Genomic DNA, 72,089 nt, shown 5'->3' with positions numbered 1-72,089 from the left:
CAACTTAAGGACTTTTGCTTTTAATGTGAAATTTCTAAAGCATTCCTCATGAGTAAGGCAGAGAAGGTGGTGATGGAGGAGGATGTAAAATAAAACTGTTGATAGAGGATTGTTTAGTCACCAGGCTACTGTGCTACACTATTACTAAAGAGAAGAGAGTTATACATGTAGGATACTTTAATTAAAATCTGTATTTTTGTAGCAGGATGTGATTCTAATTTAGGTCAGGCTGGTGTAAAGTTAATCACGACTAGCTTTTTACCAAGCCCCAGGTACATCTGCTGACTTTCTAAGGCATTATCTGCCTGAAAATCATAAGTTGGCCTTTTTGTTAGCTTTGGTTAAAGTTGATTTGGTACAGTGATTTGTTGTTTCCTGCACGTGGAAACTGTGGTGTATGGTGTTTTAAATAGTTCTCATTTCCCAACAGTACTTAAGATAAAAAGATTCAGTGAGAAAAAAGATAAACAGGATTCCTCCACGAATCTGCTTTATCCAAAACCCACTTTCTCCATTTCCATTTACTACACAGAAATCCTTAACCACATCACCCTATTCACTCACTGCTGCCACTTTGAAGCCCCAGCCAAAAGATCCCATGGAAAAGCTAAACCCCCTTGAGCGTCATCCTTTAACTCTGAGCGGCATGACTGCCCTGCTGTCAAGCCTGCAGACTTAGGGAAGAGGTTTTCACTGCTCAGCTGTCTTGACATTTTGTGATCTCAGAATCAGGAGGAATCCTGGTGGCAGGTGGGAGTCTGCATTTTGGTTATTTGCCTTTTTTTTTTTAGGAGGTTTTTCACTGTCCTCTCTCCTCACACCCATCCCCTGATCTGTCTCTGGAAGGTTGACCACCCCTTGCATATTATGTTGCTTCTTAAGGCCCTTCAGACTTTTCAGACCAGCTAATTTTTTCCTGGACTTCACATATGGGAAAAGGCCTTACAATAAAAAGCATACTTAAAACCGTTCAGTAGATTTTGATTTACGTATGCTGATATTTTTGGATCCAGATATGATTAAAGCCAAAATACAAGTACTGTTTATTTTATTTTCCTTTTCGTGAGGCCAACAAAGAACCAAATTATAATCCCTTAGGTGTACAAATAATATGCTCTGGTACTATAACAGCACAGACAGCTCCCATCTGTGAATAAGCCTGCCTTTTAGCAAACCATATCAACATATTCTAACCCCGCAGAATACAAAGTTAAAATAAGCTCATACCAACGAAACAGACTGCTGAAACAGGTTTTAGTTAAGTCAAGCAGTTGGAGAGGAAACAGCAGCAGTTCAAAGGTCTATGTTAGGTAAAACTGCATCCATTGCTACATAATAAATATTTTAGATCTTCTTAATCAGGATTGAAACTCCCAAGGGTCCAAGCCCAGACATTCTGACCCTTTTGAGTTTCCTTGGGACTCAGCCCTGATGGTGACTTGGTAGAGAGAGGCAGCCTTGATCCAGTTGTCCTAAAAACAATTTTAATAATACGAAAATAGCAAACAATAAGGTGTCCACTGTATTGGAGCAAACTGGACCAAGGCAGTAACAAGGGGCCAAAGGTGGGGTCCAGGGTCAGACAGGGGTACTGATACACCCTGATGTGGGTGGGCAGTTAAGGTAGGGTCTGAGGAAAGGGTCCAAAAGGGGAGAACAATGAGGAATACTAAAATTCTTGCACCAAAAATTAACCTATGATAAGAAAGAGAACGAGGAACCTTCTAGCAACATTTGGGTACTTGAACATTTGAATAAGCTTCTTGCTTATGGCATTTTGAACAGGGTTTCCCAAGGCATTTTTCCAGGGTTCTGGACCTCTACACAGGATGATCATAAAAAATAAATATTATATTGTGGCTAGATTCCGAAAGACCTTACTCTACTGTATTTTAAGCCATCCAGATGTGATCTAGCTCAAATCCCAATTTCAAATAGACACAGCACCACATCACTGGGCCTGAGCCAGATGAAGTGCCCTTCTTCAGGACACTTGGATCTGATGATGTCTTTTGAAGTAAACATGTCTAGACTAGTTTTTTGGTACAGAGATTACAGGAAACTAAGCTTAACGCTGGTTCAAATGACCCTTGGAACACAATGACTAACAGTGCAAAGTTATCTTATTTTGCCTGCTGTTGCCCAGATCTTATGAAACACATTGAAATTTCTCATGGTTTCCATCTGAAGACATTAAAAAACCCTCTTGAGTAGGCAAAACTCAGCCAAGAATGTCCCAAAAACTGAACAGACCTCAAGAAACACGTTTGCAAACCCGCACAAACATCTGGATTGTAACAAAAGACAAATCTAGCAAACGTAGCCAAATGCCAGCTTTTGTTAAAGACATTTCTTGTAATTGTAAACAGAGTAGCTCCTTTGATAGACAGCATCTGTTGCATTTTCATGAACTTTGAAAATAAGTTCCCCACTTCCTGGTTAGTTTCACAACTTGATGGCAACCTCCCTTTGCTTTTTATTCTCATTGTCTTGCCCTATTTGTATACACAAGATCAGTCTGTTAAAAATTCAGAAAAACAATCTCCTGGGGCATCCAGTAGTAGTCCATTTTGACTTGCATTTGTTTCCCAATTAAGCTTGTAATCCTATGAATGAATGATTCTAATATTAATTAATCAGAGCTGCATGCATTCAATTCACTGTGGACAAATGGTAACACAATTGTGTTAAAGATCATTCACTGAACAGCTAGGTCCAGTTACAGTTGCAGAACTTGTACAATGTTAAAAATGGTGGAGAAGGAGATAGGGGTTTTGGGAGGAAACTTTATAAAATATAAAACTGCAGATTGTCTGCTCACTATCAGGAGTACACTGGGCCGGCACTCAAAACCGGAGAAAGGTTTTCAGTCACTTTCAGAATCATTGTGGAAAATTGTAAGCAGCTGATAAAGGCCTTTTGATCTATTTCTTCCAAGCCTCCTATTAACTATCTTTTGTCCTTCAGCATATATAATTGGAATTTATAAATCCATTTTAAAGATTAGCCATCCTAGAGAGAAAGAAAAAATAGTTTTAAAACATTTCTCATACTCTTCTAAAACACAGTGGAAAAACATTGTAGAATGGAGTCAGAATTGTTTAGGTTGGGAAAAAAAAAATCATTAAGTCTAACCATTAACCTAGTGCTGCCAAGTCCACCACTAAACCTTATCTATAAGAACATCTTCTGTTCTTATATCTCTGGGGACAGTGACTCAACCAACTGCTCTGGGAAGCCTGTTTTGAAGCTTGACAACCCTTTCAATGAAGAAAATTTATTAAAGAAAAAAATAATTAAATATATATATATTTTAAATTCAGTCTAATCTAATATTCAATCTAAAACTCTTCTGGCACAACTTGAGGCCATTTCCTCTTGTCCTATCACTTGTCATTCTCTTGTTTGTTCCAGGGGACCAGAACTGAATAAAGGATTTGAGGTGTGACTTCACCAGTGCTGAGCACAGGGGGACAATCACTGCTCTGATCCTGCCACACTATTGTTGATCCAAACTGGGATGCTGGTGGCCTTCTTGTCCATCTGGGAACACTGCCAGGCTGTGCTAAGCCAGCTGTCACCAAAAGATGTACTAGAGATCTTGACTGCTCTGTTCTGCTTCCTTGTGCTATAACAGCACTTGTTTACAATCTTTCAAATTGCCAGGTTCATGAATGCAAGAGAAAAAGATTATTTTTGTGCTGTACATGTTAAATGAAGAAAGATACTGCTCTTTAATAATCCAAAGCCTAATTAAATTGAAGCTGTACAGTAAGGCTTCTAATAGTGTACATAATGTATCTCACCAATGCAAACCCTTACCTAGAAAACATTCTGTGTGATGGAAGGAAGCAGATCTGTTCCATGCACACGTAAGTTGTTCACCAGCATCTTTGAATCTCATTCTTCAAATCCAAGCATTGTTTTCACAAAAAATTATTTTGAAGAATGAACAAGTCCAGTTTCTGAACGTAATGTGTCACTGAGGTGATGGCAACACCACCACTCACAACTGAGTGACACATCGCTGCAACTTGAAAACTCCTCTTTCTGCTCTGTTTAAGGAAGGAGATATGCTAGAAAACAGACTGGTACTGTTTTCTTCTTATTTGGGTCATTGTGCATAGGATTATATATTACATGTATTATATATTATGTGTTGTATGTGGAGATTGTAATTATATTGTATTGTTTGCATCAACATCAGGAGGCAATTAAAATTATAAGAAACTCTTCTATGGGAGTAGAAAACACACCAGCAGATTGTGCAGGTTGGAAATAGATTTGCTGTTTTACTTTTGCCCCGATGTTTACTCCAGGATGATTCATTACCTGCTTTCATTTTTTTGACTACTACTTTTGCAGTGCCATTACATTATCTATTCCATCTACCCTGTTTGTGTGACCTGAATTTGGACAATGCAAAAGAATTTCAAACTACTCTGGAAGAATATGTAGAACTGGCTGAGATGCTCAAAACTGCATAGTGATTGTGAATACTTTAAAGAATCACAGAGCACCAGGTTGGAAGGAGACCTGGATGATTGTCTGATTCCATGTTTCTTGGCAAAAGCACTGTCTACAAAAGTTTGTACTGATAGGGTTTAAAGAAGCTTGACTTTCCTAATGTGAGATTATTACTTTAGGAGTCTATAGTTAATTCAAATGACACAGCAAGATGGAAAAATTTGAAATCTGTTGCAAAAAATCACAAAAATAACAACATTTTCTTTACTTTCTTCTAAGATAATTAGGTTGTTTGAAATGGGTGTAAGTAGGCAGCTGTTTAAGACATAGATCAGTGGTATCAGTAACATTTCTCAAGTTTGAGCTCAAAGTGATGATCTCAAGGATGTGTTTCCAAGGCTCAGTCTCAATAGCTACTCAGGGCCTGGTACTTCCCTGAAAATCAAGGCAAGCTGCTTCTTTAACATTTTTAACCATTACTAAAGATTTCTGCGCATTTGAATTTGAATTGACAGCTATCTGTTAGAAACTGATAACAGGCACCTTTGGCAAGTAATGATTTTCAGTGGCTGCCAAAATAGATAAAGGAAGCAAGAAGTTGTGTCAGAATTTTCAAAATGGACCTTTTGAAAACAGAGACAAATTCCTTATTTGCCAAATATTTTTAATACCCAGCAGCTTCCAATAAAAAATAACTTTTCTATCATTGTGTCTGGAAATGTACTGATAACTGATATATCTAAATACCATGATTATGGTGCCTGAGTTGCTCTCAGTCTAGTAGCACATTTGATCTGACATTTATATGTAGATATTTACTTTCCATTCTGGGAAACTCAACCCATGGACATAGTCTAAGGAAGAAATTTAAGTTGCCCATGATGAATGAGTTCTCCTCTATAACACTCACATCCTGAATACAGAATAAGAACATTCATAGGAATTCTACAGCTAATATATTTGATAGGCTATATTATTTGTTTATCTATGTTTCTGACTTAGTCCTATCAGAATGAAATTCTTGAAATTGATAGAAACATTTACACAAGACCTCTCTGTCATAAAAGATTTTGAGATTTGCTAAATTAACTCATAAAATCTTTAAAGTTTGTGTGAAAAAGGAATGAACTTTGTATACATGAACTTTGAAAACTGCATGCATTACATGTACGATCTTCTTCTTATGGAAAAAGGTCTAATAACAAAAAATAATAATTTGAACTCTCTTTCTCTGCTTAGAAACAAAAGGCAGTAAAAAGTCTTCATGTATTTTATTATTCCTAACTAAAGAAGAGTATATCCAGAGCTAAGGGTGAATCCACATGACAAGTTTGCAGAGGACATTAGTGCTTCACAGAGTGTGCTATACCACAGTCTCAGTTTTATTGGATGCACATTAATTCTTGCTTTCTTTTCAAGTGGCACTGCCAAGAGAAAACACCATTTATATCTGTCACACCACTTGTCTCTTCATCAGCTTGCTCCTGCCTACTTGCCGTGCATTGCTTTGCTGATATAGTGGTGGAGGGAGAGAAGGAACGAATTGTACTGCTCATAGAAGCTTCTTGTGCTGGTGGACAGTATGTCCACGTAGCCTGCACCTGCAATGCCTTTTGATTTAAAGCTCAAATCAAAACACAGAAGAGAAAGGAAACATATTTCTCTCACTGACATTAAATTTAGTGTAGCAAAGGGACTATTTGCTAAGCTGACATATACGCAATACAAAGGATTTAAATATCTTAGGAGACTTTTAGACTATTTTTCCTTCTAATTAAATTTAAAGGTTTTAATTTCCTTTAAAACATATCTGTGGAAAGCCTATTAACTTGTGTTCAGATTTTAAAGTGTTTCAAAGAAATCCTTTGGAGTTACCAGTACTCTGAAAATATTATGAAGTAACAAATTTTCTAAGAAAGAAAGGGAAATTTCCCAAATAAATACAAAGTTCAACTGTTGATTATTTGGATATTTATGTTCTACCTGAATTTTCTCAGTTTGTCTCTCAACTCTGATTTGAGAGCAATGAAGAATATTATCAACAGATTCTTTCCCTTCCTTTGAACAATATTGGGTCTAAAGCAGTAGAATAAATCAGAACAGAAGCCATAGTAGTCCTGCAATATGTGCAAGATTTTCAGTTGGGTTAAAGCATGTTGAGCCTCCAGACTGTAAACTAAATATTTGGCAAGGAATGTGTCTAGCATCTCCTACTCCTTTTTGGTTGCTAATATAGAAGCCAAACTCATACAGAAGAAGTGACTTTACTCAATTACTCCATGCAGAAATAGTAAATGAGTAATGTTTACAAGGCTGCTTTTTTTCTTTTTTTTAATATTTTATACCTCTGAAAAATGAAATTGAAATTTGAGAGAGTTAGAAGTGAAATCATGGTTCACTTTGACACATGGTAAAAACCAGTAATTCAATTACATCATCCGTTTACTTATAATGTTTGCAATTAGTATTGGTTACTTAGTGTTGGACACAGATGCGGTTGAAGGTAATTACTTAAATAGGGGAATACACCGTTCATTGTAAAACTGACTGCTGCAGCATTCAGCACAGAGGTTTCAGTTGAGTGAGAAACAAAGTACTTGTAAAGAGGTCTCGAACAATTTGTGGGATTTTTTTGTGACAGTTACACGCAGAGGAATGGCTTAGATACTGCAAGGGGCCTTGTGGAAACATGACTCACACAATACATTTTTTACTCATGAGCATTTATCTCTGTAGGAAACATAGCCTCACATCAGACATTTTCTGCAACATATACACAATTGTGTATCAGCAGGAGTAGATGGAAATGAGAAAAGAAGTATTATGTATTTCTTTCCGATAACAGATTATTTGATTAAACTGGCTTTTGAAGGCAAAACTGCTGATCTGGTATATGGGAGTTTTATTTTAACTTTTTTGAGATTTAGTTTTTAGCAAAGCCTATACAGTGTATCTGTTATCAATCATTTGCTTTCTTTTCTTCATACATACTGGGCAAGTCAAATGAAATACCACCTGAACAAAGAACTGCAGGATTTAGCTTAGCTAAATCTAAATCCAAAGAAATTTAGTAAGAGTAAAAGTAACATTTCCTTACTATTTTCCAGTTTATCAGATAACCATGAAACTCTCAAAGCAATCCCTTTCTTTTCTCTGTCCTTCTGTTCATGTGTTTTGTTTAATTGTTTTAATTTTCCCTTCAATATGCTGTTTTCTTCCCTTGAATGTCTGTCTTCTAGTCTGTGTTCTCTCATTCTCTCTTTTCCCATCTTCTTCCCAGATTTTATGTGGTGAATCTGTTTTTTCTTTCTGCATTACCATGCTGTCTGCTACTCTTTCTTTTCTCATTTATTTTTTTTTTTTTTTATTACCTTAACCCAAATGTGATATTTGCTGTCATGCCTCTCACCAGCCTGGTAAAAGTCTCACCACTGAGACTTGTACTCATCTTGATGTTACAGGTAAATTCAGTGTTTAATGCCCTTTCTCTAAAAAAAAAAAAAAGACCTAGAAAACCATGTGATTTTCCACAGACAAAATTATTTGAATAATTATTAAACAATCAAGAAAAAAGATTGTGTACAGATTGGTGGTTTGGTGCTTCTTAGGCTAGATATGATTAAATATTCAATTCTTGATTTTTTATTGTGTAGTTTTCCAAGAAAAAGATATTTTTCTCCTATTATATTTGTGTATCTTATATCATAAGTATTTAAATGTTACCACCCTGTATGATTTTGCATGCTTGTACCAACAGTAAAGCTGGCATTATGTCCGTAATGATTTGGGAAAGACTCTGGAGGCCACTCAATTATCCAAAGGCATGTAATGATAATTATGGATATTCCACGGCATCCTGCCAACACCCCACCTGTTGATTCAGAAAGCTACAGGTCTCAGACCACCTAGGACACTCCAGGTAACATTATGAAACACTGATGTCTAATTCAGGGAGTGGAATTTTACTCTGCGCCTCCAATATTCATTTGTATTAATGTTGCCTTAATTTGGAGCAGAATCCCCTCCTTAGTGTAACTTTCCACATTGTTTCAGTATTACAGTTTTATCTGGTTCTATTTCATATGAGACATAAAATAGGGGTACTCATGTTATCTGGCTGTTAATGATAATCTGGAGTTCACAATTTTAGTGACTTTGACTTGTGCAACATGGAAATTCCAGATTTCCTGTTTAGCTTTTCCATTGATTATGGTTGGACTGGTAAAAGAATTCAAAGCCTCTGGAAGGTAAAAATAATGACTATATATTATACTTTGGGTACATGTACATGTGTGTGCATGCGTCTAGCTTTTTAATAAAAGGGAATTATTGATTCAACGTGGACAGCTGAGTTGCTCTTTATAATTGATTTTTTAATTCACAATTGAGGGAATAATAATTTTGAAGTTTTTAACTGCTACATATACATGAAAAATCTGAAGAATAATATTTTTCAAAGGAGTATATGGATTTATTCATCTCAATTCTTTGCTCCCAGAAGAAGGTAGAGTTCAGGTAGAATAAGTCAGGATAGTGGCAGTGAGAAGGACCAAAACAAGATTACCCTATTTAAATGTGGAGCGTGTTTTAGGGCATATAGTATAAAAAAATACAGAGGTGACATCTGCAGTTACCTGTTGGTGCTCACTAGGGCATGTCTAGTTTCTGTTCCTCCACATAGCTGGGTCTCAGATGTACTTGGTGGAGCACATTACAGTTCTTACATTATTGGTTTATGCAGCTTCCTTATATTTGTAAATCCGTATATGTCCTGCCTATATAAGAAACAGAAATGCACTAAGGTGTGCTGTCTAGACTAAATGCAAAAATACTGCTGCTTTCTGTGGTCTAGGAGTGGCCAAATCAGCCTAAAGCAAACAGTCCCAAAGTGTCTCCTACGGCAGAATAATATATTTCACACTTATCTTAATCTTATCTGAAAATTACCTGTTTCATGCTTCCCTCGGTCCCTGCCCAACATAGAAAGTGAATTTTTGCCTGGCTCATGACATGACTTATTTACTTTCCGGTGTTATTTCTAGGTTAAGCCTTGTTTGTGAATCTCTTCAATGCATGGTACTTCATACTAAGGGTCAAACAGGCTGGTCAAATAAGTCCACTGCCCTGAAAATGTGGCTTCAAAAAATGGTAAATTAAATGCTGAAGATTTAATTAATGCCTGAATACACAAGGGAAAACAAAACAAAACAAAACAAAAACCAAAAAACCAAACCAAACAAAAAAACCCAACCCCACCTCCCCCCAAAAAACAACAAAAACAAACAAACAAACAAACAAAACAAAAACAAAAACAAAAACAAACCACCAAAAAACCCAACCCAAAATTAAAGAGAATTATTCTAAAAAGTAAAAATCTCTCATTGATTTCTTTTGGTTCAGAAGAGAGGATAAGCTCAACTTCTCTTTGTTGGGACACTCACTGTTCTTTGATCATGCTGCTAAAAAGACGTGTGCTCTGTTGTTTGCTGAAACTGGCTATTATTCAGCGGAACTGAGCCAAAATCCTTAAATTCTCTCTAAGTACTCCTCAGTTGAAGCTTTACCTCAGATCACTGGCAATGGATTTAAGGGAAAAAAAATAAAAAAGGAAAAGATAGGATAAAATCACCACCAAATCTTCTGTCAGATTATTTTAAGAAGGCAGTTTCAGTCAGTTAAACTGACTCAAAAATATGCTGGTAAAAAAACAGTATAGTGGAAATGAACTTAGTGAACTCAAAAGAAAAACAATAGCATCAGACAATGTAGACTGCTTCCCTGAGCTTCCTGTCATACAGTTAGTCCCTAAATCCCAACAGAGCCAGGGAAGGCAAACAACATTTTATAAAGCAAACACAGAAGTCTGGGTCTTTCCTGTTTTTCATAATGAGGTCACCTGAAAAATGAGCTAGATATATCTCAGGTATTTGTTTTCTGTTGTCTCCAGCAGCTGTTATGCGGAGAAAGGAAGAGTTTTCTTTCCTGTTATTTGGTTTTTTAACAGATCCTGTGCATGTCAACACTGAAGAAAGAAAGCAGGCATGAAAAAAAAAAGCCTGGGCTATGCAAACAATTTCTCCTCATATTGGTCACTGATGCCATGAGTCAGAAGAGGAAAATGGAACTCAGGATGCCAGGCAAGCATTAAAATTACTCACAAATGACTTGTAAATTACCTTGTTAAAGAGGCAACAACAAGTTTGTATGAAATGTTTGAATAGCAGAATATTATTCAGGAACTGCTTGCTATTGAATGTTGAAACTACAATAACATAACCTCATGTATTGTTCAAAAGCAAAGGGAAGTCCCAACAAAGTACTATATAATTTGTATGATGAAATAGTAAATTAAATAAAAAATTCTCAAAGTGTCATTTAGAAAAAGTTCTAACTCAGGCAAAATATATGTTGGGTCAATTTATACTTTACTAGCACTAGAATTTGACAATTTTTCACTGAGAAAAAATTCTTATTGCTATTAATGGTAGAGATATGTTGCACAAGTAACATTGATCCAGGCAGCTTATAGTCACTTGAAATTGGATACATTATCCAGAAACGACTATAAAGTGGCTGTTAAAATAGCCCAGTCACAATGGTGGTCCATAAAAGACAGGAGAAAACAGCTACAGACCTAACATAAAACTTTAATGGGGCAAAAGGGAAATCTAGCTCTTAACACTTGTCTTAACAGCAGTTTTGCACCAGTATAATCATTAACTTCAATGTAGCTGCCTCTTTTGTTCATCCATGCAAGCTGGGGAAGAGCCAAGCCTACAGCATCTCCCTGAGTATGTCAGCAGTCTGTGCAATAAAGGTGAGTTCTTTTAATAATTCCTAAAACTGCTCTATGAGTATGTGAATTTCTCAGTGACTGTGTCCACCAGTGTGGAGGTATGTAGCAAATGAATTTTTACCTTTAAATTATGTTCATGACTTCACCTAAAACATAGTAAAGGCTTCTTTCAGAATATAAGGTTCAGTGCTGAAAATTAAGTGTTGTGGTTTTCTATATCAGGAGCTTTTGAGGTGGGATTTGTGAATCAATAAACTTCCTCAGGTAACTTTTTCTGAAAATGGCATTTGATATCAATAAAATATACACAGAGAGATTATTTTTATGAAGTTCCAAGAAAGACACTTGTTTTTGGTTCTGCAGACTAAAAGGAAGAAAGATCGAAACATTTTCTATTTAATTTCACAGAGTCATTGTGCTTTTTGCCTTGCTGAAAAATGAGAAAACAAAACCCCAAAATGTATCAAAGGTGATCATAGTCATTAAATTTTAAACTGCAGATATATGCAGACATTTACTGCCTGATTGGATTCTCAAAGATTAACTCAGCATAGGAACCGCAAGTTCAGTTAGATGGCTACAGTGGCTAACATGTGGTTGATTTATTGTTCTCAGGGGACAAAAGGAATTGAAATCTGACAGACAGGATACGCTGTATTCACTTACTGGAAGAACATTAATTCCCAGAAGTCAGAATGTATGCATTACAAGCAGTGCATCTTTTCATTTTGTTTTGTTTTTCAAGCAGTATGCAGCTCAAAATAGCACAGACGATGCCTGAATGCCTAAGTAACTCTTATACAGTGAACTGGTGCACAGGAAAAGGAAGTGTGTCTGTCCAAGAAGCACTCCAAGGAAGCCTTGCAAGCATGCTTGATTTAATGCAACGTACTTGCCAAATCTCTTGAGTTATTAAGCAACACAAATCACTTGGTGCAGCATGCTTTCCTAGGAAAAAAAGCATGCAAGATAAAGAATGCGTGAGTTTTGAATATAAACTAGGTTACAAGTTGAGAGCATTTGTAAAATGTGATCCAAAAAATGCTTACATACAAACCTTCCTTCTTGCCTACTGCATTTGACTCATCTAAATTTTGCACTGTATTTGCCTATGAGGAAAAAAAAAACCCAAAAAACAAACAAACAAAAAAAACCACAAACAAAAAAAACCCACAATAGAAATACCATTTAAACTTCTGATACTTACTTGTGCAACCAAGTTTTTCTTCCAGATGCATAAAATCACATCCTTTAAAATTAAATGCCTTTTAAAAGATGCTTCAAACATTTTAGTTGAAAGTTGTCTTGGCATAATCTACTGTAATGCCAAAAGGGCAGATTTTTTTTTGGGACCAGATACTTTTTTGACAGTATGATAGTAGCTATTCTAAGCAAATTAGATCAGCTTTATTTTGATAGAGTAGAATCTAATCAGAGTAGAATCTAATCAGATCCATGTATTACATGTCACCACTGGAAACATGAGCGTAGTTGCACAGCTAAGCATATTCAGTGTGCACACTCACACGATGTTTGTAGTAAAGACCACAAGAGGTAGCAAAAGCAAATCCTTTGGAGACATTTCTGGTCACTATCACAGCACTTTCTCAAAGACCAGGTGAAGAAACATTTTAGAGCAAACTATACTTAGAGAACAGCTATCATTGACAGAAACCCAGAGCCCTTGGTTTTGTCCTCTCCAGTCTTGGTCAGGTTAGCCAGGAGTTCAGAATTCCATCTAGCACTCAGTGAACCACCAGTGCAACCAATCAAGCAATTGGAAATTTTCACTGAGATGTCTTCAACTACTTTTCCTGCAGCTTCAGCGACTTCATTTTTTTTCCTCTTTCAGTCTATTAATGCCTGCACAATACTTCATCTCTGTTTTGCTCTGAAGATGGAGTGTTTGCCCTAGGTATGCTTATTACTGGAGTTTTTCCAGCTGTGGGATGGTGGGTTTAGAGATCCTATTTCAGTAAAAACAGCTTACACTCTGTGAGAGCGTAAAAAATTCTGACTAGATAGTTACTGATTTATTGTTGCCAACAGTGGTTTTCTAATTCCATTACTATAATTTACAGTGAAAATTCCATTTACAGCACTCTGTGTTTGGAGTCCAGGTAAATGAAAGTTAGTAATTTAGTGCTGTGAATGTGCCTCGCTATTCTAATCAACATCTTACTTGTTATAGGCCTTCTTTCTTTCACTCTTTCCAAGAAAAAAAAAATATCCCAAAGAAACAATTGCCACACATTTTTTAAGAAGAGAGCAAATGAGACGACTTCAAGTGTTACACTACATATATCACATAAATTATCCTCTTTTCTTAAAACAAACTGTACACTGTAATTTAAAGCCAACATGCAGTCGCCTATTTTCCATTGCTGCTGAACTGGATTACCACCTGCCTTGACTCCATCCTTTGGAAGGCTGCCAGCATTGTTACAATTTAATGCTATATCCCACTGTGTCAGGAAAGACATGGCCCCCCAGCCGCACTGTCAAACAAGTGCTTGTCAACATCCCTTAATTATTGCTATTATTAGGAATGAAGGTTAAATACATGTGCTTTGTGAATGGTAATTTCTATTGTCTGGTTTAGTTTTGCTAGGTTCAGTTGTGCTACTATGAAATAAAGATTTAATTGAAAGATGATTTTAGAGTCAGATCTCTCAGTTTATATATCATTATTTGTAGTGATTTTTGTGCAGGCTGTGTTAACATTTATTTCAAAATGCTGGTACAAGAGGGGGAAACATAAGTTCAGGGAAAATCCTTTCTCTCTCAGTAAACAGAAAATAAATGCCAAATCTCCAGGACACTACACAGGCAAAGAAGGCATTTTCCTCTGAGACAGGATGAAGACTATGAGAAAATTGGGAAGTGGACACAGATACATTTACAATGTCTATCTTTGTATCCAGGTGAATGGTTACTTCTAGAAACTGTGGCCACACCACTGGTCATCAGAGGATGATAGGACAGAGAGGGGTTTTTATTGTCAGGGGAATTAAGTAAATTCTTGTCGTTTTCCCAGATATGGTAAGGTTGCCCTCCAAATTACTGCTAATTTCCTATTTGTTTCCAGAATGTGGCCTAAAAATGCTGGTATTTGAGCAACACAGAATTATAATTTTCATTGTCACAACATATCACTAAGAACGTGCTGTAATCACCTCAGCATCAGGCAAGACACTGGCTCTAGAAGCAGGTATATTACCTGTGCTGACATATCAGCTCACCACAGAGCTGTTCAACTGCTTATTGCTTCCAGCCTCTCCTATACCTGTGTAGCTCCTCTCTTCATGTAGTTCCACCTTCTGTCTTTCTGCCTCTGATGCACATTAGATGCCTTTTCTTTTGTGTTAACTTTCTCCTCCATTCATGAATTCAGCTGGCCCATGGAGGGAACTGCAAGCCATGGCCAGTGCAGGAGAGAAGAAAAAGAGTTTAGCCAAGAAGGAGAAGGAGGAGGAGGAAAAAAAAACCTCCTGAAAAACTCACCTAAGCTACATTTTTAACAAAGTATTTAACTTCAGACATATTCTTCAGAAGCACAGTTTAAGTCAGAATGCACTGCCCTGATCATCTCCTGCTCTTCCTCTTTGTTCATTTCATCTTCATTACACCTTCCCTTGCGTTATATTTTTGAGGCTGTACTGCCTGTGAACTCAAGGAAGTGATCAATTACAGTACAAAAGAACCTGCTTTCAGGCTCTACCAGGTCAAGTTCACTGTGTGATCACCGTTTCCTGATCTGGAAAGACAGGAGTAGAGGGGCAGGAGCTTAATCAGACACTCTTATGGAACTTGTCCCTTCAAGTTGTCCCTGAAGCTGGCTGAGCCAGGTGGCAACACCTGACAAATAGGGGATACTTCCCACAGGGTGATCCACATCCCTCTGCCCTCCTGTGACACAACCAATGATCCCAGCAGCAACTTGACTTGCTGCATACATAAATCGGGAGACACTCAAGCACAGCATCTTAGCAAGAAAGGCAACTGAGGAAGCGATACACAATGCTTTAATCCATATCCCAGTGGACTAGAAGAGCTTCTTTGCTTAGTCTAGAATGGAATATGAAAATAGTAGAAGTGTTTCATGGGATTGTAGGATGATTTGTGTTGAAAGGGACCTTAAATATCACCTAGTTCCAACCCTTCTGCCATGGGCAGAAGCACTTTTCTTTGGACCAGTTTTCTCAGACCCCCATCCAACCTGGCCTTGAATATTTCCATGGATGGTGCATCCACAAGGCTTTGCAACCTGTTCCAGACTATTAAAAATCTAGCTTGTTAGGTGGAAGTTATTTCTAAAAGATGATCCAGTATAGGAAGTGGGGTCTACTCATACATACACAATAACTGATTCAGACCCATACACTGACCATTTCCGTCCAACTCGGGTAGCATAAGCAACAATCCTTTTGCAAAATTAGTTTCTGACTTGAAAAAAAAGTTCAAACTTTAAGTGCATCCTGAGAAAGAATTATAATGGTGCCAAACTTTTCAATAGTAGTCAGGTATCCTATATACTCATCCAGAAACAAGGAGATCTAAGTTTAATATTCATTTAACAGATTCAAACTTTCATTTCTCCCTTTCTATGACAGCAATGCACATGCTGCCTATTAAACATCCTTTGCAATATTAAATTAAAATGATTAATACACTTTTATTCAACAATAGTTGAATACAGACACCTCACTAGCCAGGCAGCATGTGAGAGGGGGCTTATTGGACTTAAAAGTCTAAATTCCTTCCAAGTGCTATCTTAGATCCTAAAGAAGCTGGTCTTAATTTCTGAGCCAAAATATTTGCCTTCATTTGCAAGGAAGACCAGATGAAGGAAGTGAAATATTTTACTTTCTCACATGGTTGCTTCAATGACTACTACCTCCAGTTTCTGGTGGTTTCTCTACAGAAATACAAAAGGAAAATGGAAATTCAAATCCATCCAAAACATTTCAGGAATTTGAAAATAAAGTAAAAATTCTTCTATATCTTCCATGCTTATCACCAAAATAGTCATTACATTATATTATTTAAAAAAAAAAAAAATCAGGAATGTGCAGCTGACTAGACAGTGGCTAGTTTGAAGGACATAGGAAATAGACAGGAGATCGTTTAATAATCTGTGAATACACAGTATTTAGAATAGATGAAGCAAGAAAAACAAAATGAAAGTATGTAGTATTTTGTTAGTTGGTGTCCCTGAAGAATGGTTATCATGGTTATACATTTTGAAAAAAAGTATCTGCTTATTCTGCAAAACTTCTCCTTCTAAATCAGAACAGTAAAACACCTCTAGAATTTTGGAAGTTTCAAATTATTTACATTTGAATACTGATAAAGTCAAGAATTATTGCTAATATTCAGAACCCTTTATATTCTATCTGGACAACATATTTTTTTCTTGCAGAAAACAAATAATAATGATTTTGATGCATTAACTCCACCAGTCTATTAGCATATTCTGTAAACTGGAGTTTAAAATATTAGTATCAATCAAAAATGTAACTTCATTCTGGATGCACTAATTTTCTCCATTTCATTGAGATTTAATCCATCAGTTAATACCATTAATAATTCTTTCTTATTTCTTCATTACCAGTGATGTTTCCCTCATTCCTTGTACCACCAAGCCTACAGCTGGTTTTCCGAAATACAGCATCCTACACTGAAGTCCACCTAAATCCAAATTCCTGTGAGTAGAGCAAACACACGGCTTGTGTTACTCAGGGCACTCCTTGTTTTCAACCTACAGTACATCTTCATTGATAGCTCTGTATCCTTCAGTCATGGTCGGTCCATCACAGATTGTAACCTACCATTCATCTCTTTCCAGCTGAGTTAGTGTTTTCCTCTATGTTCATTTATGGACTGATCCTGAGAGGCACAAACATGCATCTGCAATGAAGTTCATTACACTTCCTGACAGGATCTGACACTTGATTATTTCTTCCTCTTTTACACATAGTGCATCTGTCTATGTTGGCTCTCATTTTATTCCAGTGGTTTTCTGTAATAATTATTGTCCCTTTTCCTGAATCCTTCTATGTTTAGCATACTGTCTTATTTGTCTTTTCCAGTTTTAAATGAAAATCTTGAATTACACTGAATGTAAAATAGCCTCCAGTATGAAGGCTTCCTGCTAATTTGATGATAACATCCCAGTTATGCTTTGTGATTAACCTTCTAGCAAAGAAGCTTTTTAAATATACAGTGTTCCTATTACATTTGCATCCACAGTGTAAATGGAAAAATATATGATATATGATCTCTTTCCACCTACTGGCCTCACAGGATACTTCAATCTGCAGTTTTCTTAAAACTTATTTTCCACACCTTATACTCAGTTAAATTTCTCATCATTCAAATACATGATTAATATAACCCTAAGGCTTATAAGCTGGTTGAAAATATTTCCTCTTATAATGTAATATTACCGCTCATCCAAATATTTATTTTCTCCTATATCACCAAACATTTAGTACTGTCCAGTGTGATCCATGCTGCTTATTGAATATATGCCCAAATGGTGAAAGAACAGAAAGACCCCTATGCCAAGGAAGTGGTGTGAGCAGGGCTTCTCCCTGAGGGATGTGGAGCTGGGAGACAAGGGTGACCCTGTCCCACAGAGGCTGGCCACAGCCTGCAGCACCAGTCACTGCCCTCAGTGTTCCCTGACAGCCCCAGACCAGGCAAGCCACAAACCAGGGCAATGCTCAGTTGAGGGGGTTGAGCTGGGAGCAAAGCAGATGGAGTCAGGGACAAGGCTGGAGCCTGGCATCCTAGAACACCACCAGGGTAGGCACCAAGAGCGCCAGGATGGGCTGAAATGTGGTTCTGAGCAATCATCAGGGAAGGAAAATCTCAGTGATGCCCTCAGGGCTCTGACATCAGCTTAGTACTTAAAGTTTACCCCAATTGTGTGTTGCAGGAGTCCTAGTATGCAATAAAAATATAATACATGTCCTGTGTGATATAAAAATGTGTGTTTCCAGATGCACTTTGATTTAATTTTTGTGATAGATACATGATATATTGGGCACAAATTTCATATGATTTTTTGCAGTCCTATTTTTTCAATGTTTGTATTCAATATCTTTCTCTGCTACACTAGTTATAGAATAGTACAGCACATAAAAAGAGCATTTCTTGCTGACATTGTTTCAAATTCATAGACATTTACATTAAATGAGTTGTTTATAGAAATCATTGTGATCCATGATCACAATGTTAAGCATTCAAATAAGTATTTTGTCAACATGTCAGTTGCAAACACAGTAGATGTCTCCAACAACTCAGTGGCTTGAGTCTCAAGTCCTCATTATTATTGTGCTAATAAAATGCACATTTTGTTATAAAGCACGATCAAATTTCACTACAATCTCCTTTAAAATAGCTGAAATGCCTGCATTTAGATATAAAATCTCAATTAATTTGTTAGCTTAAAACTTTAAACATTAAAGATACTTTTTGATTCTCAGTGTCATATAAATGCATTTCCACAATTTCTGCTCTTTGATGAGAAAACAAGTTGCACCGGAAATAGCAGAATTAATAATTTGAGTTCTACATCTTCTTTGCAACAATTATCCAGCAACACCAAACCCAACTGGAATATTGACTGGATGCTCTCTGAATCCCTTGTGATGGTGCTGGAAGCAGTTCACACTCTGCTGCCTAGTCCCCAGCTGACCCTGATGTCCTCCCTTTAATTGAGATATACTGTTTTAGCAGAGCTCTTCTGAAGACTTCGTGGACAGGTGCAAGGTGAGTGACTGCACTGCTGAGAACAAAGAACATAAAGTGGTAGTAGATAATCTGTTGGGTGCACCTCAGTGGCAACTCGGTTGCCTCATTTCAGCAGACATGGAATGAAAATATTTTTCTAAAAACATTGTTCATTTTTAATGAAACATGTAATTATCTTCTAATTTCTGGTTATCTTTCACTCTTTCCATTCTCCCTTTGTACCCCTTTTTAGAAATTCTTCATATTCAAACATTACCTATAAGGAACAATAAGTTAATTTTAAGTAGAAATTGATCTAAATTTGGGCTTTGAGGCAACTTTTGAGTACTGTGGGACCAGCCTCTTCTATTTTTATTTTCTTTCTCCACAATTAGATACAAATATCTTTGGTGTGCTGGCTGTTCTTGTACAAGTCAGTTCACCATTAACAGTAAGTTAAAAAGCAAATGTTAAAAACCTTTTCATTGTTCTATCCCTTTGCTTTATTGCACTACACCTTGTCTAAGAACAAGCTACCTCTTGCCTCTTTACCTCTCACATAAGGAAAGGCTGAAGAAGATTTAGGTAACTTAAGAATTTTTACAATGACTCAGCAGGCATATTGGCTTTAGTAAATGTAAAGTTATTATGAAACAGGTACATTCAAGTTCACCATTTTTAGCTCACATGCTATTGCATTCTGATCATAGGAGGAATACCAAATTTGGATGGATTCAGATGTTGTAATTTTATGCATTATAATTTAGCATATACCTGTTTTTTTTTTCTTCTCCCAAGATGTTTCAAAATACAAAAGGACTTCAATGTTAATTTTTTCTGTAAGTATATACATCCTTTCTACTAGAATGCATAAGTATCCACTGGTGAAACTCTATGTTCCTACATTAGAAAATACTTCATCTAAGCACTGAGAAAGCTTAATAAATTAAGCTTGGATTACTTTGTGTGTTCAGGATTTTCTCAGCACTTAAAATTACCCATTTATCCAATGTCCTAATCCACAAATCCACAGTGCATTTTTAAATTCAAGAAATTCTAATTTTTCCACGACAGTTTCTGTTTCATCATGAAAGTTCTGTGACTTTGGTAAACTGGATCCAGTATTTTACAGTTAAACTTGAAAATCCTTATTATTATTCATGTTGTTATTATTACAGACAGTCTAACTACCTAAAATAAGATGAATTCTTGGTGTTCTGCAGACACAGCACCTGAGACTGTGCTGCACTAAAGGACATAAAATTTCAGGCTCAGTTCCATTAGCATCCATTTATATCTGCAAGCTCTAACTGAATTTGAGAACTGGGTTGGAGGTGACAAAGGAAAAGCTAGAGAAAGGTGGTCAGATAGTCTACTGGTCCATTACTTCCATTTAGTCAGTTATCTCTGGAGAATCAGAAAACTGGCTGTTGTAATAATCATCTTATATTTCAGTGGAATTCTGAGTAAATGATTGCCTGTGAGACTCGTGAATTATCTCTTAACAGATGATTTGTATTTGTGCAAATGCACTTGCTTTTCATTTAAAAGTAGCAATGTCACTCTCATTGGTAAGGTCTTTTTATCAGTGTTAAAAACAGAAGAAAAATGTATGAATGTTATTTAGCCTGTGATTGAGTGGATAAGACCTAAAGTAACTTGACTTCTTTTGGCATCAAAAAGTCTGACATTTTGTTTTCTTTGCAAGAGAATAATTGTATTTCTCTGCATGGGTCTTACTCAACTGACACTGGAGGAAATGGTCATATGGCTGCCATTGCCACCGTAGGGAATTGCCATATCAGTCATCAGACTCACTGATGGAGCTTGAAGTCAACTCAGGTACCAGGCAGCATTGTAGTAGTTACTACAGAGTGTGGTGATGGAGTTTTTAATGTAGGATTTTTATTTATTAATATAACCACCTACATAAATAATTATGAATAGAGTTTTTTTTCCTCAGAAGACCTTTTCCACCTTCAAAGGAAAGATTTGTGTAGATAAACATCCTTAACAGACAAGCCCTAAACACTCACAAGGGTCTCTGTATCTCTAGTTATATTTCCTACGGTATAGGATTTTCTTCACTGCTTTGAATATTTAGTGACCCTATTAGTTACTGGAAGGAATTCTTTGGTCAATCACACCAAACATGTTGACAGCTGCTAATGATGTGCTTGATTCAGCAAAATGAAAACTTGGGAAATTTGGTTCTTAGGTAAAGATTATTTTAGAGTCAATGTGCATTTTTTATTCTGTCCATAACATGCTTTGTCCAAAGGGTCTCTATGCCTTTCTATAACAAAATCTTTTATTCTGAGGTAGATTTTCTATCGAAGATATGACAGAGGATTCACATAGGCACTCTACAAGGAGGCTTGACATTTCTTCTACTGAGGCTACAGGAAGTTAAGTAGGCTGCAAACACATGAAAATTCTCCAAACATGGAAACAGTATAACTGGTCCTTCTCACTCTCACTAGATGGTGCTGCAGAGTAGTTTTCTGAAAAATAAATAAATAAACATAAAACCAAAGCAAATTGTTCCAAGAAATTGCTAGTTTGCATTTCACTTTCATAATTGTTAAAATAATGGAACAATTATTAGAGGGGGAAAAATCATAGGCAATGTAGGTGTAATGGAATTTGAATTCACAAACAGTCCAGATGTCTAAACTCTAATCCTTTACAGAATTTACACATCAACTAGATTGTAACTTAGGAAATTAGAATACTAGGATTGCAATAAAAATGTTTCAGGACAAGTTTTTCATTGTGTCTTACAGTGCTCTGTCATGGCACATTATTTGTTCTGTCTTTAAATACCCAAGCTGGTGTCCTTGTAGAAGACTTCAACAGCATGGCATGTTCCAGGTAGATATCACAGTTAGGTCTTCCTGCAGGCACACTTTCAGATTCCTTTCTGGAATCTCTGACAGGACCAATCTGAAGTTCAGTAACCACAAGAGCACAAAATGTCTTCATTCAGAAACAGAGGAGGAGAATGTGCCTTCTGTAAGGTCATTGCTAAAAGGCTTGAACAGGTTGCCACCAACTGGAATCCTGTCTTCACCCTGACCAGGTGCAAGGGGACACAAATTCTCTCCATACAGAATGGGATAGGCCAGGGAAGGCAAAAGGGTAAAGGAAGAGAACATTTGTCCCAGTGCTGGTGTCATGTCAGTGTACAAAGAGAAAAAAGGACTTGTGAGGGGTGGGAGACTAAGCACAAATACAGCTTTGTGTTGTAGTATATTGGTGAGAGTATGCACAAGCAAGAAGTTTGAGGAAAAGAATAATAATTTTAGGTTCTGATTCAAACATTTTTTAAGCTATTTTCATTAAACAGTCTTAGATAAGTATGGAAGCTGCTGAGGTCAAGGACTAGAGTTCAGGCTTTCTGGAGGAGTTCCTCACCACTGATGTGCATGCTCAGGTTCCTTCTTGTGCTCTCACTTGTATTCTCTTCCCTGTCTTGCGGATGCATCCCAGGAGCAAAAGGTTGATTTCTGCCTTTTTCAATAGGGTTGTGAAAGGAAAGGAGAGCCTTGAAACTTACATATTAATTTCCATAAACCTAATGCAGGGCTACAGGTGAACAGATGGGGGAATTCTGAGATAGACATATTTTTCTTTAGCATTTCTAATGACTGTTTTCCCTGTTTAGCATGCTATGAATGTGCATCACATTCTGTGGTCACTAACTAATATGCTATATAGGGAATACAAGTATTTCACTCACATCCCATTTCAGTAACTGGAACCCAATAACAAAAATAACTGAACTCACATGAAATCCTGGTGAGAAGACTTTAGTTGAAACACTAGAAAAGAAATCCTGGCTGTAAATTGTATTTATCTTTGAATGAGATTCCCAAAAGTAAGAAACCTATCTATTCCTTCCTGAGCCAAATTTTAAAATTAAATACATCAAATCCATTAGAGGGTTTTTTTGTTGCTTGTTTGTTTGTTTGTTTGTTTCCCTGATGCCTGTTAAGTCCTAACTGTTCTAAGTACAGCTTACTGTACATCTTTGTGACTCTTTTCATGCTTGTGCTATTTGTGTTTATTTTTTTTACTTTGACAAACATAGAAATAAATATTAATAAGCTATCTAATATAACTATTTAGGAGCAATCTGTCTATATTGAAATCAGGGTTAAAATAAGTTTAAGAAAAATTAACAGTATGGCCTAATATTTGTGGGAGGCTAAGTATTAGGAAATACACTGCATATCTTTGAGCTGGCACACAGGGGAAAAATGATATATCCTTGTACATACAATAACAATACAAATGCAAACACAATACAGACATATGTAAAGCAGACACACATATGTCTGGTGTAAGAATGACACATGGAAGCTGATTTCTCCCCAATGCCTGTTTTAAATCTGATTCCATTAATTGCCAGCTGGCTGTGAGCTGGAAGAGGGCTGTCAATGGAAATGACAAAAACAGATTCACCTCTTGATTTAATAAGGATGGTTCAGTACACAGTCTGTACTATGCATTTATTCATGCACTTTTCTAATTGGTCTGTTCAAATTTAAGACAATTACATAATTTTAGTTAAATAATATGAGAGGAAGACAGAGACCAAATAGAAAGGAGATATATTAGTAATTTATATTTTAATTCACCTAAATGTAGTTAGATATTTTGAAAATTTTAAAGTTAAAATGAAAGGCAAATGAGAAATACTTTGACTTTCTCTTAACTCCAAACAGCTATCACACACTGGAGTCTGGAACACAAATCAAGCTATATAATGTGTAAACTAAGAAAGACAGACTGCATGTTGACATAAGGTGACTAATAGGAAAAGGAGTTTAAAAATATAAGGTTTTTAAAAAATAATAAATTAGGATTTTAGTTGGCTCAGTGAAAAAGTTGCACATTCTCCTCAAACTCTAACACTAGTTTGATGTGAAACTGAAGAAGATCATAAATACTCTGTCTCCCAGAGCAGCATCCAAAAAGACATCTAGGTATTTCCTGAAGTCTAAAGAAATCAGGTCATGCTTCAGTGACGATTTAATTAATCCTACTGCAAAATTGTTTGGTAAGTATACAAGTCTTGGGTCCTGAGCAGGATATTCAGCTGTTGCTCTGTGTACAAGATCCCTGATTTAAGCTGCAGACAACAAATCATGAGTCATGTGGTGAAAACTAAGTCAGATCTACTTCTGTCAGCCCTCTAATGCAGTTAAACACATAACATACTTAACCTGCAAATATGGAGGAAAGGAAGAAAGTCACTCAGCCATGTCAGTTGTGTGCATGTGAGAAAAAGTCAAGGTATCAAGACCATGCCTAAAGGCCATCACCTTTCACTTCTGTCTGTTCCTCCATTTGTATGGTATTTGTTTTATTCCTTGTATATGTAGAAGTGGAGCTTTGTTTGGAATACCTATATCCCTTCATTTGGAAAATTTTCCCCTGCGAAAAAAATCTTTCTGTTCTATGGACTGTTGCCATTTTATGCAAGACATTCTTCCAGGTTATTAGGGAGTAGTACTGTAGTATTGCTGGTCTTGGAAAGTGACAAAGTTAAAAATTTCCAAGATACTTTCCAGCTAAAGTAAAAAAATACAATAAATTATGCAATTGTGAAGTGTTAGTTACTCTGTATGTTCAACCTTCTCAGTGAACTAGCGGGATTTTAAAGTTAAGTTTCAGAAGCAATACAGTCTACCATATGATATTTAAGAATATTTGATAAACTGATGAGAATTTAATATCCAGGAGATACTTAAAGTTTTGTGTATTATTTTTGGGTTGGATGACATTTTTCTTCACTTTGATTAGACAAAAAGGGAAAGCAATTTGAAATATCAGGATTTAAATGCCTCATCCCCCATATTCTTGACATGTCTATGAAATTTTCCCCCTCACTACTGCTTGCCCGTTGCTATGCTCAGTGATGATTAATAAGTGTAGCAGAGTAACATTTGCCTAAACTGAAATTATGAAGAATCTGACAATTTCATTGTCACTGCTTAAAAGCAGTTTTCTTTTTAAACATTCAGCAGCACCTACTTTAAACCATTCAGATTTTCTGCAGATCTGAACCCTGCCTTACATCTATCCACACAAATATGAGAGTAAGAGACATTTTTTTTTTTTTTAGATGAGGTTTCCTAATTGGGTGGCTACTTGAAAATTCTCATTTGTACAGCTATAAAATTGCAATATATAAAATGCTCCAGTAATAAATTAATTAACTGGGTATAATTTCAATGTTAGTTTGTTCTTTTATCCAAAAACATTACTGAAGAGTGCAGATTTCTACAGAAAAAAATGTTTGTGTCTTGCAAAATGAAATGCCAAAAGTAAGAATTTTGCTTTGCTGTGAAGCATTCAGGTTTTGGTGTAAACAGGGTGTTCCTTTTACACCATTGATGTGCATGGCTGGTTTCAACAGTCCTTGATGTCAATAGGGCCTTTTCCATGTACTTAAATTGATATAGGAAGAAGAGGACTGGTTACATATTTACAGCATATATCCTGTTAAATGACCAAAGAATGGTTTACCATCTGTTTTGCAGGATACTGGCCTTTTTTCTTCTAAATTATTTATTTTCCTTCCATGTAACAGCTTTAGGACAATTACCTAAGGGTCTACTGCAGTGCCTGCAGGCCATGGCATATGCCACAAAATTCTCCCCTAGACATTCTGCGGGCAGAGGCTGTACACAGCATAACTGGGCTGCACCGAGCACTCTGCCACTGGAAATTACCCAGGGAAAGTGTTGAGCTTTCTGTACCCACCTTTAAGAGAAAAATGTCTCTCTCTAAACAAAGACCAAAGGACTGTGTAAAAGCAGTGAGAACTTTATTTTGAATTTGCTAGCTGACAGAGACCAAAAACTACAAATCCTGTGTTCATCGCCCAGCTTTTGCCGGAATGAGTGTATTGACTTTAGAGGAGGTATTAAGAGACTGAACTGCAGCTAACTCCTGTGGCAGCAGTCCTGACAGGTCAGACCCAGTATGACTGAGTTTGGAGCTGTCTGCCTATACTCATCTGCATGTGCATTTTAAAAAGGTTGTGTTCTGCAGATGTGCGAGTTCATTAAGTCACTAAAGCATCAGCATTTATTTGAGAAGAGAGGTGAAACTACAAATAAACTTTTGATAACAAAGCACAAATGTGAGAAAAAAAATATAATTGAAGCCCTACTAAATTAGTGATGAATGAGGAATGTCTAATAACTTTAATGTGAGCAGGGTTTCTTGTTTAAGTCTCCGTGTGACTCCTACCCAATAGCAATGCCTCGTTTCTCATTGAAATGTATCCTGTAGGTGTGTGTGTCTCAAAACACCAATTTAATGATTTCGAAGCAGCCATGGACATTGACTTGAGCTTTTGGACTAGCTGTAGCAATCACGGTAGCCTGAAGTAAAACGCAATAATTGCATTCCAGCATCGTCTGATACTCCATTTACTACAAAATTTAATTTGGTCTTTGTTTGGTGGAAGGAAGAGATAGGAAAAAGAAACAGAGAAAAGATGAATCCTTCTTATGAGGTGGCATTTTTCTTTCTTATCCTTACTGCTTTTATCCAACAAGTAGCTCTTGAGCCTGAAAACAATGCTTCCCAAATGAGCAGATCATTTGTGAATGATTGTGAATTAGCAGAAATTCCTAGCCCATCAGGAACTAGATACTTTTTCCTGTTTTGCAGAGCTTGTAAAGCAAAAAAATCCTGAAGCCTAATATTTCCTTGAGAGAAAAACTTCATCCATCCGGAAAGCAGACAAGATTCTTTGCTGTCATTAAAATGGTCTGGAGAGAAAAAATTTAATTGTTTCTGTCTCTTCAGGTTTAAAATAGATCTCTGAAGTTGTTGGCATAACCTGATTCACCTCTGTATCATTTACTGTCAAAGGAATATTACCTTTTGGAGCAAAGTTCAAATTAGAGAACATTACAATGAGAAAGGAAAAAGATTAATGTATAAGCTTTTTGTCCCTTTTTATTCTATCTTGAACTGACTGGAGCTTTACTGTGCTTTCAAAGATGTACAGATTCCTAGAAAAATAAGACACTAATGTCAAAAGAGCATGGAAATCTTTCCTTGACTGGTCTTGTCTCTAATATTGCCAACTTTTGGTGCTTTATCTATTCTGTAGTGTAGTAGTGTTATCTACAGTTGCCTTTAAATAAATAGAGGGATTGGTTGTGGGTTTTTTAGAATCAGACGTGCATGTGTTTTAAATCCTCCTTTTTATTTATCATGCAGTTATTCTCACAGAATCCCTGAGAAGGAGAGGACTTATCAGTCACCTTGACCCCTGGAGAGGTGAAGGATAAACTAAAAGTGTCCACTCAGGCTCCTTACTAGTGACTTATCCAAAAAGAGGAGAGATGAGAACTACAATCCCCAGCTTATAAAAGACGAATTGGAAGGATGGGGATAGATGTTACATCAAAGATGACAAGCACCAGAAGGATGTCACAGGACTTTAGGAGCCTCTCTGAAATCATAGAGCAAGGTTAGCTAAGTTTGTGACTCAGTAAAGTTTCTGAATTCTACCTTTGGCCACTCTTGAGTCAAAGCCATGGAAAAATCAACTGTTTTTAAGAAACTTGTTGCAAGACTTCTGGTGAATAAGTTATATTTTAAAGCTGAAAACCTACTATTTTGTTTGTAAATTGCTGTTAGAGGTCTGTGGCAGAAAACTTTGTGATAGTCTGGAACTCCTAATATTTTTAAAAGCCCCATTCATCAGTAATCAGGAAGGTGTGAAATGGAAAATACATAATCTCTAATGCTAAAAAGAAATTTTTAGTAGTGGATAAAGATGAAAAATCTGTTTCTCATTTATTATAAAATCTCTTTCCATGGTGTGATAATTTGCCTGTTTCTCAAACTGAAGCAAAACTTAGTTTGTTTTCATTTTATAACTGTTTAAATTACTGGAGCTCTAAGAGGAGGATATGGTATAGACAAAAACTAGGTCCTAAAGGAGAGATACATAAAAAAAATGTAGGTTTGAGAACATTTCCTTTTACTAAATGTGACTTCCACATGATGATTTGAGAGGATTCATAACCTAGGTTTGTCATCCATGTTACCAGTTCACTATGAGCAGAGAGTGAAGTTAAGTGGGATCTGCTGGGATGAATATACCAAGCAGAGCAGCTGCCTAACTTGTACCTCACATCTCTAGTGGGCCACGCCAGTAGCATTGAGCAGGATATCTGTGCAATATTGTGCTCCATTTTCCCTCTCATCTTAGGTGTTTATGCTACATGTTTAAATTTAGATGGTCAGCTCACCTAAATATTTATCTCACCCATCCTGTCCTCTAGAAAACTTCAGTAGTACTCTGACAGCTGAAGTACTTGATCAGGAAATGAAGGATCTTGGTTCCTTCTCTGTCTGATAGCTGTTACATAGTTTATGTGGTAAAATTAGTGGGAGATGTTCAAAAGGGAACAGCATTTCCACTTGCTAGATGAGTGGTGCTGTCATGAACCAGAAAGATGGGCACCATCTCACCTGCATTCTCCTACTCTGGATACCACTAATTTTAATTTTCTTTCATATTGTAATATCAGCTAAAGACAAGACAGTAATGTTAAATAAGTCACTTCAAGCCTGATCTTTAGCATAACGGAAGGGTTGAGGATAGCCAGGACAGATCAAACTGAAGACTTGCATTATGTATAACTTCACATAACTTGGGTGAATCATAAACTACTAATTTCATTTTCTGAAGCATAGATTGCCATTCTCTAGATGTGTTTTTCAGTGGACATATCTACATACTTTTTTAGAACTAAGTACATAATAGATAAATTCTAGAAATCCAGTCAAACCAGGATTTTCGTAGAATATAAATATAGCAATCTTTAGTCCAAAAGATGTTGACATCTAGCAAAACTGACATGTTTAAAAATCTCAATGTCTACTTTTTGCTAGTTGGACTCCTATTCTCAGTGGAAAATAGAAGCAGTTTAGTGGTTGCCTATCAACACTTGAATCACACACCTGTTACAGGTTGGGTTCATGGGAATTTTGGAGTTTCTCTGTGTCTTTCCATTCCTTGTAGACATCATAAATAACTAGCTTGCAATATATATATTTTGCATGGCAAAAAAAAAAAAAAAAAAAAAAAAAAATTGTAGTGAATCTGTGTTCTTCTTTCAATAACCTGTGAGCTAGATCTAGCCTCAAAGTCATGTAGCAGTGGCTGCCATGCCAAAGGGCTCAAAATTTTAAGCTCTGCTGAGTGCCAAAGTTTATTAGCTTGGGCTTGGTGCCACACTGACGCAAATATGCAGCATCTGGCCAACAGAGAGGGCAGGCAGGGGATGTCTGGATCTGCCTTCAGAAGGCCTTGCTGACATACTCCTTAAAGTGTTAATGGGAATGCATGGGTGGCAGTGTCTTTAGCTCTACATCACTGGACTTAGGGCTGTGGAAAGAGTATATCCGAGTGCTTTAAAGAACTTGGGCTGGGAGAAACGGGAAATAGCTGAGCTTCAGTCCATGACAGAAGGAAGGTAGACTAAAGAAATATATGACTAGGACTGCTGTTACTGCATATTTCCTAACCCAAGATATGTCACTACTGAGTGTGGTGCTTTGGAATTTGGGATAATCAAGAATGTCCTAATCATTGTGGGAGTATTTTTCCATTTACTGTGGTTGGGGTACTGAAACTCTCATACACAGGCCTTGCTATCAGACACCAATATCTGTATTGTTTTGAGATGACTTTAATGTATATAACTCTGTGTAGAACTGCCCACTTAGAAAATAAAATGAGGCAGAAGATGAATGCTCTTTATTATATCAGGCATGATTCAAAATCTTTACCTTGTAGGGTTAAAATAGAGCATGTGTTATGTTATGGTATACCATAATATACATACAATTATATAGTGTATAATAAACAAAATTATTTGTAATTTTGGGAAATTTTAGACCTGAATAAATGCTACGTTACTGAAGAAAAATGAAAGTCCTTGTTTATTGGGTCCTATATTGTTTTGTCATATGCTTACTGTTAGGTACATACAAATTCTTATCTTTTATGTCATGAATTTTAAAGTACTCCAGAATAGAAGGTTAATAAATCAAATACGGCAGCAAGTGCATTTTGAATACGAGTGTAATGCTTGCATAACCCTCTACCATAAAGCAATTTATAATATACAAAACTCATTTTCTGGCATTCTAGCAATTTATCAAAAATGAAATAAACTGCTTTATTAAAGTAAATAAGGGTAACTGAATTGTGAAAAGGAGTTTCTTAGAGGTCAAGAAAGTAAAACAATTTCCAGAACAACATTATTGAAATCTGGTTTGTTAATTCCTAGTCTTGAGCTTGTATCCCCAGCTACAGATTTGAACTTTGCTGTCAACACACTTAACATCTTAATTTCAAAGTTTATTCTTTCAACTAGATACACAAAAATGTTTATAAAAACCTATTTACTGTGATTTCTTTACATGTTTATAAATCTCATTTACATCATCCCTTCAGTCATTTAATTCTCTTATAAGTTTTCAGTTCTTTTAATTTCTTCTAATTTTATATTTTTAAGTACAAATATTTGTGAAAATCACTGCTTCTCCTACATTATTGGAAAGTACTTTTATTTTATAAAATACAAATATTATTCCTTCCTATAGATATTATGTTTCATATCTGTCTGATATACTCCTGGGCTGGTTCAGAGCTTCATAATTTATGATTTGGAATCAATGCAAGAATCTGCATTAAATTTTCATATCATTAGACTTTTACTGAATCTATTTGGTAACTTTTTTGGATATGACTAATCTAAACTTGTGTCAGCATTTTATTTCTCAGAGTTTTTACAAGACTATTATTCCATATGATACAATGTGAAAACCTCTTGTATAAAAGCACTTTCATGTCAGCATTGAAATGAAGTCGGTTTTTAACCATACGGATAAAGAAAAAAGAAATCTCTTCTTTAGTGACTTGCTGAAATCATAAGTAAACTGTGGCGCTTTAAAATCTTAAGTACAGAGGGCACAAATTTTAGTCAAAGGTTAACAGAAGGTGGCAGGTTAAATTGCTGAGACACATATTCGGAAACAGGAAGAGCCAGAAATCTCAGCTCTCAGGCCCCCTGCTCGAACCATTAGACACAGGCCCACCTATAGTTCAGCTTTCTGTCAAACCCTGTGTCTGCAATTAATCTTTCCTCTAACACAGAAGAAACTCTCTATAGACACCTATGATTTATTTCTTGGAATCCCACCTTCTGACCCTTTCCTGGAGGTCCTTTGTAACTTGAAATAATTTCACTTCATGCACCAAAGACATCATTACATTTCTCACTGATGAAATGTCATATACTTACAGGCACTAGTAATTTCTTACACGGCATGGCTCAGTAAGACTCAGCAAAGTGAAAAAAAGGAAATATATTTTCTAGTCTTCAGTAACCTTATAAGCAAAGGCATCTCTGTATATAAAACCAACCTTATAAATATGTATAGATCTTTACATATTGATGACTAAAATTAAAAAGAAACCCATAAAATTTGCAGTGTATCATTTGAAATCATAGTATAAACATTTTGCAATGTAAAACATGACTGAGAATATTAACACTGTGTGCATATACCTATATTTGGTGCTCTTCACCTACTTACAATGCTGAGTGAGAGCTGATGGCTAAAATGAAAAAAGTTTGGGGGGTTTCCGAGGTATGTGTGAGGAAATTGAAAGCTCCAGACAGCTCATCAAAATCTGTATCAATGTCAGGTTGACCTTAGCAAAGGACCAGATTTTGCTAATGCAGTGTCTAAAATGAGTATGCAGAGGTTAAGTTTTCCAAATCAAACTTCAAGTTTTTGGCAGGGCAGTTATGGGGAACTCCCTTGCAGCTGTTTGTACAAGACTTGGCCTGTAGTATATGTTGAATAAAGGACTACAGTTTCCACTGCAGCTTTCAGACAGAAAATGTTCACTAAGTCAGAATTATTTATAATGTACGAAAGACTACTTAATTTATGTGATGCTGTTCTTGATTCCAAAGTCTCCATCACATAAAATGAGTGCAACCATTCATAATGAAGTAGATTGCAGGAGTAATTTTCTACCAGCCATGAAATCTTTAGAATATCTCTCATGTATAAGCTGATCTAACAAAAGGAGAACAAAACTAAATTTGCTTTAAACTACGATATATTTTCCTAAATAATAGCCAGCAACAAATATATCTTATTGCTCTGAAGTTTCTGATCAAATCAGAAAGTTGTAATGATCTTAGATGTTGAATCAATTAAAAATTAGTTAATTTAAATAAAAACGAAGACTTTTGTCAAGAGTAATTCAAAGCAAATCAGAAGGGAGAAAGTTTTAACTGGGATCATTCCAGAGGATGCTGGCAACATGATCCATGATTCTAGAAGCAAATTTATAAAGCTGTCAAGTAAGGAAGTAGCACATTGAGGTGTGGTTTTATTTTGTACATGATTCCTAAAATGTAATTGTTGAAGGCCTTATGCTGTCATTTTGCTTCTTATTGCTGAAGGTAGAAACTGAACGATGGATTAGAGAGGATGCACATTTCTCATTCTGTTTAAGAGTCAAAAGCTTTCACTATTCATGCATTCTTAATTCATTAATCTATTTGGATACTAATTTGCATGCTTTGTTCAAGGGAAAAAAAATCTATTTGGTAGTATGTCATTATTTTTTTTAAAGGTGTATGAATAATTTGCAGTGATTGAATTCCTGCAACATTTTTTTTTTTTCCTGTGCTACTAAATGTCAATACAAAGTCATAATTTTAGATGCAATGCCTGGTAAAAATATTAGTCTCATTATTTTTCCATCAGTAGTTTTTTTAATATTCAATAGTCAAATTTTGTTAAAGGTACCTGATCAAAGAAAAGGTCATAAAGTTTTGCTTTCTCTCCATAAATGAAGAAACTGTATTCTGCCTCTGTCATTGTCACTTCTTATGTGATAGATTTGTGAAGATGAAAGGTGTGTGTGTGCTATCACATTTTTAAAGATAACGCTTTTGTTCAGGTTTTATTTACTAAAGATGGAAGAGCTGCAGCAGAAAAATCCACATCTGTTTCCATTTCCAAGGATTTTTTCCATGCAAATAAAGGCTTATTGCATAATATTGAATTTTCAGATCAGGAAGAACAATCTCCACCACCACTCCTGAAATTTAGGCAGTCTATTTGAAAATTGTTATAGACACCATTCAGACTAATTAGTATTTTCACAATGGTAGTACAATGAACTTATTATATAGGTGATGTTTCTGAGAGTAGCACAGAAGTCCTAGCCCCAGAAAATACAGAACTGCTTTCAAAAACTCAAATTTTCAATGAAAATTGCTTATCAGTAAATACATTGGTTTGTATTCCTGACAGATCTTTTCAGTGAAACTTTCAAATCCTAAAATAGTGGCAGTTTTATTTCACTAAACAAAATTGCAAAATATGGAAAATTGTGGAAGAAAAAAAACAAAATGAGAAGAGAATTGATGCTACAGGCACATCTTTCCTCTTCTGGAATTTTTGGAAGAAAAAACAAACAAACAGAAAAAAAATCAGTGTAAGAATAGCAAGCTTTTGGGTAGAGTGTTGAGCTGTTAAGTAGCTAGTCAATTCAAGACCCATGTAAATGAATTATTGAAGGATTTATAGCTGGTCATTCCCTAGAGACAAAGCTGGTCTTCTTAACCAAAAGCATGGATGTGAATTTACAACTTTATTATGGAAATGGCTATAGTTTCCACTGTAATTACTACTTGCTCTTTCATAGACATAGCTTCCAGAATGCTTTAGAGCAAGCTGCTTCATCATACACTACACAAGGAAATTGCACTTTTCTTTATGTGTTCCCATATTCTCAGTCTAGTAATTACTTTCACATCATGGGGATTATAAGGTGTCAAACAACTATTTTTTACAAAAGACAGAAAAAGAAAACAAGAAGAAAATAAATTAATTAATTTATATACCCATGTTATAAAGCCTCACATTAATGGTTTTTAGTGCATGGAGCTAAACCCACTTATTTTTTGCTACTCTTCATGAAACTCTCTTGGGCTTTATAAATACCTGCTCCCTTAGCTAGACTTCCCTATGATCCTGGGCTTCAAAGTCTGGTTTTATAAGGAAACCACTCTGTCTCCATGTCTCAGCGTGCAATCTTTCCTGTCACCCGCTCTGGGGGCCTGCTAAGCGTGGCTCACTGCACACAGATTGCTTGTGAAGCTGCCAAACGGAAGCCAGCAGCTCAGTTCAGCTGAAAGAGATAAAAACAACATTATTTCATCGCTATAAAAAATCACAATAGACTTGTAAATGGTGCCTTGTACAAACAGGGTTTTTCTTCAGGAAAAGAATAGGTCCTTCAGCGAAGACTGAGACATCTGTATTGTTCATTCAACTCTTGCGCAATGAGTTGCTATTAATAGCTCCGCATTAGAAAATCTTGCTATAAATAACATCTGAAATCTACTCCCATAACAACCTTTGTCCTTCATATGCCTTCTTTGGGACATTTGTATATTTACCATGAAAAAGAGAACAAAACAACTTTGGATAAAATTGGGTAGAACTATATTGAATGATTCAGTTCCTCGGATGGCTTTCATTTTGTGGGAGGAAGGGAAGGGAGAAGAAAGATATAAACAATAAACATCTCTCTGACTTTTCTCCAATATTCTAGCTAGACTAACAGGAAAACAGACACAGCTTGACAGACAGATGATTGTCTTATCAACTGAAACCAACTTGGAAAGAGTATATCCAGTCCTCTTAAAATAGCTAATTAATTGGGAACTAGTCCCTCTGTTCTCTTGATATGGGAACTTTTCACAGCAGATGGTCTGTTCCATGATACAAACTGTGTAGTAGTTTTCACATCTTCTTGAAATGAAAGTCACTTAACAAGCCCTTCCAAATGAATGGTACCAGTAGGAAAAGGTTGTTGGTTTATCCAGGAGGTAAAGACTTGACCAGGTGTTTTAAAAGTTTCATTTGTAATTTTTTAGTCTTTTAGTTTGCATAATGGTTTTGTGTCGTGTTTTGTTACTTTTTTTTTTTTTTTTTTCCCACTTCTGAATTTGAGGAATACAAATTCTTCTCTTTTCTGCTTTCATTGACAGTAATATTTTTGCTAGGGTGAAGCTAAAGGAACTATATAGTGTCCATTACTGGTTATTATTCTGAAACCATTAATTTTTTCTGAATTTTTACTTCATTGTACCTTCTCCACTGTGTGTCTCAAAAGAGGCTAGATTTTTTTTTTTTTTAGTTGCGAACATAACAATTCTTCACAGTCTTTAGAACAAAGAACTAGAAGAAAACAGTTTCATTTGGAAGAAGGAAGATTTCCTTGCTGAAATCTTTTTTGTCTTCATTCATACACAGTGCTTATTCCACTTTTCATTGTTAAATGGAACCTGGCTTTACAGGTTTTGGTTTGGTATCTTACTGAAGAGGCTCTCCATAAAATTAGCACCAACTTGTGCTGCAGCTGTTTGTCACAGCTAGTTGTTTGTTGTTTTGGTGGGGTTTGGGGGGTGGTGGGGTTTGGGAAGAAACTCTTCTGCTTCATTCCTTTCAGGGGCTTTCCTGCATCCAGGATCATAAAAAGTTTTACTGTTTTTAATCACTCAGTGGTTTTGTACCTCACCACAGTTCCTCCAGGTGTTTGCTGTGCACCTAGAGGAAGTGTGTTTGTATGAGGGTAACAAATTTGAGAAATGTGATATACTTCCTGAGCCTCCTTTTTTGATTATATATGGAAAATAAAAATCATCTGGGTATGAAATCCCACAAAGGTACAGTAATGCAGTACTGCAGCTAAATCCTAGGCTTTCAGCCCTGTTTTGTAAGATGTCTCACTTGCATAAGCATGAAAAATAATGTTAAAGCAAGCTAGTAATATGGACAATATATGTCATTTTATCTCTTATGTCTTCAGGTGATTAAGCTTGCAAGCATCGCATTTCTGTACAGCAGTGTTTCTTTTCCAGACATTCCACAGTTCATATGTGTATGTGTGTGCATGCAAGTTCTTGTGGAAACAAGGTTTTGAAATGCTCCAGTATGCACTGCAACTCTGTGGTTCCAAGATCATCTACAACTCAGGTAGGTTATGAAATCCCAATTCCTTCTTTTCACACCTTCATCAGTTAGCTGTTACACATAGCCAGTAATGTACTGGCAGTCTATAATTAAGGAGTTTGATATTGTTTATGCAGCTGTCCAAGTATGTGCTCATCATTAGGCAAGCCCTATATCTGATTTATTGAACATGAGTAAGAAGTAGCTGGTGAAAAGAGACCACACCAGCAACATTGTTCCCAGCAGAAACAACCAGGTGTTCAGTGAAGGCATTCAGCTCAATCATGTGAGACAGATTTTCAGACGTGAATAAATGCTAAATGAAGTATCTTTGGGAGCTTTGACCCTTTCATAATTAACTATTAGTGATGTGGAGTCTGGGCCTAAAAGTTATATTTGCTCTTTCTTAATTTAAAGTAGGTAATTGACAATGTTGAATGGCCTTTGGCCAGACCTACAGTTAACAGATATAACCCATAGTAATTGTAATACATATGAGTTTTCTAGGAATAGAATAGAATTTGCCATGCTATGTGTGATGATAGAGGGGCATGTTCAGTTTTAAGTGTATTTGGAAAATAATGTCTCAGTTCTTGGAAGTTATACTAGATTATGAGAAATTGTAAACTGACAGATAAAAGGAAATTCCTTTTTCCCCCATTATCCTAAAAAAAGCCCTGAATGGACCATATTTATTCATAGCAGGTAAGTAATTTTCATCACAAGAATTCTTATTCTAAACAAACTGTTAGCTTGAAACAGCTACTGTTGCATGGCTATAACGGGTCTTCCCAAATTTTGTGAAACTACACCCAAATAATGTTGATTTTTTTGTCATAAATCTGAATTGTGAATTGTAGTTTTCTTTAAACATTTGGATTTATGGAAACAAAGGTACTCAATTCAAAATTTATGGTGCAGTAAATAATACCAACTCTCTCTGATAAGAACCTTGTCAGCTGACCCTGTGATAGACATATATACACATGTACATACTATATACATGTTTGGTAAAACACAAACCCAGGATTTTGATTTGCGGAATTCTCTATATTACTGTGTGTACTCTAAGTAGCTAGGGTCAATAAAAAGATTTCCACAGCAGACAGCTTGTCTCTGTTTGTTTAAACAGAAGAGAAAAAATATTTCCAAAAGAAATGAAGCAGTGCTGCTAAGCTGATATTGAAATTTTTATTTATTATCAGCCGCCAAAATTCCTTACAGATTTTTTTTTCCCATGGGAAACATCTTTTAAATAAGAAGACCTCTTAAGTGATGCATTCTGTTTTTTCTGAGATTATGAATGATACTAAAAATTTGTAATCAACATATAAAATAATGTATGAAATATGAAAAAAAAGACACTCTTTTTCTCTCATGAGATCAGTAGTTATTGGAGTGGGTTCAAGTGGATGTATCATTTGGGAACTGTGATCCACCAGTTACCTAATTTTCTCAAGTAAATATTGGAAAACTTATTTATATTGCATGTTGCAGGTAAATAAAATGAAAAAGGTATTTAGAAGAATTTAAATTACAACTTTTGATGACTCTTTTTGTACCTCTAGGGCTTTGAAGAGGCCATAAATTCTTAAATTCATCCTATGTAAGATATATTTACATCAGATTTTAAGTGTCACATTTTAGCACACTTTAATGTTACATAACATGGACTATTTTGCAGTGTGTCCCTACATCATCCAAATCCTGAGACTTGTTAGAAGATGCTGGATTTCTTCTCTAGTTTATTATTTCTAAATTTATATATTCATTCTAAATTTATTTCTTAGGGAAACCAGAGGAATTAAGAGGATGGACACTGTCCAGGGCTTGCCTCTGTATCATGTCCATTACTGTGTAGTCTGTACATGATTCTAAAGTTTCATATCTTCTGGGGAAAGATCCTTTCCTCAAGTTTCAAATCTCTCATTTTTCTTCCATGGCATAATATATAAAAAATATTTATTTATTTTGAGCTTTGTCATTAGTGATTATGATAGCTAAAACTGTTTGCTGAATAAGATACTCTGGCAGATAGTTCTGTAACAGAAATTCACCAAATTTTTTTGAATGTCAAATCTAAAAAGCTGGATAATAGTACATAAAAGCACAGTAGGAAAAATCTCAGTTGCTAAGAAAAGGGAAAGTTATTGGATAAAGACAAAAGCCTTATGGAAATCTAAAGAAATCTCCATTTACAACAGAGATAGAAACACATTTTCCTTCTTATCTGGTTCATCCAGAAGTTTGTGTTCGTGCTTAAAAAAATGGCATCCTGGTGTTCACTAGAGAGAGCACTGCCAGCAGACGGAGAGAGGTGATCCTACCACTCTAGTCAGCCCTAGAGAGGCCACATCTGGGGTGCTGTGTCCACGTATGAGCTCCTCAGGACAGAAAAAGCATGAAGTTCCTGGAGTGGGTCCAGTGGTTGGCCACAAAGATGATCAAAGGACAGGAGCATCTCTCTTATGAGGAACAGCTAAGGGAGCTGGGGGTGTTCAGCCTCAAGAAGAGATAACTGAGAATATCCATCAGTATCTTCAATATCCATCAGTATCTTCAGGGAGGATGTCGACAGGATGCAGCCAGGCTCTGCTCAGCAGTGCCAAGCAATAGGACAAGAAGCAATGGGCAGAAGCTGATGCCCAGGAAATTACACCTGAATATGAGGAAGAATTTTTTTACTGTACAGGTGATCAAGCAACAGAACAGGTCATCCAGAGAGGCTGTGGAATCTTCCTCATTGGAGATATTTAACAACTCTCTGGGCACAACCCTGTGCAGTGTGTTCTCACACTACCCTTCTCAAGCAAGGAGGTTGGACCAGATGAAACACATTGGTCCCTTCCAACCTTATGTATTCTGTGATTCTGTGATTGTCTTACCTCATAAATACAATACATTGAATTTGTTCTCATTTTATTCTTGCAGCAACTTTCTTTTAGCATGTTTTTTCATTTTCTTGGAACTACCTGTATTTCTTCAAGTATTTGTTCGCTCCTATAAACAATGTCTTCAGATAACTTGGAGAATAATTTTTCTTAGGAATGTCTACTGGTTTTCATTTCAATATCTAGGCAAGTTATATTAAAGATTTGTTGCATCACGCAACTGTGTGTCCCTGAGAGCAATCTGCACCTCAGGGCCCAGTGTGCTCTGCTGATAAAGGGCTGACAATAAGGGCAAGGAGACGGCATCCCGTTTGGAAATCCCAGGGCTGTTTATTATCGGCCTGTGCATTGTGGGTACAGCCTTGAATATGTTCCAGGGATGAGAACCCCAATGGGGCCGAGGACCCAGGGTTATATACAGGATAAAAGAGGTGTTTCTGAGGGTCAGGGTCCAATAGGGATGGGGAAAAATGGTGCAAAGGGGTGGGCAGTAACCAGGGGGACTAATGGGATCACAGGGGTGGGGTACTGCAGCAAAAATTACCCAACAGGGTTCAAGGGAAGGAACAGGGGCTGAACAAGGTGACATAAACTTAAGAAACCAATAGAACAATGAAACCTAAGAGATACTAACATGGCTGCAAAGGCCCATAGGAGGAAGATTTTCCTCACCCTAATCTAGAGGGGTGTTTCTGACCGTTGCATCGGTCCCTCCAGGGTTGAAGGATAATTATCTTGGTGGCAGGCCCCAACAAAGATTGTTCATTCCTGTTTTGGTCTCTTTCATTTTGCTTATAAGGCTTAATACAAATCAAGTACAACAGCATATGCTATCACATATTCTTTTTCTAAAGATGATACCTTTTGCATTTTCCAGGGTTGCTTTGAGCTTTGAAGGTGTCTTATATGTGCTACATATAAGAGCAACAGGCAGAGCTACATATTGAACATACTGAATTCAAACAGCACAATCCAGTTACAGCCATTTCCAGATATTTATGTGAAATCAAACTGGTGAACTGTGCCAAATTTCTATTTTCTGATTTTTCTCAGTGTAAAACCTGGAAAAATCTACTACCACCAAGCTTTTTCGACCATATCTTACTTTCTTACTTATCTTTCTTTCTTTGACCATATCTTACTAATACAAAAGACTCTAAAAATATTTGGACAGTAAGAAACAATAGTTGTAATTTGAACCTTTATTGCTGAGCAAAGCCTTTGTTTTATATGAAGGCTTATGTTCATTTCAGCTTTTACAACACATGTAGACCAAACCCTGTCAGAATTCAAGAAGAAAGAAATGCACGGGTGATGCTTAAGCCAACTACTAATTTCTTTCTAATGAATTCAAATCTGTTTTGTGTGAGTGTGTCAAGATAAAGACCCTGTGTATATCTATGCAGTAGATCAATTCATTCTTAGATTCATAAGTGCATATTTTTGCAAGTGTGGGCTTAAGAAATTTTTCACTCACTTCTGGCCACCTACTGCTACTGGAATGTGTTGCATGTACTTGGAGATTCTTAGTATGGTAAAAGAAAATATTTGGAGGGGGTTATATTATTTTAGTTGTTCTTTTCTAAACCAGAAATTAAAAATTATGTATGACAGCACTACTGGTCACCACTTGAATTGTTTTATTGATTTTACAGCCCACTGCAGAATGTGTGTACATTGTTGAATTAGTGAAAGTGCTCAATCAGAATCTTCAAATTTAGTCCCTTATGTTTCTATATGGTTCCTGACAATGATAATGGATAGCAGAGGTTTAACATGGCAAAGCAAGTAATCTTAAGCTGCAAGAGAATTCTAGCAGATAATTATTCCAACTCTTTTGAAAATCTCAGAATACACATTTCTGGCTGCAAAAGTAAGCATTTATATTTCAAAGAATAATAGAGATTATTTCATACTGAAAATCTTATACAAAATTGGGAAGTAAGTCCATCACTTAAGACTAAATGTGATTTTCATTATTGATCTGGTTTAAATTCTTTTTCAGTTTAAAATGATCTTAAAATTTAATCATACTTTCATTGTTGCTTTTGATTCTGCTACAATCATTCTTCTTAGATTCTAGTTTGTGGCTTGGAAAAACAGTAAAGGTCTCTGTAGTGTCTCAGAAAACCGGTGAGAAGTTAGAGACAAAACTAACTTAAACATTATTTATATGTATAAGCATCAAAAAAGAATAGGTCAACTCTTTTGTCCATATATATTAGATAAATACCAGTGCTCTGAGAAGCAATTTGGCTTTATAAACGGCTTGTAATCCAACACAACTCACAGTCCTTTCTGCCCCAAGCCCTGACATAACCAGACATTAGTATCATTTCCAGTATTTGTTCCATCAGTATAAAAACTCAGATATCAGGAAAGCAAAACGCCCTTACTGTGGATGTCTCGGGCCCTCTACTGCGGTCTTGGTTGGAGTCTGGAGTTCGTTGCGCAAAATGATTAACAAAGAGTGGGAAACAGTCCTTGTGTTTGTTCGGAGGCATGCAAGTAATCCATTGGCCTACACATGACACTTGACAATTTCACCCCTTATTTTCCAATGAATTTTCTTAATGAAATGAACTGTTGAGACCAGGGCATGAATATGAACTGTATATGGCACATCACCTATGCTGCATTTTAGGGTATGAGAAATGTGAACATGTTCAGGCATCTGTGAACAGAAATTGGAAGTTGTGGAAAATAAACCCCTTTGTCCTAAAGAGTTTTCAAGCAATAATTCACTCTTATAGAAAGGTCTGTCTTGAAGTCATGCTACCTTTATTTCATAATTCTGGAAGACAGCAAGGAAGTGAAGCTGGACATGACCTGTTTCCACTCCTGTTCATCAGAGCAGATGATACAAACACAGGCCTTTCACTGTAAGGCCTGTGAACAAGCTGGAATCCTGGTATAATTTTGCCAGCAAGAGAAAACTATCAAATTGGAAGCAACAAAGCTTATTAACATGTGTTTTGATGAGGTTGTCTTTACCCAGAATGAATTATTGTATAATTTTAAACAAAAACCCGTTCTCAGATAAAGCATTCTCTAATTAACATGTTTCTCCACTTAAATGAAAATGGACATTAAGTTTTTGTAGTTTAAAGTTTTAGCTTCTAGCTAAGCCCATTATTTCAGTGAGACTAGTGCTATTTCACAGTGAATAATATCAGAAGTAGGCCATGGAGCTCTAAGTTAAAATCTTCTATTCTGATTGTATATGCAGACAGAGTCAGTCCTTGCTTCAAAAAAGCAGAGAGCATTTATAGGCAGACAAAAAAGGTAAGCCAGACAGATTTAGGAAACAACTCATCTTACTTCAAAGCAAGGTAGACACTGGACTGTATTCAGGCACACTGTGTTAATTCAGTGTCTGTTTTCCCTGTTGTGGTAAGCCAATGAATGTCTTGCAGACTGCTACATTAGATTCCATATGCTGTGCGTAGAACCATAGAATCGCAGAATCACAGAATCATAGAATCATAGAATCAATCAGTCATAGAAAAATAGAATGGTTTGTGTTGGAAGGGATCTTAAAGACCATATTGTTCCAACTTCACTGCCATGGGCAGGGATATCTTCACTTATACCGGGTTACTCAGAGCATTATTTATCTTGTTCTTGAGCATCTTCTGGGATGGAAGTGCATAATCTCCCTGGGCAACCTATCCCAGTGTCTCATTACCCTCCCAGTCAAGAATTTCTTCCTGATAACTAATCTAAACCTGCCCTTCTTCAGCCTGAGGACAAAATTCCCTCTTGTCCTATCATTACATGCCCTTATAAAAATTCCCCCTCCAGCTTTCATGTAGGCTCCCTTTAGGTACTGGAAGACTGCTTTATGATCTCTCTGGAACCCTTTCCAGGCTGACCAACCACAAGTATCTCAGCCTGTCTTCATAAGAGATGTGTTCCAGCCCTCTGATCAACTTTGTGGTTCTCTTCCTCCAACAGGTCAACATTTTTGTTGTATTGGGGGCCTCAGACTTGGATGCAGCACTCCAGGTGGCGTCTCAAAAGGCCAGAGTAGAGAGACAGAATCACCTCTCTTGAACTCCTGGTCACACCTCTTTTGATGCAGCTCAGGATGCATTTGGCCTTCTGGGCTGCAAATGCATTTTGCCAAGTCATATTGAGTTTTTCATTCACAAACACCACTAAGTCCTCCTTCCCGGTGCTGGTCTCAGTCTGTTCTGCATCCAGTCTGTATTTGTGTTTGGGATTTTGCCTACCCAGGGGCAGGACCCTGCAGTTGGCCTTGCTGAACTTCATGAGGTTTGCACAGACCCACCTCTCAAGCCTGTCCATGTTTTTCAGGATGGATTTGCTTCTCTCCAGCGTGTCACTGCACCCCAGAGCTTGGTGCCACTGGCAAACTTGCTGAGGGTGCACTCAATCCCACTCACTATCCATGTCACTGACAAAGATGTTAAAAAGTGCTGGTTTCAATACTGATCCCCGAGGGAACAGCACTCAATAGCATGTTATTTTTAGATGTACACCACTCAGAAAACAGACTGAAGAGCAGAGAAAAACAGAAAGCAAGTATTACTATTTTCAGTTTATTCCTGAAAAGTTGTGATAACAATGTGAAGCACTCTAGCTAACCTTAGGAAGTGATCTTTCTTCTGCATGAAACAGTGAATTCCCTACCTATTTAAACCTGCTGTAGGTTTGAACCACTCTTTGGGTAAAACACCAAGGTCACTATAATTTCCACAGTGCAAAATTATAGAATATTCCTGAATACAGAAAGCATGCCAGAGTAGAGTTTGAACTGGCACAGAGCAGATGTCACTTCTTGGTTTTGTTCTTGGAAAATGTCACAAAGAGCCTGATTCCCATGCAGTGATTCTCAGTGTCTTCCCACACTCTGTGGGAAAACATGCAAGCTTATGGCTTACCCCAGCTGCAGCAAGAAGTGTGGTACTAAGTGCTTTGGTTTAGCACCAGTCTGAGCTTGCAGAATCATTCAGAGCACTGCAATGCCAGGAGAAGGGGCAAGATCATTCACTATAGCATCACTTTTGGCTAAAGCTTTAAAGATCTCTCTGAGAGACTTAACAGGACCACAGTGTACCTTTAATCTCAAGGCAGAGCAGGCTCTACTAATATGACCCCCATATTATCCCACTGCATAGGTAGAAAAGGATAGGATAGGATGACAATTTGCTGCCTTTTAACTTGAACACTGCCTAAAGAGATGGAAGATCTGGCACATCTTTTGATATACCTTTTTAGTATTTGTGATTTTTTTTTTTTTTTCTATGTCATTTTGGAAATATGGTATATGAAATTCTCAAAGGCTGAAAGGCGTGGCCTAGGAAGAAGGTTCATTTTCCATTTGAAGAGAGACATAATTAGAATCCACCCTAACAAAACTTTCTGTATGTTCATTTTCTTCTTTGTGTAAATAATTGCTCATGGCAGACATGGCTACATAACTGGCTATTACACAGCTTTGGTGGTGGTGTATTGGTTGCCTTTTGATTAGTTAGTTTTGTTTGTTTTGTGTTTTGGTTTGTTTTTTTTTTTATAATTATTCTTCTGTAGACAGATTTTAGGCTTTTCATTGTTTACAGAAGTTCTAAAAAAGACAAACTTCATAGAAGGTGATGATACTGTCTTCTGATTACTTGATTGGTAGATTTTTGGGACAGATGACACTGGATACATTTTAGAAAGCACAAAGGTAGCTGGCTGAAAGATTCAGATGTGTAGGAGCCTACCTTGTAACACAAAGGAAAGAAAATCTGGAGTGTGACTCAGACACTTAAGCATCTAGTGCCTTTTGAGTACTAGAAGGGTATCGTCCCTGGCTCCAAAACATATAAACAAACTCTAGTTCTGTGCATTATATGTCAGCCCATGCAGATGTCTAGGACACCCCTGAGAGTCTTTAATGACTCAGCTTCTCTCTTTGGTTATTAGGTAGATTGCAAGCTTGGAAAACACACATCCTTTCTCCTTGTAATGTGATCTCTGTGCATTACTTTAATCAGTTGTTTAAAAAATTACTTCCTCTGGGCCAAGGGATATGTTTGATTCAAGGTTTAAATCAAGGTGAATGCTTGACTTCAGAAAAAATTTAATGGAGAACCCCTCAAAATTTTACTAAATGCAAGAGGTCTCTGACTTCTGCTTTCCATTTGTTCTGTAGCATATCTGGTGCTCTCTTTTACACATGCGCATTGCATAATAATTTTTTTCCCATTAGTCTCAGAAGTTAATTATCTCTTTATGTACAGATTTCATGCATCCATAATGTAGATGACAGGTTATAATGTAAGTATTCTATTAATTATTCGTATTCAATCAGCTGCATTCTTCAATCACAATTCTGTGACTAAGAAGCTACACACAGTTCCAATCCCATGCTCTCACATTCTAGAAGTAGGAGTCTTTTTACCACTCTCCACCTCCAGGCAACATCACAACTATCCAGCAAAAAGATAAATAAAAATGTTAGCTCATTTTACTGTAGTCTTGTTATATTATTAATTATATTAACTATACTAATGGTTTGCTTAAAATGAGTTCTTAAAATATGAAGAGAATGTACATATCTAAACACTCAAATAAGGGTCTTTGTGCAGGAAAATTGTTTTTACTTCTTTACTTCTTTTATTCTTTCTTTAAATATTTTGGGCTTATATAATACTTATTCATAGCAAAGATGTATTTGCAGTGATGGATTAAGCTGCTCTTCTAAAGCAGTCAGTAGATTGTTTCAGGCCTGATGTCCTCTAAATAACTTCAGAAATTCAGAAACTGCTGAATTTCTAAAGAAGTTTTATTTCATCTTATTCTAAATATAGAAATTATTTAAATAATTAGAAAATTAGCCACCCACACAACACAAATGCACTGGCATATTTTCTAATTTCTGCAATCATTCTTACTGGTACCAGGGCTGGTGGCTCAGTCTGGAGAAGGGATTGGTTTCACTGCATCATCAAGAAGAGTGATAACGGTTCTCTGAGATGTGTAAGCAATGTCACCACATTGTAGGGCTTCATGCCGATTAAATGGAAAAGTGTTTGGGTATATCAGCAAATATCTCTGGTGAAAAAATAGTGAAAGAAGGTTTTCATCAAGTGTGGATTTTAACTTGTGTTCCAGTATGAGGATGCTGAGCTGTATATAAGTCATGTGGGTGGGAAAACTAATGATGGGGAAGCCAGCGATTTACTGTTAAACTGACAATTCTTTAATTGTCAATCTAGCAATTTTTCAATTTATAGAGAAGTGGTAGGTTCTGTTTAGGTGGCATAGGAACTGAAAATTTTTGCCCCTGAGAAGAAATCTAGCTGACAAAATTAGATATAGCTCACATGATTGAAACATATTCTTACAATCAGTGTGGAAAGAAATCAAAGGAATTCTGTAGCAATGGATGGAATGCTGTACTAAATACATTATTACATCTGCATCTATATTGTGACAAATAAATCTAAGGGAACTAATTATTCTTTTAAAATTAAAATGGGAAAATTTATCTATTAGTATTTCTTGTTGGACAGCTAGAAAAGGTAAAGGTCTATATTTGCAGTGAATTTCCTTAATCTGCATTTATTCTTATCAACACAATTCTACAATTGTAAAGTTGTGGCTAGAGACAGAAAAGGAAGCCTTTTTTCCCTTGATAGAGAGAATTTACACCATGGACAAATGTAGGTGGTCAGTTTGGAGGTAATACTGAGGTATGTCTTGGAATAAAATACTTTTTATTTTCTAACAGATTGACAGAAATGCAGATTAACTATACTTAATACAGGTAAATTTTAATTAATAAGATCTAATCAGAAGGTATTTTAATTTAACCTCAAACTTGAATCACAAAATATTGAGATGAAAACCACAAGAAAATGTGAAATATTCATTTTGGTTTTATCTATTCAGTTTTCACTGGCATGTTGTACACACTTCCATGCAAGCAGCTCATTGCTAGTGTTGCAGACTTTAAGATCAGAGCTGTGTGACTGGAGGGGTCTTGGGTTTTTCTCCCAAGATTCCGGTGGTTTTAGAGTCCTTTGCCTTCTGCAAAGCTCTGAGCCAGGCGCAAGAAAGAGATGTAGTCATCAGGTTCTGATTTTTCAAGGTTGCACACTTTGTTTATTATTTTTATCTTACAATTTTTTCTGTGCCCAGCTAAGATCTGTGCAGCTGCTTGGGCATCTGATGACTCCCCTGCACTGGGCTGTTGCTGCCTCTTATACTAATAGTTATGTGTTGTTTATTTATAATTATTTGCCAATACCTACTACCTATACAGAACAGGTCATCTCTACTCTGACCCAATCTCCTTAAAAAACTTTGTGTCACTGTCACTGCAGAAAATGGAGTGAATGAAAAAGAAAGAAGAAGCATGGGACAATGCCCAAAGTCCTCCATCTTGCTCTCATCCACTTCCATACTAAAGAACACAAAACTATGATTTTTCACCCTGTCATAAGCTAGACTACTATCTTTCACACTCTTGTAGCCTGTAATTTATCTTGCAGTGTACGAAGCCTTTCCCATGGACTGGGATCAAAGCCAATGTCTTTCTAGGCTCTGTGCCAGGGTCCCAGACCCCTGTCCAGGTCCCAGATCTCTCTGCCCAGGTCTCTGACCTTCCAGGGCAACCAGAGGAATGGTTGATAGCCACCCCACAATAACCACCAAAGTTGCAGTTCAAACACATGAGGGTGGAAAACCTAATGAGCTGATACCATGGTGAAATTTAAAGAAGAAATGGAGAACCACAGATTCAGGTCTGTAGTTTTTCTCTGCTCAAAGAGAAGAAGTCTGCTCAAAGTCAAGAAACCTTCACTGCAGATGGGGGCATTGAGCAGCAGTATAATGATGATGTTAGTACTTTACATGTGGCATTTACCACCAAAATAGAAAGAACATAAAAGAACGTAAACCTCACAGTTCCTTCTAGCTGGAAAAACAAAGAAAGAAACACTCCCCCCAGCCCAAAACAAAACTTTAGAGAAGTGAGTTCCCATGAGGGAAGCTTCAGCCTGAAAACCATGTAAGTTCACAGGGTAAGAAGATTTTGCATTGCCATGTGTCTGAAGACTTCATAGCAATGACAGGCAGTAAAGTAGCATGAATAACAATGAGTGATAGAGGTGCTCTAGATGTTAAAGGGCACCTGAGTTATTTGGGGATGAAGCTTTGTAATGAACATTAACAAGCAAAAGGAGAAAGAGGTAAGGATTGGATTTTTTCCTTTTTCTTCCAGTGCCAATGCCCGTTCTAACTCTTCTGAGAACCTTGTGCTTTAAGATTTCAAAACTTCCAAATTCCCTTTTTTTTTTTTTCATATAGAAAAAAAGCATTATATTGCCTGAGCCAAACTGATGCCAAGATATTTGGCTTTTACACTCTCTTCTTCTTTTTCGTCTCAATGCAAACCTGGATGCGATGCACCTGTTGCTGGAGGGGAATGTCTAATGTTGGGGATTTTTTTATGCTAACCAGCTCCTGGGGAAATTGAGATTCAGTGCCTGCTTGAATTTGGGAATGAGTCTCCTGTAAAAAGGCTTACAAGGCATCAAATTAAGTAGGGAAATAGTGAAAAAATTTCTAAACCCTTTTTTCTGTAAAAGCAGGCTATTTAATCACAAGAGACTGTAGCTAGGGCAACATGTAGCAAAAAATTAAGCCAATTTGTGAAAAGAAAATTTTAGTATCCTAACACAAAAGTCATTATTCTTGCCATAGTGTAGCTTTATGTGACCTAAATATTTTCAGATTAAATCTTGATAGAAATAATAATAACTAAAAAAGGAAAGTCCAATCAATAGAGAATGTTTTATATCAACAACGGGACTTATTTGAGAAAATGGCTAAAAATGTCAAGACCTCATAATCATAAAACAGAACAAACTTTGATGCAAACTCATTTGAAGCAGAAGCAGGGAGAACAAATCAATTAGATATGAGAAAACAATTTACTGCTGACAGAAAGAAAAAGAAATATCTGAGGAGATAAATGAGAAATTGAAATGTGGAATGAAAATGGGGAGGTATCAGAGATGTTAACGATAAACTGATTTTTAAATAATAAAAGTTATAGCAGCTAAAGCAACATCAAGTTGATTTTAACAGTATTATGGACCTCCTCATCACAAAATTGCTAAAATGAACTTAAAAAAGCAGTGTACAACAGCTGTATCTTCAATTTGAGAAAAAGCAAGCATAGTAATGTATTTCCTAACAGACTACATGCACTAAGCTATAAATGATGACTTTTAAACACCTTCTAGTGATGACTAATTTTCATGAATAGGACTATGAATCTAGAATGGCCTGAACAAGGGGACCTTTTAGTCTGCTGATAGTTTTTAACACATTTAGAAGTGTTGGAGAAGTACTAAAGGAACAGGAATGTGTAAATCTTATGCCAATATTTAAAAGAGCAAACATAACCTGAATAGGTATAGCTGAAAGGTTTGCACCAATGCAGGACTATTAATGGAATCCTTAGAAAATTCAGTGTCAATAAAATTATTTTAAAACTCAGCAAAAGAGAGGATTTACAGCACAATCTTATTCTAAAGACAGAGAGAAAGGACGTGGACTTAAATTTTTTTCGTTTCCTAATGATTTGCATACTCATTCCAGCTACAGAAGATCTGATCCATTCTGTCATTGTCTGAAGTAATTTAATTTCATTGCCCATTTTCAGGAAGAGTGCTGTATTTTCTTTATCTTTAGTGACTCCGCATAAAACTCAAATATAAGCTTGGGGTCAAAATTCATGGTTTTCTGATCAGCTGAGCATCCTCACCATTAAACTAGCACACACTGTACCCCCTCTTGCATTTTCTTGACCTAATAATTCTTGAATTCATGCAGGATTGCTTCCCTACTTCAATGTGAGGTCAGCCATTTGGGTCAAGTTCACAGGCTGCTGGTAAGCCATAGGTCAGATCAAATGGAAGTGTTATTCCTTATGGCTTTAAACACTCTCTGCCTGTTAAATCTGGATGTCTTCGCTAAAGAAAAGCTTCTCTCAAATTTACTCGATAAATTTTCTACCAAACTCACACAGTTACTGATAAAACAGCTGATTGTAGTCAGGAAAATACTACTAATAGTCAGGAAAAACTGACTTTTTCCTGAAAGTATGATCTGGCATATCTCAGGGAAGGGAACTACCAATGAAAGATTCAGTCCAACTCTATAAGTCAACACCACAAGTCACACAGATCTGTCCATATCAAAGCAGAACACAGACTCATAAGGTTATCTATTCTGAGAGGTAGCTAGCTGATCAACACTATCCTTTCACTTTCCCCCAAACAGGTTGAAATCTGGTTAATGGAGCTAAAGAAGTAGTCTACTATATGTATAAAGAAGCATAAGATTTTGTATTTTTTTAGAGAAATGCACGTTCTGGGCTCTGGTGAGGAATTCAAACTCTTAGATGTGAGAACATGCAGAACTAAAAGACTAATTTCTTGCTATCTGAATTTCTGTGTTAGTATCTGTTCCCCATTAATCTATTTCAAAGTTCACTGGAGCTAAGAAAATGTCCTCAAATAGGCAATGGATAAACTATTATTAAGAACTAATGGTTCTGATCAAGAAATTAATGTAGAGATTTATCAGTGATATGATATCTAGACTAATATATATACTATTTTCTTTCATATTATATTTATGTAAAAAATATATATATATAAAACACCAACAGACTTATGATGATAAGCTATATGGAATTTTGGAAAAAAGCAAGTTTTACTTCAATCCAGGCTTAGTTCCTAACAAAGTTTAATAAAAAACCCCACTTCCTGTAGCTGCATGCTCTAGAGAAAATTTTGAAAAACTCAGAAATATAATTTGAAGTTTATAAGATTCAAAATCTACTTAAAAGTTTGAGTTGGTCTAGATGTTTTTACCTACTCTTCATCACACTTTCATTCTGCCTACATGTCTGTAACTAGCATCCAAAAAGTAAATCTATACCATTAAGTAGCAACAAGATAGAATCTTTGAATTTTCCTCACAGCTAATGCATTGTAACTTTGGAGTGGTGTAGAAGTTCATAAGAGTTTGCTAGTGAGGATTACTATACAATGAGAACCAAAACTTGACTGTGTTATGGTATTTATCTCTTGTATTCTGCTAAACTGGTTCAATCTGGTTACCCCTGTGTTCATTGTATTAATGGTTTGCCCTTAAATTTGTATCCTCCCCTCTATGCCCTTATACATTTATACCACACCTCCTTTTCCAGTACCTTCCCTGCCTATCCCCTAAACTCTGCCCACTACTCCCAGTTCCTCCCTATTAATCATTGTACTCCCTACCCCTTTGCCTAGAATGTTCTCTGTCAACCCTCCTTCAAAGCCCCACTGGACTCAGCAATACAATCCCTCCCACTCTGTAACCCCACTGGTTCCCCAGTTGTATTCTCCTCCCTTTACTCCTCCCATGGTTGTACCCCATTGGTTGTCTGTTTGTGTCCATCCCTACCAACCCCTCAGTTCATAATCCCATGCACACTGGTGCTCAGGGTTCTTCTCCTTTGGATTTCCTTCACCAATAAACTGTGTGGACTTGTCCCAGAAAGAGTCTCTCCTCGTCCTTTGCCTTGGTCCCAGTCAGTGCCAAAGGTGACAGGAGCTGGCCTCAGCTCCACAGGTTCAGCGTGTCCTAAGGCTCTGCCACGGGAACGCTGTTCCCCACTCCTGTCGTCGCTCTGGGGCTGAGAGATAATCTGAGCGACCCCCATGGAGAAAGGCATGATGGCATTTATAAAAGGCTGATTTATAAAAGGATGGTTGATGAGCTTCATATTTTAAATAAAATTTGAAAATAATTTATTCACATATGTCTTGAAACTCTTATTTCTTGAATGAGTGTAATGTTTGTGTCTTAAAAATATCATGGGTCCCTCCCATCAACATAGTATCAGGTGACAGGCATGAAGATAAAAAACCATTACATTTATTACTAGATATATTTTCCTATTCTACAAATGTCCAATAGCTATCAAACTGAAAAAAGAAAATCTGCAGCCATCATTCTTTTGATTTGACCATTCTTAACTCACAGCATTGTAAATGTGGTAATTTAGCTGCTCAGTAATTTTTCTTTATTTCTGTGCATAGTGGATTGAGTTCTGAAACATGATGATCTGCCATTAGTGCGTCAGTTTTGATAAAAAAGTAGAACACTCATGCCTATGACTCTTCTTTGAAGGACATAGAATTATAAAATCACTAAGGACTCAAAGATCACTGAGTCCAACTGTTAGCCTAGTACTGCTGTGTTCGTCATTAAACCATATGCACAAGTGCCACAGCCATACACCTTCCGAATACCCCCACAGATGGTGATTCCACCACTTCTCTGGGCAGCCTGTTGCAATGCTTGATAACCCTTTCTATGAGGAAATTTTTCTAATATCCAATTTAAATCTCCCCTGCTGCAACTCAAGGCCATTTCCTCTCATCCTTGGGAGAAAAGACCAACCCCCAGCTGTCCATAAACTTTCAGGTGGTTGCCGAAAGTGATTCTGTCTCCCCTGAACCTCCTCTTCTCCAGGTTAAATAACCTCAAGTCCCTCAGCCACTCCTCATCACACATGTGCTCCAGATCCTTCATCAGCTTTTTTGTCCTTCTCTGCACTCAATGTCTTTCTTGTAGTGAGGGGCCCAAACAACACAGGATTTGAGGTGCAGCCTCATCAGTGCTGAGAACAGGGGGATGATCACTGGCTTGTTTCTACTGGTCACATTATCTTTGATAGAAGCCAGGGTGCTCTTGGCCTTTTTGACCACCTGGACACACTGGGACACCATTTATTTGATTTTTAGCGTCACCTCTTGTGGAACATGTTGTGCATCCCTTCATTACAGAAAATATTATCTGAACCAAAGAAAAGAATCCCACAGCACTTCAATTTTACCACTTGAACCACTTCCTTTGTAAGTCCTTTGCTTCATTGTTGTACCCCACATCTCATTCTCAGATCCTTTCATACTGGGAGAGGTGCACAAACTTAGAATGTTGCACGATGAGTGATTTTACAATATGCATTATAGAAACTATTGAATATATACAGCTGATTATCTCCTTGAGGGTAATTATTTTTTCTCGGGGCCTTTTTTTGCTTTTGTTTGAAGTCTATTTTCCTGAAAGGAAAAATTTTAAGACAGTATTCATTCTATTCATGAAAATCTCCAGCTCTTTTTTTATTTTCTCTTTGAAACCTGTTTTGACTAATATTCTTCACAAGATGTAGCAAAATTAGTACCATTAGCTTCAGTCTACACAGCATCTGACCTAGCGACTAGAGCCCTTTCTTAATCATCAGCCTCACTAATTGACCCTTCTTTTCATAAGGGTTATTGCAGTTAGGCAGCATTTCAGTCTGCTAGCCTCTCTAGGCTATTTGCTTCAATAAAATCAACGTCCTTTTTGTATAAGTTGGGAGTTGACAAGTCACGTTATATAGCTGTTAAACATAAAATCCTCCTTTATCTCAGCCTAAAATACATCTCATTGACAGTAAGAAAGCAATATTTTTAACAGGTACAAGCATACATCGTAGGCAATCATAACAGGGAGAAAAAACTGTTCCTTAAACAAATATTCCTGGACAATTTCTTTTATTGGAATATTATGCTAGAGGACTCATGTATCTTTTTACCCACAAAAGACATTTGATTATTAAATTCACGTTTAAAAGTGAGATTAAAAGATTAAAATCTCAATATGCTTTTTATGGTCAATATCTTGGTGTTATGACTAGTTGAACAATCTGGGTTTTTTTCCTCTCTATAAGTCTCATGCTGTTTCATGCAGTTAGGCGGAACTATGCAGACTCTTCTTTTGTTATAGGAGGAGGTGACTCAGGGATAAGATGCATGATGACTACTTGTCCATTTCCAAGAAAGAAAAAAAGGAGGAAAAAACCTACCCTGGATAGAGACACAAGTGAAATATTTAATGAAACTCCTCATCTGATTATTCTGAATGTGTTATCAAGCACTGTTCTTCTGCCTGGACCCACCTCGGAGAAAGTCTGTGATGGTTCATGGTCAGACCGATGGGCACAGGCACAATGTAGGGGACCGTTCCTCTTCAGAGCCTGGACCGAAGTGCCAGTCTGTCCTGTGCACCTCCCATTCTGGGGGCAATGCCTGCTAACAAATTTTCTCTTCTGTGCCCATCCTAACTGTACAATTTCCTGAATATACAACTGACTTTGTAATGCTAGTCTCAAACCCAGACAGAGACAGTCTGTGTCCTGGGGGTTGAGAGTAGAATTTGATGCTTTTTCCCCACTGTAGAAGAATCAGCACTTTTAATAATTATGCTAAAGAAATAAAGTACATTTGTGTATTTTATTAATTTTCCATAATTTAATGTTGTCTCACAAAATTCTATTCAATCAGGCAAGCAATTTTTTCTCTTGACAGGCCAGTAAGATATCATTAATTTTTCATTTTCATCAATCACCATGGTAAAGGCTGTCTGAGAAGGTTTTGTGCTTTGGCTGGTAATTTGTCACGACAATTTTGCAAGGTTGTTTTAATGCCTTCTTTTAGCTGATTGAAAATGTCTTATTTACTTCAATTAGTTTGACCAGTGAGACACCAGGGTTTTATACAAAATGAATTGTTAATTGCTCCCCAAAGCCTAGGTAGACACCTGGTTTTCTATTAAATCACAGATCAAACTGCTTATGTGGTGAGGGCTAAAATTAACTCTATTGTGCAGGCAAAGAAGCGAGAGAGACTTAGGGCCTTACAATATATAATACAGTCGATCTTCTTAGTGGCATAAAATACATTTTCTGATTTTCAGTTAAGTATTTTGCAATATAGAAAAAATAACAAGCAGAAGCTGTTTTGTTTTTACTTGTTTTCTAGAGACTACTATACTAAATATATATTTATGTATACATCTGTATTGCCCTTAGTGATAGGTGTTTCATAAATCCTTTATACAGTTGGTGAATTAAACAACCTTTCAATGACAATATTTTAAGCTTAACTACTCATATCTTTATAACCGACAGATGATAGAGAAAGCAATAAAGAAGATTTAAACATCTACATTAAAAATTTTCAAGGTCCCACAGCCCAGTCTCTAATCACACAGTTGTATTTGTTTTTAATATATACTGAATGCAGTTCTCATAATGACATTAATATTTCCACATGGTGAGGTTGTAGCACCACAGTAAGGAAAACAGTTTTCTACAGCTGATTTCACTAAGTCACCAACACATTCTGCAGCTGGTAAGAGGCCATAATTAGTGAAATTAATTAGCTTTAGGAAACTAAGCCATGTGACCTATACTTAATACACATACTTGTTACTATGGTAGCCTAAATAAGAGTATGTCTCAAGCTGTTAGAGCCCCTGGTTTCCTTTCAGAATGAACAGCAACAGTGTGAAGGTGTAGACAAAGCAAATCTATTTGTTGGATATGGTAAACTGCACCAAATAATAAATGAATTGAAACTAGTACATGAAGGCATAGCTTGATAGAAAACTAAATGCACCATTTAAGCTCTGTGATGAAAAGCTTCACTATTTTCAAACTTCAGCACTGGTCAGAAACACTAGAGGTAAGTTAATGTTGTGGTAATATTTTTCCCTAATAGGATTGATTTCTTTCTTTATATTTCAAATTCTTCTAAACTCAAACAAATGAAAGCTCTTGGGCAGATGTGCCAAATAGACCTTTTCAATTTTGGATTTATGATTTTTTTAAACTTCCTTCCACTTTTGGACTGTTCCCATATACTTGCCTCATTTTTTGCTTCCATTTCTCTAGAAAATCCTATTTACCTACTGGGATCCAAAATCTGTTACAGAATACCTCTTGTCAAGTCAATGATAAAATATCACCAGTAGATGTATTCTCATGTACTGAATAATCTATTAATTTTGTTTTTCAATAATGTGACATGGCAAAATTTTTCAAGATGTATGTTCAAAGATAAACTTATTTTGAAAAATTAAGAAAGAAAGCACCCACAGATATAAGGCAATCATGAAACTTTGTAGAAAGACTTCATTTTAAAAGAAGGTCCCAAGACTATACTGAAGCTTTTGGAATTTTGAGCAAATTTTGTGCTTGCTGACACAGAATTTTTTGATGTTGGGACTTAAAACACTATTTTCTAAATTATTTTGACTATGCGACCCTAAACTTTATTAGTCCACTCCAGTAATTTCAGAATCGTTTAAAAAAGACATAAATGAAGGGAAATTTTGTTACAATAAGTATAGTGACAGATGTTGAAAAGAGAAAGATAGCACTGGGAGGTAGCCTGAGGTCTCATGCATTATACCTGTTGGAATACTCTATATAAATTAGGCAAATTTAATTGTTGGTTATATTTAGCTCCTGCAGTGTAGAGCTGGGTAGTTTCCCAAACACTTACTGAAGTAAATGGTTTTCTTTATGTCAATAGCTTACATAATGCCTACATTTCTGCTAAGATTCGTTGAGGCAGTTTATCTCCTTTCTATAATTATCTGAAAGATAACCTGGGTCAGGTACCACTCTCTCCATGAAGGTTGAATGTCATCATTGTTAAAAAAAAGCAAGCTACTTCCCTGAGGACTAAAAATAACTGCATAGTGAGAAGTTCTTCAGAAGTTAATGAATAATTCTGAAAACTTGGAATAAGGAAAACACAGCCAAATGTGCCAATGAAATTTCTGACTATACAAATTTAAACTTTGGTGATAGGGAAAAGGGAATGATTAATTTGCAAGCCAGCACAGCACAACGTGTGGGGGCTCCCTGAGGAGGGGCCTACGCTGCCCTGGGCTGGATGTGTCCCATCCCAGCCAGCCCCAGCTCACCCACTGCAGGGCACTGCTGGCTGTGAAAATGCATTTAAAGAAGGGCAAGGAAATTCTGCAAAGGTCAAAGGCAGAGGAAGAAGGAAAAACCCGTAAGAAATGGCCCTGCAGACAACAAAGTCAGACAAGAAGGAGAGGCATGGGGTGTCCCGAATGCCAAAGCAGAGATGCCCCTTACGCCCCTGCAGGGACCATAGCAAAGCAGAGGGGATTTTCTGCAGGAATTGCGGCCCAAGGAAAGCCCACACTAGAGCAGGATTAACTTGGAGAACCGCAGCCAGTGGAAGGGCCCAGGCAGGGGGAAAGAGAGGGTAGGAGCAGGGGGAGGATGTTTTCCAGGGTGACCAAGTGTCCATTCCCACCCTCTATGCTGCTCGGGGGCGTAGAGGAGACAGGAGGAAAAGAGTGAATGGGAAGAAAGGCGTTGTTTTAACATTGTCTTTTTTTCTTACTCCCCAAATCCATTTCAGTAAGTTCTGCTAACTTTCCCTAGGTCGAGTCTGTTTTGCTTGTCATGGTAATTGGTAGGTTCTGTCTGTGTCTTTGTCCTGACCCAGGATCTTTGACATCCCACATCCTCTCCCTGCCCCTCTGAGGACAGGGCTGGATGAGCAGCTGCGTGAGTGGGAGTTTGGTTGTTGGGCAAACCTAACCATGCACGGTAACTGAAAGGCTTGGGATGGTCCTCCAACTTGATGCAAACAATTAGCCAAATGCATATTTTCCTCCATCTAAGAAACTATTACAGATGCTAAAGAACCTTCTCTCTAATGATAGAAGTTCTGGTTTGCATGACAGCACATAAATTTAAATTACATCTATAAATAGTATTATATTATGAAACTGTAATGTTTAATTTTATAGGGATGGTTGAAAGAAGGTGCTTCTACATTGCATAGCAGTGAAATTAGATCTGAAGTTTTGCCCTCAGGTACAACAAAGTTGCAACCAAACTAGCTGATGTACGAGGCCTAACACTGATTTCAATCTGATCTGTACCAGCTGCAACTCCAAATAATCTTCTTAATGTAGTCAGGGGTCAGAATAGGTTTTGGTGGTGGTTTTTGTTTTTGTTTTTTTTGGCAGGGCGCATGAATTAAATCAATGGCAAAGCTTCCTAATCATGGTTTTCATTGACTATGTTGGTTATATCCAAATTACTAATTATAAGGCTAAATAAAGCAAAATAAAATACAGCCCATTGCTAGTCTTTTGAAGGGAGATGTGGATTTTAAAATATTTTAAAAGGCAGGGCATTTAAATCTAGTAATGCAGATGATAATCATGTGTAAATATGAGTGTAAGGTTTAAGGAATTAAATAACAATAATTTCTCAAATGCTTTTTGGAAGGTGCATTTTGATGAGCATTAGGAAGAACAAGAAGACTGATGCACAAGAAATTGAAGAGTGATTAGGGGCCAAAGGAAGCTCAGAAAGAGAAGGGTAGAAAAATAAAGGAATTATAAGACTTGTGTTTTTTGGGTTGAAAAGAACACAAGGCAAAAATGACAGACACATAATAGGAGTATTAGAATGAATGTGATGGGAAAATCTATCACTGCAAGCCAATAAAACAAGAGTTTAAATTTCAATAAATCTTTCCATCTATAAATGAATTATAAATTATACAAAATTATATATATTGTTTGTCTTGTATGGATTAGTAAACGCTCAGCTATTACGTTTATGTACAAGAATTAAATATACAGAAATTAATAAGAGCAAACATTTCATTAAAAATAACATGCAAATGTCTATCAATAAAACTTACAGTATTCTTTTAAAGGTTTGCCAGTACTTTAGTGAAATAGTAATGCATCAGACTTTAAATAGTTAAGCAAATACAACTAGTACCACTAAAAGTAATAATGTAAAACAAATACACACCTTCAATAATTTTTAAGAAATGCTCTTATCTAAAAGTATTCTCTGAAGATATTAAGATCATCTGACTTCCTCTTTCTCCTTTTATAAGGCATTTCAATATTTTCAAGGAGATCACTTAACCTTCCTGAGGCTCTTTTTAAAGCATATTGTCTCATTACTGCCGCTGACTTTCTGAGCAAGACTGTGCCTCTGTTTTCCTACCTGACTCAGTCTCCTATCTAAAGTGATAAATTCCCTAGGGTGGAGACTTTTCCTTCACTGGGCATACGTACAGCAGTTACGTCACCGCTAAGCAGTGACACAAGTAGCAATGAACATATTATCTTAACATTGGTGTCATGGTTTTAATTTGTGACTGTTGTCCTCAATGCATGTTGTTATATAAGTTTAATATTTCCACTTTTCAGTGAAAGAAGGAGAAAACAAGATAAAGGCAAGGAAGATTATTGATCTGGTAAACACTACATAAGAACCTTATGGTAGTGCGGAGACTGTATAAATAAAGTTGTGTCTTGGCTACCCAAACTATGAAATGTCTCACCTACCCCTTCCTTGCCTCTCCAGGGCCTAAAATATAAGTACGAAAGAAGTTGAAATAGGTCTGTTTGACCTAGGAACTAGACAAACTAATTAATAAATAAAGTTGTGAAAACTAATCAAACTTTGTTCCTCTTTTTTCCAGGACTGTAGAGAATCATCTCTTACCCAACGAGAAATCTTTCTGTTAGGTTGTTTGAGTGAACATGAACAGAGGAGCCCAGAGGGACAACTACAGTTGAGGCTTATCAGAAGCCTCTGACCTGGCTCCTCCCAGGGCTACCCTGAAAGGATGTTCTGCCCCATGGCCCAGGGGGCTGTGACACTTCTCAATTCAAGTCAAAGGGAGAGGCTTTCCCTGGAGGAAGGCTGAAAGAGAGGCTTTCCCCGAGGAAAGTCTTTTAGACTGGAGATGGAGATAGGGGCTACTGCTATAGGGTCATGGGCCTCATCATGGGATACTGTAGAAGAGCATTTTGGGCAAGGCTTGGCATATTTGGGGGAAAGAGCCAATAGTTAACAAAGGAAGGAATCAAGGCGGTTTGAAGAGGAGCAAGCATGGAAAACAGGGTCAGGGTAAAAGAAGTCAGTTGAATATTAGCAGAGGGACTGGTCACGGTGTTTGCATGGTCATGCCCCCTGCCTGATCTTTAAAATCTTCTTTAACTGTTCTGGGGAGGCTCCATTCTGTGCTCATGTCTTTGCATGGAGGTCTAGGTACCAACCACTGGGTAGGGCAGTAAGTCTAGGGACCCATGCATCTATGGTGCCATCACCTAGAGAAACTGGGATATGTGTGTGTAGTGTGGGCGTGCATGTCAGCACGTGCTAGCTGGTCTAGCAAGAGAGCAAGGTAAGAGATTCAGGAGTCACATTTTGGAGAAGCTGAAGAGCTGGGTCAGATCTTGGAGAGCAGGTCTGAGAACCTGGAGGGACCTGGAGGTCCAGGCCAGCTCCTGTAGAGACCATGAGATCAGAAGTCTGGCTAAGACCAGAAGCAGGAATCATCTATGGAGAGGCCTGTTTATATGCATTTGTGCATTAAACTAGAGTGAAACCCAGACTGAATGCCCACTCAGGCAAGTTACTGGAGAGATAGATCAGATAGATCAAAGCACAGCCTCTGTGCTTTACCAAAGGTGCTCTGAGTATCATCAGCTGGACTAGGGTTGTGGCCTTGCAGGCTCATATGTCCAGGTGCCAGTGATGGGGAGACCTGTGATCCAGGGGCAACTGCTGCAGGGTCTGCTGCTGGAGGGACCCACACAGAGTATGTGTTTCACTAACTGATCTTCATTCTCATTAGTCAGAGATAGGAGCAGGGAAAGGATATTGATGCTTTATTGACATCTGTGTGAGTGCATTCTCTGTCCATGCTATGGTCTGTGTGACTAGCTGTGCGTACATATATATTTATATAAACTTGGTGTGTCTGCATTCACATGTGTGACTATTGGAGACTCAGGTTCAGCCTCGCTGCTGGTTGCACATGTGAATGTGAAGCTACGGGAGACTTTTCTCTATTTCCCTACTGTATTAACTCCTATCACTTTTTCCTATAGATAATTATCTGCTTTTCTTTCAGTATCACTCCTTTTCCAAATAACAGTTGTCATACTGTTCATAATCAGAGTGAAAGTAAAAGTATTTTAAGCAGAAAAAGAAACATACAACTATTCTGCTTTTTGCCTTTACAGTTTTTATTCTAGATCTACATAATCTAATTCAGGATAATGATGAAAAGGTCTTCAAAGATTAGATACTGGAGTAAAAAAGCACAGAAAGTGAGAAATTTTTGCCATGCTGTTCTCTTATTGCTAATCATGAATACTCCTTCAGACAGCAATGCTATGTCATCATGTTTTGATAAAATTAAAATCAAACCTTGGTTTCTCTAGTGATAGGAAAATACTCACCTGCATCGCAATACTAACATTATACTATCACAATCTTGTCAATATGTTTTAGGAAAAGAAGTTTTTCATCTGAGATTAATTTTTAGATCATCCACTCTCACACAAGGCTAAATAAAAATGCACCTGCAAAAACTACTATTTCTAGAATAAAGATTAAAGTGTTCCTAAAAATGCATCAGCTGCTAACTCTCAGCCTCAAGGGTTCAAAAAGATGTTCTTGAGAATATTTTCTTTTTAAGGAAATTTCCATTGCTTTGAATAGCAATTTTGCTTAAGGAATATAGTGAGAGTACTTAAAACACAGTGAGGCTGTCATGCTCAACAATTGTTTTGTCCTGTAGAGCCAAGGGTTGGTGTTGGTTCCCTTTAGATACCAGCAGCTTCTTTTAATGTCTAGTTTTCTCTTGTCAAATCCCAAGCTCGTTTAAACTACTCAAGAGCCTCTTCTACTTTTGATCTCATAGGGCAAGTGGAACAAGACTAATGGGTGAGAGGACATAAAGTGATTAGCAGAGGTAAGTAAAATATTTCAAAGCTAGCAGGTCAATGTAAATGCCTGACTAAAAGAATATCATTAAGTTTTATTAAAGTAAATGTGACTACCTGGGTGCTTAAATGCAGATAACCAGGGATGTGTATTATGGTCATTCACTGAGCCCACAGGATCAAATGATTAATAGTTTTTTCATTAATGTAGTTCTCTTAATATTTGAAATGTTTCCCAAACACTGTCTAATTAGAGAAACTTAATGTAAATTTAGTCAATGATCACACCCTGTGTGATTACTAAGTGTTTTATAAAAAAGTCTTGTGCCTAACAAAGACACAGAGTCATAAATATTGGGACTAGAAATCAGATAATACTCATCAGCCTCCTTCTGTGTCCTGCCTTCCTCCTAGGCCTGTAATAAGAAGTCAAATGCAACCCATTTAAAAATGAAACTTAGCTGCTTCTGAGCCTGGAAGAGTCCAAGGTAACCATCAGGCCCTCCTTGGCAGCTATCCAATGCGTTCTATCAGCCACCCCTAAAATCTGTTATTGGATTAAATAGATGTGTCTGGCTCCACATTTAGAGCTCTTCAGTAGCTTCCCAAAGACATCTGTCATGATTGTAACTAGCTATACTTGCCTGTATACCTACCTCTAGCTGCACCTTCACTTCTTTATCCCCACCAAGCATTTAACCTACTACCATTATTTAATAACATATAGGACTCAAAGCATAGCCTGGTATCACATTTTTGTCAGGCATTCCTGACACACACATTGTGTCAGGCATTGTGTCAGGCATTCCATATATTTGTGCTAAGTTACTCTGTGCAATATACAAAATAGGAGAATTTATAATATCTTTGTCAGCATACATACAGACACTGATAGAGTGATCCCTAGTTCCATTTGGAATGTTATTGTAAAAGATTTATGCAAGAAAAATATGTCTCTTAAGTAAAAAAAAAAACCCAAAACAATAATTCAAAAAACTCTGCCAAACCTTAAAGCAAATAGGCATAAAGTGTTACCAAGATAGCAAGAAAAAAAAATCCCAATATATTATCTACATTCTTGAGAAATATTGCAAGCATATGATGGTATTTATTTCAACATGTACAGCCAAAAAAGAAGAGTAATAAACCATTTTTTAAATATCTTGAAATGACACTAATTTGGTTTAATCCAGAGAGCACTGACTGCTTGCAGGGACAGAGAGCCCTGTGGAGCAACAGATAATGTACTAGATGTGATCTCTCTTCACTTTACAAAGGACATTGAGACCTGGAGTGTGCTCAGTGAAGGGTAAGGACGCTCATGAAAGTTCTAGAAACACGTCTTAAGAGGAGCAGCTAAGGGAGCTGAGTTTGTTTAGTCTTGAGGAGGCTCAAGGGAGGAGCTCATCACTTTCTACAACTATCTGAAAGGAGGCTGTGGTGAGGTGGGGACCAGTCTCTTCCACTGGCCTTGCAGTGAGAGGACCAGAGGACCAGGCTTTAAGCTGAGACAGGGGAGATTCAGAATGGATAACAGAAAAAATGTTTTCACTGTTAGGGTGGTCATGCATTGGAATAGGTTGCTTAGGGAGGTTGCTTCCAGGGAGCCACCATCCCTGGAAGTGTTTAAGAGGCACCTGGATGTGGTGCTGGGTGATGGTTTAGGGGTTACAGTGGTAGTACTGGGTAGACGGTTGAACTGGATGCTTTTAGAAGTCTCTTCTAACCTTGACAATTCTATAATTCTATGATTTTTGGTCAGTTTTTGGCCACGTTCTCATGGAAACCCCTGTAAAACAAAATTTGCTGGTAGTTTGTATAACATGAGTTAAGGCTCAGGTCAGCTTCCCATTTGGACTCCAGAAGAAGCTTTGAAATGATTTTGAGACATTGCTACACCTTTCAAAGCTCAGCTGACACTGCAAGCTGTAGAATGTAAAGCTTGAAGGAAAACAAACAAAAGTGTTGTAGTTAGACCATATTTTAAAATTTGCAAGTGTCTCCAGGAAGAGTTAGACAAGGATATATTTGTGGAAATTAATCTACAAATTTACTCAGAAGGATAAGTGGATGTAGGGTGGCAAAAATGTGCTGGAAATTAAATTGAAAACAAATGGTTGTTAATTGATGGGCATTATGCATATTCAGATCCTGCATGAGCAGCATAAGATGGTGTTAATGAGAGGTGACATTAAATATTATGTAAATTATGCTTCATGTCAAAAAAACGTATGGTACTTTAACCATGGTTCAGGCAGTTTTCACATTCTCTTGCTACATTTACAGAATGCAGCTGTCCAGACTAGTTATATTTACTCACATGCAATGAAATAGCTCAGTGTAGATGAACCAGCACAGACCACAGGAAGAAGCACAGCAGTAGCACTGTGGCACTCTGGCTCAGCAGCCTTATTTCACACTTAAAAAGCTTCTGAATTGAGAAATAGCTTCTGCTCTTTGTTCAGTAAGCTCAAGTTTGTGCAGTAGAGTTATCAAAGCAGACCAACAGCTGACCTGAACTGGGATGTCAGCACATACTAAAACTGCGTGTTTGTTTTTTTTTTTTTTTTCTTCAATTTAAAAAGTAAGGGTTGGACAGGATGCAGGTGATCTCATGGGAGTCCTCTAAAATCCACCTATTGTTAAGAGCCTCTGAATTTATTTTAATTCTTTTCAGGCTTGAACCATGAATTGGGAAATCTTGTGTATTGACTGAAAGCAAAATCCTGACTTTCTATGAGTTTCCCTGTAAAGCACTTAGTTTGTGATGGGTAAAAGCATGTCTTTCTTGGAAACACTTTGTCTTGCTTCCAATGCATTATGACATTCTGGATTCAATGAAGCTCTGGATTAGTTTATCTGGGGCCCATTAGCACATGTTTGTCATCACCCAGGACCAAAATAGAAAATGGCCTTATTTCTTATTCCTAAGAAATGTTAAAGTGTTTGGTGGGATCGTGATTAAGTCTCCTGATATCAGAAATAAAAACAATGTTTTTGTTGGGGGATGGGGAGTGTCAGGAATCATAAGGCTGTACAAAAACTGTAATCTCTTACTGGAATGTGGCTTTGGACTGTGCTAGGAATTGCTTACTCATGCTGAGCTGCCCCTGGGAGTCATGAGACTTTTGTTGTGGTCACATGCTTGTAATCACCATGGTGTAGGATGTTTATCAAAGTCACTGAGGGAATAAAAGCACTGTGCTTTTTAAAGCAGGGCCTGCGGTATGAAATACATTTGCTTCATTTTCTGTAGAATAATGAGCTCACAGAATCTTTTACCAATGTTCATTTGAATGTAGTCATCACCTTCCCTACACAGTCTTATTTTGTACTTAAAAACCTGCAGTTACAATGTACTTGTTCTTACTAAAGTGTAAAAAGCACCATTGAATTTAAAAAAAAAAATGGCTTATATATTTAGTTTTCATTTTAATCTTATTTGGATGTTAAAAATTGGTACAATAAATTAAAAACTACTCAGATTATCTAATTATACATTGAGGACTGGGACTATTTCATTAGGAAAATAAAATTCACTCTATATTTTAGATTAATACATTTATTGTTTTATGAATTTTATCCAATGGTCTAAAAGCACACAACAAGATATTTACACGCATCCAAAAGTAAAGAATCCTAGAGATACATTTCCAGTGATGACATCTGTTTTTCAGAATGCTTGTGGAGGTGAAGACAAACCTTTCTGTGAGAGATACAAATTGCCTGTATAAACATATTCACAATTATGCCTCATGCTGAGTTCAGAGACCTGAATGAAAATCCTACATGCCAGTGAAATATTCCTGGAGCCATGAGAGGAAAAAAAATAGAGATTGGCTCATGTTAGAATTAACAAAAACCGGTAGATTCCACCGCAGAAAAATCTGACCTGTTATTATGTGACCTTGTTTAAAGGGTTTGAAATACTGATTTGCATCCTCCAAAGTCTTTTCTCACTTGAATAGTTCATTAATTTTACAATTTAGTTCTTAACCCTAAGCAGACATCGGAAAGAAAGTCCATTCTGTGGACTGGTGAATGGGCCAGTGCAAGGCTGGCTAGGTGTTATCCCAGTTGGATTGCTCCTAATATTCAACACCTTTAATATTTCTATAGGTAGTGTCCTAATTAGAGATATACTCTGCAACAAAAATAGTATTATGAGAAGACTCCAGTGAATATCAATGTAGAAGCTTTTCTCATATTAATAAGTCTCCTGATAAATGCTCACAGATGTCTCTGCAATATTTCTGCAACACAGAAGGAGTGAGTTCTTTTAGAACCTTACTTATATTAAAAAATAAGAAGAATTTCTTGACAAACTATATCCCCTATACCAAGCCTATAACTAGGGAATAATATGCCATCTTTCTGGCATAAACTATCTACAACAATTTTTAGCAGACTCATTCCTTTAGCAAAATAAACAAGCAGGAGATTTAAAGCAGTCAAATTGGTATAAGTATAGAAAAGGATGTGTAGGATAAGAAAATTTAAATAGGTCTGATCTTACTTTTGCATACCTCTTTTTAATCTTTAGAAAAGAGAGATTTTAAAATATAATTTTAAACCTTCCCAGGATAAATATTAGTATTAAAATGTATATAGCAACTTCATAGATTTTAATCACATATTGCAGAGGCATACATATTACTCACCAAAAAGAAATGTACTCTCTAGTAAAGGAATGATGATTAAGCTAAAACTGTACCTTTAATATTGATTAGGATTACTCTCAGTGTTAGAATCATAGAATGAATTAGCTCTTTAATATTAAGAAATTGCCAAATACAAGTGTACTTCTAGTGTCATCTGATAGCCATATCTGTCTGAAGGCTACCAAATAAATGTGTAATTAATAAAAGCAGTTCCTGATTGATCTGACTTTTTTTTTGTTAAAGAATAAAAAATATGGAATGAGTGATGCACTTTGATCTAAGAAAAAAGCTTCTGCCCAAAAGAGAATTTTTTTTTTATGGACTGATTTTGAACAGCTGTTTTAAACAGTGTGAGTTTTATTCCATCTAAATTCATGTGCATCTGGAGTAAGTATTCTTTGGTGCAGGACATGCAATTAATGTGATAAAAGAAAGTAGTCAGTGGGTATCCTGATTGGCTGCTAGAAATTTCAAACCATAGCATATCCCTGGCATAAGATCAAGTGTCACATATTGGATGTTCATCACATGTGAAATACCAGGATGCCAACTGCTTGTCATTTAGCCAAGCAACTCTTTGGCCTTGTCCCAGAAGCTGGCTGGTACTCATTCAAAACTCACAGGTTGGTGGGACTGTGATCCCAGCAATTTTTTATTCCTCAATTTGCTTCATTTTTTACTCATGTTTTTTCCCCTCTCTCTTCTTGTTTCTCTGATGATTGCTAGTTTTCTTATTTTTTTCTCATTTGTGCATGTATGTTTGCTTTCTGCTCCTCTGTACTCCATCATCTTTGCCATTTTCCCTTCTTTCTTTCCTTTTTTTTTTTTTTTTTTTTTTTTTAGTTCACTATGATTTTTTCTTCCATGTTACTTTCCCTCCTCTGCACTTCTGTCTAAAGTTTTGGTGTGTCATTCCTTCAATTTTGCCTTCCATTGTAAATCCATCCAAGTCAAAGCATGCAAAATATATTACATTATCATACATTGTCAATATGTGTAGAATACACGTGTCACCTGGATAGAGGGCAGTGATATACTGTGGCTTAAAACCAACTACATTAAACAGCCTTCATTTTGGGAGCTTAATCTTTCTGGCCATTACTTTTATTTTATTGCAACCACAGAGAAGTTATCCCTATTCTCAAGGTTTATGTGCTAATTTTCTTAAATTCTGTCCTAAAGAAAAGCCTTATACTATGTTTTTAGTCATCACAGCATTGATGATTTTAAGATCATTTCAAATAAGGTGAATTTCTGGCCTTCAATAGACCTAGGAGGTCATTAAATGGTTGTAATACCCTTATTATGTATTTTCACACACCATTTAAGTTGTGTGAGATGTCCATCATGTTCCTCACAGCAGTTACTTTTAGACTATTATAAATTTTCTCAGTAAGTTTTCTCTGCATCATTCAATAAATCTTGACCTCTTGAAGCTATGTGATTAATGAATGAAACAATGTTATATTAGGAATTGGGTTGAAGCCTGTGCTGCTGTATCTCATAATTTTGTGCCTGAAGTTGAACAATTCACTTACTGGTTATTAAAATATTATTCATGTAAGCTCTGTAGAGCTGATTCTGTGAGCAGTAGATTTTCATAAGAAACCATAATTAGATAGTCTAGAAATATCATCCTTAACTTCTCAACAGTAATCAAGCAATCTGGAAGCCTGAGAAGCAGCAAGCTGCAAGTGAGATGATGTTTGCTTCTGATAACAGAGGATATTTCAGAGAATGTTTTTATAGATGCACATTTCCAGAATCCTCTTGAATTTGCATAAAACACAGTCTAGGTGAAGGAATCTGGGTCAACAGGTAATCCTTGGAATCATATACAACACCTTTTATTATTTTTTTGCAAAGACTCATCTATTTCCATGAGTGCCCTATTGCATTGTAGTTTAACATGATATAATTTCTATCCTGTATCTTCTGTGTATGAAGTGGCAGGATGTTTTACCAGCTGACACACTCTGAACAGCTGAGTACATTGCACGCTGCCTATATATTGTATTCTGAGGAGAAATTTATAGCAAACTGGATGTTCCGAGCCCATTTTACTTCTCAAAGCCTGGATGTCATATGGAAACATCTCAGTTAATGAGATTTTAAAATCATAATATTAATAGTCTTTAAACGAAAGTCTTTGGAGAAGTCTCTGGGAAAGAAGGCTAAAAATTACAGCTAATTAAATTTCCTAAATTACAGATTTCTTTCTTTCTTGTGGGACTATGTTTTGGTCAAAACTAGTGTGGTAACAAATTGGTGTTAATAAACTACAATTGCCCCACACCGCTAGAAAACATTCATCTCATCTAGTGTTACCATCAGAGGCTTAAGGAAGGCCAATCTAGATGAGCATTGTCTTCAGAAGTAGTCTGTAAATCTACTGGTGCCTCCTGCTTTTGCCTCTTATCTGATCATTGCCTTTCCACCATACTAAATTAAATGGGGGATTAAATGTTAAACAAAATTTCTTGTGGTATTTTTTGTCCTACTGCATCAGCAAGTGAGGTATGTGTTCAAAGCTGTGCTGATAATGTAAAATGCCTTCCAAGCTCTCTTGATATAATCTCAGTAACTGAAGCAAATAACTACTATTTAAATAATGAAAGCTTTTCTTTTTTTCTTTTTCTTTCTTTTTTTTTTTTTTTTTTTTTAAAGAAATGGTATATGGGAAAGAATTGGCTCAACATTTCTCTCCTGTATGAACACAGAGAAAGAAGAAGGGAAAAAATAAAGTAGTATATGTCATTAAGAATTGTCTGAAAATTCTTCATATATGAATGAGCAAAAGCAGTACAAGTTCATTAGTAAATAAAATATGTATCTTAACTATTTGATTTGAACATCTACGACACAGAGGGCTGTATTTGAATTAGTCATCCTTGCCTCCCTTTTTAGTCATTCACCAGAGAAAAATAGGAACTTCTAAATAGTAATTCATGTGATTTATTTTTAGGTTTTACATAAGGATGAGGATGAGATATGAAGAAATGCCCTATTTTTGTCTTTCAACTATAAATGGCGTTCTGACAACCACATTTTAAATTATCATGTCTATAATGTAAATGTCTAAGATCATGTGGTATCAGTGCATAATAGTGGAAGAGGTGGACCAGTACATAAATGGCAACTTTCTTGGAATAGGAGGGTAATTATGGTAATATGGAGGGGAAAAGAAATTTCCTGCAGACACAGACACACAAAAGCACTTGAGCAGATGGTGGTGGAAGATCAGCCAGAACTCCATGTAGCTACGTGGCCAAGTAAATGTGCAGATCAAGCCTCCTTCCTTTTCTGAAACACAAGTATTGAATCAGAGCAGAACTGTCATTCTGCTAATGAATTAATGGGTTAGTGTTAAAAAAGAAAACAAAACCAAACCCAAAAGCTATTGTAGAATTTGTCATTGTTTTACAGATCAGAGGTTATAAAACATCCTGATTCCTTCTGACTGAGGACTGTAAGATAAGATGTGGAAACAGGTGAATGCAGGTGAATGAACAATAATCAAATTCAAGACTGGTATTCCCAGCACGCTGGAGTTTTCTTAGTTTAAGAATGCTTGCCAGGAAGCAATTACACATCTCTTACTGAAATAGTCACAGAAATAAAGAATACTAATGCAGAATTACAGGAACAGAAAAGGAATCACACCATTTTCTGTTCTAAGTAATATTTTTGGTATTTAATATAGCATTCCTATGCAGGCATCTTTACTTGTTAGATTCAAAGAACTACTAAATTCAAAAACTGCAAGCCACCAAACATTTGTAGAATGTACCAGTATCTTGCTATTTTCACAGCAAAATTTTATTTGTAAACCAACTCACTCCTTTCTGCTGAAGTTAAACATTTGTCTATCTGTGTGAATAAATCTTCACTAAAATTTTTAAATCTGTATGTTTTCCTACAAATTATGTTATTCAGGTTAGGTGAGGCTGTTTCCTCAGTACCCACAATTATTTTCTTAAAACATCAAGAAAAGGCCAAAAGCAAGTTTAATGGAGACATGTCTAAGGAAAAAAATATACTGAAAAGTGAAAGAGGAAAGGGTGGTGCAAGACAAAGGAGGGTAAATGAAGTCAAATATCTTTTTAATTCTTAAATGCAAGACAGGATTTGAAGACATTAAAAAGTTATTATAATTTAATAGTATCTCTAATTTTCAGGATAATACCTTGTCTGGTAATGCACCCAAATCCCACTGCTCTGAAGAGCTTTGCTAATGGTGCTCTATCCTTGCAGATAAGAAAAAGTCATCCAATGTAGCCACTTACCAGAAGAGTTTATTTCAACTTATGATATATTGTGTTTAAGTCCATTCTTAGTTTGTTGCTGGTTTTTAGGTGGCATGTTCTTTCATTTAACCAAAGCAGTTGTGTAACTTCCATAAGTAGTGACAAAAATGACAAAAGCAATATCCAAGTGTCTTTGAAACAGAAGTACAAAAGTGCTGATTTGGACTATAAATTATGAATGGAATTACACTAAGTTCAGCTTCCCATTATCTAAAGTTCTATTGAAACATTTTATTTCAAAATAGAGCACTGTATGAGCTGGAGGTAAGATCTGCTCTCTTCTTGTCTTGAAGGTCAGTTATTGCTAGCTATTCTCATCCCCAGATTCTCCTTCTAAAGAAAAACCCACTATATAAAATACAGGCTCATTCTGTTTCAGCAAAAGATATATAATTTATATTCTCAGTGTACTATATCCAATCATTGACTGTGCTATATGGATGAAGGAATATGTGCATAACTCCTATGTGTTGGATAAAAAAGTGGTGCCTAAAATACAGTGCAATGACAGATCATCTATTTCAGAGAAGCAGACAGAAATCTTACAAAAACTAATATAACTCCCCAAACCCTTAAGTCTAGGCTTTTGGGGGTGCACATGACATTTTTGTATAGTATCTACTGGAAAATATCAACTCTTATATTTAAGGGCCCAGATTTACATATCAATTCACATCAGAGGAAGGATAAAGCTTAAGGATGGTTATAATTCTTTGTCCAGTTACTTCTGGACATGGATATGTATTTCACCATAAATATTCAAAAATACTTCACAACCTGTTTCTTTTTTTTTTTTTTTTTTTCTTTACTTCCTTCTTTCTCTTTTTTAAAGCAAGTTAACTGTTGCATCACTTTTCCTTAAAAAGGTAGCTCTTTATGATCTGGATCTACTGATCTGTCATTTCTACAGTATTTTCTTGACACTGTTTACAATAATGGCTTCTGAGGAACTTTCTGGTGTGCAGTATATATTAATAACTTCCTTGGAAACTCAAATGTACTTTCTACTGGCACTAATTGTCTCTGTCAAATGAACTGATGGTTTCTAATTGGAATGCATTCACAGAATATCACAGTGTTTGGCACTAATTGGCACTCTGTTCACATCATCAGCTGAGACGTTAAGGACAGAGTGAAGACTGAAATGATCCTTTAATTTCTGGAAGATGTTTTTATATATGTCAGAGTTCAAGTGCATGAGCAATATAAGATAGGGATCTAGCTGAGAGAGAAAGACCTTAAGACTATAAGTTTTCTAGCATTTTTGCTACAATTATTTTGTAACCTCTTCCCCCAATGCCCAGCAAGAAAACCCTTCTATCTGCCCACAAACCCTTAAATGTTCTATTTTTCTGCAGGAGACAAAGATCTGTCACGGAAAATTAAATTATGTAAAATTTACTTTACTTCTATCAAATTGATGCTTTTATATATATATATATATATATATATATTT

At 36.6% G+C, this 72,089-nt stretch overlaps 1 long non-coding RNA gene across 1 annotated transcript; it reads left to right on the top strand.

Annotated features, from left to right (window-relative positions):
• The first annotated feature begins 55,401 nt into the window (after positions 1-55,401).
• On the top strand, positions 55,402-65,019 carry LOC120752033 (uncharacterized). Its single transcript, XR_005700581.2, has 3 exons — positions 55,402-55,589; positions 61,644-61,694; positions 62,080-65,019. It is a non-coding gene; the product is annotated as an uncharacterized LOC120752033 (long non-coding RNA).
• Positions 65,020-72,089: the final 7,070 nt, after the last annotated feature.

The sequence above is a fragment of the Hirundo rustica genome, chromosome 4 (genome assembly GCF_015227805.2).
Source record: "Hirundo rustica isolate bHirRus1 chromosome 4, bHirRus1.pri.v3, whole genome shotgun sequence".
NCBI lineage: Eukaryota > Metazoa > Chordata > Aves > Passeriformes > Hirundinidae > Hirundo > Hirundo rustica.
Note: the sequence above shows the minus strand (reverse complement) of the source record. Positions and strands in the feature narration are given on the sequence as shown.